At 48.0% G+C, this 63781-nt stretch overlaps 4 protein-coding genes; 3 read left to right on the top strand and 1 right to left on the bottom strand.

The window, feature by feature from the left end:
* Window positions 1-4139: 4139 nt before the first annotated feature.
* GSTUM_00010804001 (uncharacterized protein) lies at window positions 4140-7198 on the bottom strand. XM_002841524.2 has 2 exons: window positions 6433-7198; window positions 4140-6216 (listed from the first exon to the last, which is right to left on the bottom strand). Exons 1-2 carry the CDS (start codon window positions 6487-6489, stop codon window positions 5482-5484), a joined length of 792 nt encoding a protein of 263 aa, XP_002841570.1. The 5' UTR covers window positions 6490-7198; the 3' UTR covers window positions 4140-5481.
* A 5194-nt stretch (window positions 7199-12392) lies between these two features.
* GSTUM_00010802001 (uncharacterized protein) lies at window positions 12393-13816 on the top strand. XM_052355831.1 has 1 exon: window positions 12393-13816. The coding sequence occupies exon 1, from the start codon at window positions 12607-12609 to the stop codon at window positions 12868-12870; it is 264 nt and encodes an 87-aa protein (XP_052211796.1). The 5' UTR covers window positions 12393-12606; the 3' UTR covers window positions 12871-13816.
* A 1387-nt stretch (window positions 13817-15203) lies between these two features.
* On the top strand, window positions 15204-16957 carry GSTUM_00010801001 (uncharacterized protein). XM_002841522.2 has 4 exons: window positions 15204-15453; window positions 15525-15639; window positions 15694-15759; window positions 15831-16957. The coding sequence occupies exons 1-4, from the start codon at window positions 15419-15421 to the stop codon at window positions 16089-16091; spliced, it is 477 nt and encodes a 158-aa protein (XP_002841568.1). The 5' UTR covers window positions 15204-15418; the 3' UTR covers window positions 16092-16957.
* Window positions 16958-21673: 4716 nt separating this feature from the next.
* GSTUM_00010800001 (uncharacterized protein) lies at window positions 21674-26787 on the top strand (the record flags this gene model as incomplete). Its single annotated transcript, XM_002841521.1, has 17 exons — window positions 21674-21897; window positions 22080-22150; window positions 22223-22251; window positions 22370-22454; window positions 22549-22684; window positions 22747-23239; window positions 23293-23353; window positions 23407-23618; window positions 23675-23885; window positions 23939-24058; window positions 24114-24427; window positions 24476-24924; window positions 24978-25146; window positions 25205-25297; window positions 25343-25607; window positions 25648-25777; window positions 26367-26787. The coding sequence occupies 17 exons, from the start codon at window positions 21674-21676 to the stop codon at window positions 26785-26787; spliced, it is 3483 nt and encodes a 1160-aa protein (XP_002841567.1).
* Between the last annotated feature and the right edge of the window lie 36994 nt (window positions 26788-63781).

Genomic DNA, 63781 nt, shown 5'->3' with positions numbered 1-63781 from the left:
GCACCGAGCGGCGGTTGCACTGCCGTGCCACTGCCTGCGAGTAGACAATAGACAGGAAGCCGTAGATATTTTTACCGAAAGGGGCTCGTATGCGACCGTGATGAGTGCTCAAAGTGCTAGTATCGTGAGATAACCAACCCAACGAAACGAGACGCAAACAAGTTATCCGCCACGCAATACCTAACAGACCTCAACACCAAAGACCCCAGGAACTACTGAGCGAACTCAGATATCTCCCCCAGAATCCAAGGCATCAAGGCCCATCATGATGGCGAAAGAAATGCTCCGGGCGAAGCGACGGCAAGGACAAGGAAAAGTACTTAGAACAAAGCGTGAAGAACCTATCCTCCTCGGCCGCATCGGCCTTCTTATATAGTGTTCTTCCCACCCGTAGTCATGTGACCCAAAGTGGTCACATGTGCGAACCCAAATCATAACAAACTAGTCATGTGACCAAGATGGTCACATGCTCAAAACCCATGACCTCATATCGAGGTCATGTGCAAAAACTCATAAACCAATCATAACACAATAAACAAATCATATGACTCTCCTGAGTCATATGCGTGAAACCCATGACCTCATAACAAGGTCATGTGCGAAACATAAATCATATATACAAGGTATACCTGCAAGGTACACTTGCAAGGCATACCCGTCAGGCGTACGTCCCATGACTCATATTTGAGCCATGTGCGAAAGCATCACAAATCCCACACATAACAAATCATAAACTCGAATGAGTCATATGTGTGAAACAATAACATACCTGTGACTCATAACTATGTGTCATGTGAAAACCTTTTTCTCGCCAAGCCACATTCCTGATACAGTAAGGAGAAGACTTGAAAAAAAGCATCTTAGAAAGTGGATAGTACAAGAGAGCATTCATTTGGATGTGGATCTAGCTTAGGAGAGATTGGAATGGGCATTAGCTCATAGGCATTGAAGGCAAAGGAGATGTGGAGAAGAAAGGCAATGTGGGGGGATGAGGTAGCTGTGGAAAGGGGAGAAGGAAAGAGGAGAAAATGAGTTTTCAGATACTTATATAAGAAATAGAATAAGGATTGTATTGAACCTAAGGCTAGGAGAGGGGAGAGAGGGATTAGCCAGATGATGACTGATTGTTTTTATAGTTAAACTCATGGTCTTTTTTTACCTGTTTTTCCTGATTCTTCTTCTGCTAGGGGTGGAGTTACTAGGAAGTCAATTATTGATGTTTATGATCATTATGACTTTCTAGGAATATGGAAGAATATCAGAGAAAAGGCTGAAGAAGAAGAGATATTTTTTATCATTGACAATTCTAAGACTCACTTGCCTTTTAGGAGATGGCTCAGAGGGCAGGGAATTACACTAATGGAAATTCCTGCCTATTTACCAGATCTCAATCCAATTGAAAATATTTAGTCTCTGGTGAAAGGTAAGCTTCAGAAGCACCACCCTGAGCTATATCTTATGAAGTGTGATGTCAATGTGGTCAAGAAGGCAATAGTAGAGGCCATCACTCATTGTTGGGAACTTCTTGACCCAAAGGTTTTTGATACTTTAGCTGGATCAATGGTGGATAGAATAGAGGCAATTATTAAGGCTGATGGATGGTATACCAAATATTAATTTCTACTATATATTTACATCTTTTAATTTTTTTTTTGGTTTTCATGATAGTGGATTGGTGGGTGAGTGTGGTTGTCATCACCAAAGATTTCCCTCTGTTGAATTGCGGTTAATTTTGTCCATGCACAATACAAAAGTACTTGTATCATGGACTAAGACAATAAGTGCTGTTGCAAAGATTGTACGCAGTAATATCTTATGATGAAAAGATTTTTTCCAAAAATATAACTAACCGGTACTGTACGAGTACTAGTACTACCGCGCTTAGAAAGAGCTTGACGCACATTCTCTTCCCTTCCATATAAGAGTGCTGTATCGGTATCGTAGAAATATGCGCCGGTTGGAATGGGATGGTAGGGGTGATTGAAAGTGAAAGTTGCGACATTATCCACCCCACCAACACACCCACACAAACTCGACTCGACTCAACTTAGACTACCGGTTGTTGTATGATATGATACTTGTAGAGGAAGGATCCTCGCCCATCCCGTCACGAACTACTCGTACTGTACCGTACACTTGAACAAGGAAAAAAAGACCAATGCCCAAAAACTACCGAGCCGGAAGGGCAAAATGAATGAATGAATGAATGAATAAATAGATGGAAAAAAAAAAAAACTTGGGGAAACACAAAACACGGGCGAAAAGCAAAAAGCACAAGCAAAAAAAAGCACAAGCGCAAGCACAAGCAACAAAAACGGTGGAAAAGGACTTATATATATCTGACATGTAAGTGAGATCGCCCCCTCCCTCCCTCCCCCTCGCTAGGAAGACCAACCTTGGAGGAGAAAAGAAAAGCGAAACAAGTTGGGGGATGTGGTAGGGATGGAGTGGGGAGAATGGAGGGAAACGTGAAAATCTTTTTTTTTTCTCTTCTCTCTCTTGACGAAGAAATTGTGGTGGTGGGGATTTACGATCGAGTGAACGGGCTTTTTTTTTCTTTTTTTTTTAGCTATGATATATTATTTACTTTTTGGGGGGTCAGCGAGCGGGAAGGGGGGTAATCCATGCCAAGCTTGTTGTTACTCCACTTCTAGCAAATGTGAGAAGAGAAAAAAGACGGGAGAAGGATGGAAGGAAAAGGATTTATTATTAGTCCCTTCTTTTCGTTTGTTCATCGAGGTATGATGGAAAGATAGAGAGGCTTGCGAATTGGACCTCGAGCAGCACTCAGACCGCCCGCCGAAAAGGACGAGAACGTGAGCCAAATATCACACTTGATACTTTTCGCACCAAACAGATGGAAATCCTTCGACTTCCTCTAGATCGAAAACCGCAAGTCCCCTTTTGTACCACCCAGAGCAAAAAGCGGAAGCCATCCAAAATGCCCCCCCACTTCATTCCTAACCTTACCGGTACTCGAGTAGAATACCTACCGTTACCGTAGCATACCGATATGATACAAGTATTGTACCCCCCCTCCTTCCCCGTGACCCTCACAACCGAAAAGGGTCAAAACCCTTCTATGATACAAAAAAAAAAAAAAAAAAAAAAAAAACTCAGGAACCCTGAACCCCCCCCCCTTCCTACCTGTACGAGTACGCACCAATAACTCGGTGCCGCCGCCATAAACAAAACAAAAAAATCCTTCACAGAAAAAAAATCCAACCACCCACCCCACCACCCCACTTCCAATTCAATCCAATCCAGATAAATTAGATAGATGAAGTGAAATGAAATAAAATACCGCAATCCCTACAACCCAAATAAACAAAGCCCCAACCTGTCAAATTCGAACTTGATGACTGAACTGCGCAAACGCCCGACCAGTCAGGAATGAGGTACGCGCATAACGCACACGCAATAATAAGTGGGCGGGCGAACCAAAGGGGGCGGCGGTTCTTGAGGAGGGAGAGAGAGAGAAGGGAAGAGGGTGAGAGAAGTGGGAGATGGAGAATTCGACCCGTCTCGAGCTGCGCAAGAGGGGGAGAGAGATAGAGAGGGTGTGGTTGCACAGTCATCCCCCCCTCTCCCTCTCTCTCTCCATTCCTTCTTACCCACCGCGCGAGTACTCGAGTACGGTGGTCCACAGTTTATCTATCATAACAGGGGGGCAAGGGTGAAATTGATCCTCTTCTTGAAAAAAACAAAAACAGAAACAAAAACAAACAAAATACAGGAATTGTATCACATCACCTTTTCACCCCCTAACCACGGCGGTCTGAACGAGACGAGACTAGACGAGGATTACTTGCAAGAACGTGCGCCTATCTATCGAGCTGTCATATTACGAAATCCAGCATAAGGGTGGGTGGTGGTGGTGGCTGGATTCACGGATGACGTTTTGTACTCGAGTAGGCGGAGTGCGTGAGCTATCGCGCTGCATAGTACTCGAGTATAGCTAGGGGGCTGGCTGTGAGGCTGAAGGATTAACCCCACTGGCTATCGTCCCCCGGGGCTGGCCAGTCTACTCGTAGTGAATGGGTGGGGAGCAGCGGGGTAATTCACCACCACTTTCTCCCGGGTCTCAATCTCATGCTATCATCTATCATCATAACTGTGCTGCGCATTCAGTGACAAGGTTGAAAAAGGCATAAAATAATCTTCACATTAACGATTAAACTGGGCTGCAGAACATTACATACCTACGGTACATACAATAAAACAGAGGAGTAGAATACATCTTGGAGATACTAATACTGACCAAAGAAATGAATCAAGCAGAGAGAGAAATCATTTCCACAGAAAAATAGAAAGTGGGGAAAGAGGGGTGAGGGGCTGAGGGGTGAGTTCTTTTTTGGACAAAAACAGACGCGTGGCATGAACAAATTTGCGTAGATAGATACTGTAGACAAAAAGACAAAGGAAATATAGGAAATATTATAGGAAATAATAATAAAAATATTACATTAGACTTTGGGACACAAGGAAATCGTTCCTACTCTTTCTCTCCCCCTCTCCCTCGTCTCGCCTCGACGACGATGACGATAATAGTAATAGCAGGGCTAGCCAGCCAGCCTGTGACAGTGATTTTGTTTTGCCATGTTGCAAATTCGTGTTCGTTTCCTACCACTGCACCTCCTTCCTTCCATCCTGCTCCCGCATCGCTGTAACAGTGTATCTGTATTGCATCGTGCAATTCCGAGTGTTTCCTACCACTGCATCCCCCATCCATCCATTCATTCCTTTCATATATCCCGCCCTCCCCGCCGAACCAACCAATCAAAGGCCAGCTAAAAGAAATAAAAAAGAAAAAGAAAAAAAGGGTATCTCAGAAATAACAAAATTCAAAACAATTCCACCCAAACCTGTAATTTTTTTTCCCAATCCATTCCCATATGCATGCTAGAGATTTTTTTTCAAGTGAACCCCAATATGCAGATGAATCCGAAGAAAGAAAAAAAATAAAAGATCCCAAAATGAAATAAAAATGATAAAACAAGAAACTTTTTCCCTAAATACTGTTGAAGAAAGAACCCGAAAACCCAGAACCCGACAGAATCGAGAAAAACAAAAACCCTGTACAACATGAATGGATCCGTGGAACAAGATATGAGAAACTAAAAGTACAGACCAATTGCTTTTGAAGGGAAAAATAAAAGATGCCATGCCCCTACCTAAACCGAAGGAGAATGAACAAGATTAAACCGATAACAAAAAAAAAAAAAAAAAAAACAGGGTATACAAAGACAAAAGGTAGAAGGGCAAAAAATTAATAAAAAATGAGTAGAGTAAAAGCGACAAGAATAATAGGGGGTATATCAAAAGGGAGATGGAAAAACGCCGAAATCTAAAAGGAATTCAAAGCCGCCCCGCCAAAACAAAAAACTTTTTGCGTTCCATTGTGGTCGTCCCCAACGAGAGAATAATCGAGAGAACGCCCGCCGAAACCCTTCTTCGGATTGGTTCGTACTGTCGTCCGTCCTAAGCATCTGGACGACGGAGGATATCCTCGCAGTTGACCTCAAAACGTTGGCACCACATGACCATACCCCGCATCAATCTCTCGGTGCGCTCCCACTCCTTGACGCCATTAAACATGGCATCGACAAACTCGGCTCCGGACTTCTTGCCCATCTGAACCGTCTTGCCTTCCTCTGGACGTGGCGAGGCGACTCCACGAGCCCCCCTCCACATGTACTCCTCACAAGCCTTGAGGAGATCCTTTAACTTAGACCAAAGCCTCTCGCCGCTCTCCATGAAATCATCCAAAATCTCGCGGTTCTCCTTCGCCTTAATCTGATGATAGAACTCTCTCGATCTCTTCAACTTGGAGCTCAACTCAATCAACAACCCCCAAAGTCCACCTGCAGTCTTGGTAGCATCGTGAGACCTTCCATGGTGGTATTTAGTCCAGTTGAAGATCCATTCGCCCAAAGAGCTGGCATCAAAGACGGACCCTAAAAGTATAACGGGCCTCTCATTGGGGTCCCAGTTTTTCAGGGAGTAGTCGGCCGGGATCCCGAGAGAGGCTGCCTTTCTACGAATCTCATCGGCATCGATGGCGGCAGGGTCAGTGTTTGACCTCGAGGGCATGGAAGGCTTGGTAGAGCGGGGAGAAGGCTCAGACCAAGTGGCCTCACGTCTGTGAGAGTGAACTCGTGACCTAGTTCGTTCACGAGGTGGGGGGGATTGAGGGCCAGGGGTAGGAGCAGGGAACTGTTCATGGTGAGAGTATGCATTAGTACCGGAATAAGTATTGTGATCATTCTTATATGAACGACTAGAATGACGGCTAGCTTCACGACGGGAGGTATTCCTATATCGACGAGACTCTTTACGGGGTGTGGAATCCTGAGAGCAGGAATGAGGATGAGGAGAAGGGTAATAGGAACGATAATAATGGGAGTAATGAAGAAATTCGGGGCGACTTACGTATTCGGGCTGCTGTTGCGTGAAGCCGCCTGGTACGTAAGAGTAGAGGTTGGGCATGTTGTGATGAGCGTGAGATGAGGGGGGAGGGGTGTGCACAGGGGTGTGCATGTACGGGGCGCCTCTGTATTGCACACCCGGACGGGGGGAAGCAGTGTTATACTGTTCATGAGAAAACTCAGCGTGCTCATGGCCAGATCGCCTGGAAGATGATGGCCGCTTGGCACTGCCATACTCGGAGGGACCCATGTATTCGGGATGCTGGGAACTCCTGCGTCTGCTCGAACCAGGGGTTCGTGGTGAGGCGGCCGGTGTCGGGATAGATGCACCAAAACCCTCTCGGTAGAAATTTGATCCCGAATGCATACCAGGTGGAGGGCTACTGTAACCGTATCCTGGCGGGTAGAATGGACTTGCGAAGGATGATTGCTCGAATTGTTGCATGCTGCTGTTCTCGTATCAACTTGTACAGTTGTTGTTCTTTTCTCGGTATATAACGTGGGATAAGCGATGGTAGAGGCGTCTTGAATGTTTCTTCAGGACGCTTTAGTCAGAGGGGGTAGGTGTTTGGATCTTTTCCCGTATCTCTAACATGTAAGTAAAGCAAGTAGTAGCAGCGATGGCTGGGAGGATATCAATTGTTTATAAGGAGGTTGAGGACTAAGCGATCCAACTTGGAAGCGAGGTCTCTCGGTTACGTGGATGTAGCGTGCAAAATGTCGCGAATAGCGAGCCTTGGGAATGCACGATGATGGAAGTTGTGAGTAACGGACTCGATGGGGGAGAAAGAGAGAAAAGAAGAAAGCGCGGGACTTCGGGGGGGTCGGTGGGTAATTATAAAGTAAAACTGCAGGCCGTCATCTCCAGGGAAAGAGGGTGTGATTGGGGGTCACGAAGAATTTGAAATCAGGTCAAGCCAATCACTCATTATTTCCTCCTCAAGAGAACAGGGAAGAGGAAGACCAGGGCCAGGACGCTCGAGTCTCACTGCCGCACACACACCAGAGAGGAGCAGCGACTCATACTCGAGTAGCAGGAAAAGCAAATCCCAGCACCCCCCGAGGGGCAAAATTTGCACAGACGCATACCCACTCACACGCCTTCCCACACAACCATGCCCATCACTGAGCGAGCACAGTGGACTCTTGCCCCCTTTCACACCTCCCCTGCAAGAGTACCATCCTAACTTACAATATCTCCTTGCCAGAGTAGGTGTGACTATGTACGAGTACTCGAGTACAAGTACTCAAGGGCCCACACACCGGTGGTGTGTGGGTGTATGAGGAATTTGGTCCCTGTATTGGTGTGTTGCTTTACGCTTTGATTCCGAATGTGCAATCTTCCTGCCAAAACAAGTCGGCGGAACGCTATGGATAAGGCAAGGAGCAAGGGAACACTCTCCCCCTCTCTACCCCTTCCTCATGTCCCTCGCTGTTTTCAATCCACCAGTGCCGGCCCAGGCACGGCGGAACGGTAGGTGATCTAGCATAGCTAAGGTACCCGTCCGGTAACATTACGGTACCGTATTCCATTGCGTCTGTCTGGTGCACAAAAAAAGAGGGGAGCGACGTCTCCTGCCCTGCTGCTCCTCTCTCCTTCATGCTCCCACCAAATGATACTTCAGCACTCGAATAACTCACATACCTAAAAATGGGCATATGCTACGCCCACCCGCAACTGACCAATACTCGAGTACACTTACTCGGTTTACAGCCGGGCAGCCTCCCTCGCCCACCACCTCACTGCCATACTTGCACAGTAAGAGACGAATAAAAATATCATCACAGTTCACGCTATGATTAGAAACCGCAATTTACCACGAGCAAAACTATCCGAGTGCTGTTTGTCAGCTCATCTTCACCTTCCTCCGCCCTTCCCTTCCCCAGCGGAGATTTTACGGCTTCGTTCATCCTATCGTATGGTTATTCCTTCGAATGGTGACAGCGTATCATACCATACCTATCCCACCCTAACCTACCAGGAAGGCCACATTGCATTTTTCAGCGGAAAGCTACTTTCCAGCTCTCGCCCCTTCCAGTTCCTACCGGTAAATTCTCTTTCTTTCATTCGCTGGCTCTCACACACTTTTTTTTCCTCCCCCTTTATTCCTCTCCGCCCGCCCCCCCCCCCGCTCCCTCTACACCCACACCCGCCGTTGCGATGCGCTTGGTGGACAGCTTTCTCAGCTGGATAGCCGCCCCTCCTGATTCTGATCTCGTTGACGCTCCGCTTGACTACACTATACCAGTAGCAGCCTTTCATGCCGATAACCGGCCCTCGCAAAAGGGAATAGACGGGATACGATAACCAATTCCCACGAGTACAATAATTCGTTCATCGAACCCAACTCAATTCAGCACTGCGGTCGTCGAGTGACCTTACTTACGGCACTCCACACGCAAACTCTCAAAACCCACTGGTTGGGATATTGTAAAATGAACTAATTTTAAATAGGTGCAAAATTTTGTCGCCAAGGATGACCCTCCAACCAACTCCCTTTTCTAGCGCGTTTCTCAAGGTTTCCCCTTCCTGTTCAAAGTGGGCATGGTCCAGTAACACAGCTCCCGCCATGCTTTGGGCGCAAAAAGAAGGGATCGGTAACCGTTGGGGAACCTCCGTGCGCTTATCACACTAGAGAGAGGAAAAAAGGGAAAAAAACCACTTCCCACTTGCTCGCCGCTCGCCCCTTTTCCAAACAGCCGGGTCCGGAAATGAATTCTCGGAGAAGAAAAGAAAAAAACAACCCGCTGAGACCTCATAAACGAGACCTTCCTTACAAGTGCCCACCTCCTCTTTCGTCATGCTGACTCCCAATGCTTTCTCTTCCCAACAATACTCGTACCGTTTCTTAAACTCCCACTTGTAACCTCACCAGAGTTACCGCACCCCATCCATTGCCTATTTGGCCCATCAGCAATCTGGAAAAAGGGAATTTTAACCCTTGTGAGCCGCACAAATTGCAAGCCCTGTTTGATATGTTTATATTTTCTTCTTCATCACACTCTCACAAAGTTTCCGAATCACACAAATCACCCACATATGCCTCCATCGAAGCGAAAAAAAGTCCGTGTGTACGCCAGGATGGAAGGAAGGAAAGGATGATACTGGTACGAATGGAAGGGGGTGGTGGTGTCCGAGTGACTGCTAAAAGACCACGGTGAAAATTTTTCCACTTTGTGTCCCACTTGAGTCATTTACTCATTTATTTCTATTTCGCTTTCTCTTGATTTTTTTTTCCCCTCCCATCTTCGAACTGAGTTCCATCGGGAGGTGTTGGGTGGATCGTGTAACCTATTATTACCCTTGTGTGAGACTGGGAAGAAAAAAGTCCTCTCTGCTTTGATCGCTTTGTGTAATTCATGGATACCGGCGTATTTTAGGATCGTATCAAAATGTCACAAAAAAAAGTTCAAGCATAATCTCTGTGGGCGTCTTTTATAATACTCGTATGAGAAATTTGAAATGCGCAACGACGTACTCCAATGATAACAATCAAAAAAAAAAAAAAAACCTTTTCATCACCATGACGACGAAAAAGTCTGCCTATACATCCATCTGTGGAAGGGGTGGTGATAATCGTCGGTAACGATAGCGGTAGTCTAGCTAGCTCACACAATTCAATTCATTGCCGCGGTTCCTTATCCAAAATCAGGACAACTCAGAAAGTTAGGCTAATCGTACTGTACTTGCTCGAGATACTTACGGTACGTATTTACTCGCACCATGGTCAACCAAGCTGTACGAGTACGGGGTCCATTTATTTATCGGTTGTATGGGAGATATTGGGCCATTTGTGCATGCAACCCATAGCTTCCGGATTCTGCCTACTTGAGTACATACGGGAAATCCACCTACCTGGGCTGATTGGTGCGCAAATTGTTTGGTACAGTACAACACCACCGAAAAGGCCCGCTGAGGTACTTTGTAACCGTGGATCGTACCGGTATTTCCATTCTGTCGGTTGGATGCTTCTGACAAAGGTATTATTATTTTCACTCGCGCTCTGCTAGTACTAGTACAGTACCGTCTCCTCCTCCACCTCTCTCCGACATCTGAGCCAGCTTAACCCACAATACTGTTGAACTGATTCCCTTCCATTCCACCCTTCTTTTCCTCCACTGACCGACCGACCGGACAGGTCACCATGTTACAGCCTCAAACAGCTAAACCCAAACCCTCACTCACCCAGAACCCTAACTTATTCCCTATTCCAGAGCACTGCAACCGAGTGCTGAGGACTTCCTTGCATTCCTCTAGAGGCACCTCTGAGCGCTCGAGTTCGATGCATACTTGCCTTTGCATAATTACCTTGCAGGTGGAACAGCGTATCAAAGTTTCCTCCTGCCATCCTCGATGGTATCCGTGCGCGCCCGTAGGTCAATGGGTACAGTATGGGACTGTTGCATCATGGGTGTATCTGTAGAGTAGACAGGTTAACCCACCTCCTGCTCTTGAGCGCTCGATATAAAGTACCGACCGGTACAAGGAATGCATTGGTACTGCAGGCAGGGAGGTATGTAGGTCACAATCAATTGGCCTGAGGAGAGATAAAGGGGGGGGGTGTTGCTGCACCTTCAAGAATTACATGTGCGACAGACAGAGAAAGTGGAGGTCTTTTTCCCTCTTTCTTCTCCCACCCTCACGTTTTTGCCATTTCACGGGCAACGAGACTGAGTATCATCCGGTAACTCGTACTTTGCTGAAAAAAAGAGATCGACATGTTTGCCTGTTCGTCCTTTGTTACGGCAATAAGGTGAGAAGGCATCTATCCATTCATTCTGACCCCCGCGACACTGATACGAGCACCCTGCACACTAGGGCATTTGCTGGCTGGCTTGCTTACATTTACGCTGGTTTGTTCGTGTCCTTTCCTTCCTCTCGTTCGTGTTTTTCCCATCCCATCCATCTATCTCTAAAATATTTGCCCTCCCCCCGCAAAAGGTCCAGTTCTTTTCACTGTGGTATGATACTGTATAAAAATTTTTTCCTTCCCTTACAAAAATTTTCAGGTGAAGAAAGGGCAGAGATATCTTATCGGAGGCTGTGGGTTAGCTGATACGTATACATCATAGTGCATAATTTTTGTGCGTTGTTCTGTGGGTACACCTTTTGGATATGATGCACAACTGTTGTACCCACCAGTAATGAGGGTTTTTCTCAAAAAAATGAAAAATCCGGTACCAGGGCACACTGCTTTCACAGGGAGCGTAGCTTATTCAATTCTGTGGAGTGTGGGGGAGAGGGGTCCTGTCCCGCCCTGCAACTCTATTGGCTCGCGTGAGGAGTGGCGCCGTAGGTTTGAACTCTGACGTGGTTGATCCGCACGAATATCTTGGGTTGTCATTTTTTTCATTTTCATTTTCCTTTCTTTTTATTTTATTCGCTTTGCCTTCTTCAATTCCTGTTTTTTTTTTTTTTTTTGGTCCTATCAATTGAGTGGATCTCATGTAGGGAAACGCGATGATGGAGGCTTTTGCGATGGTGAGGCTTTTGCGATGAAGGAGGGGGGGGGCTTGTGGATCCTATGAAAGCCGATGTTTATTGTGACAGGCGAACAACATTTGGATGATTTGGATGAGGGGCGCGGAAGGCATATCGTAAATCATCACATCTTCTGGAAAATTTCGTGAATCGAGTGATGGAAGAGGAGGTTGGATTTACCTTTCTCCCCTCCTCCCTCTTTTTTTTTTTTTTTTTTTCAGCCTTCTTTTTCTTGACCCCGCTCTCAAACCGTTGCACTGTGCTTGGGTGGTTGGTGATTCCACGTGATTTCAAAAGCTTATCCTCTGTGGAGGCGGGATTGTGGCTTGAGTCACCTCAGTTAGTTACCCGGACAACATTACAACAACTGGATAAGGAAAAGCGCCATCCCTTGATTCCCCCCAGCCGCCTACCTCCCGAAACCCCAACCATCCCTTCCTTTCTTCTCTTTCCGCCTTTACCCTGCTTCCTCCATTGCCTTCAACACCATCCCGCGAAACTTGTATTTTTTTTTTTTCATCTCCATCCATACATTACTGACGAGTATAGTTGCTTGCTTGCTTGCACACCCTACGTACATCAACAAACGAGGCTGTGTTATATAGCGTGAGTCACAGCAAGGCGACACGCGTTTGGGTCTTTTCCACCGCCTTTCTCTTTGTCCTCTTGTCCACCCGGTCTCAAGTCTGCCCATTGATGTGCCTCCGGTGGCCTTCCGCCGTATTCCAACGCGGGTTCGGTGCCATTGGGTTCGTCCCCCTCCGCCCGTGTATTTCGGACGGCGAGATTGGGTTGCGGTGGCAAACACTTACGTATCTACTACGGGGAAGGAGGATGGGTTGTTCCGAGAGGCTATTTTGCACTATACGGACAGCTCTCCATTCCGTTTCGGCTGCTCCGTTCGATTTCCTGGATTCGGCTCCGTGGTCTCCGCCGTGGTGCCTTTTGCCCCCCCCCTAATCATATAAGACCGTGCGCGAGTCTAATACGTTCGGTTTCGTTTAAAGTTACAACACGGGGAGCTAGTTTTCTCGCTCGCCCATCTCGTTGACTCATTCACAGGCGTCTTTTTTTTTTTTGTTTGGCGGTTGGTCCACCTTCTTCCATCTCTTTAACCGACATTCGGGAAGTTTATTTCATGTGATGTGTTTGAACTTTTCCCCTCGTCTTCGTTATTGGGGAGCACAACACGGACCCATGGATGGATGCCAGATTGGATAGATGAGCGGGCGATGGAGTATATTTTCGGATGGACTCAGCCTCACCTGGAATTTATTTACAGTTACGACTCATCAGGTACGCCATGCCAGCACTTTTATCCGTTGGGATTTCATCGTCGGGATGTCGACTTTACGGCTTCCTGCAGGATGGTTGGAGGACAGAGATGTTTTCTTTCGGAGCTATTTCCAAAGGTTGTCCTGGCTCCCTGAGTCATTGATCTGCTGATAGGGCGCTCAAAGGCTCTTGATACAATTTAGTGGAAGCAGGAAAGGGCCTTTTGTGGGTCATGACCTGTGACCGCGATACACACTTTACTCTCACCCCCCCTTCTTTCTTTCTTTCTCTCCTTCTCAGGAGCACCCCGATGACGTCGAGTTTGGGGGGAAAATGCCAACTTCTAGAATTCAGAAGACCCCTGATTTAGGCTGTATCCCGGAGGACAGCCCTATTTCGTGGGAGGACCCTTTTGTTTCTTTGCATCTGTATCCGCTTTTTTCGATCAGATCGGCCTTTTTCTATCAATCACAACCTCACCGAAAACGCTTTTATAAATAATTGCCCTGCCGCATGTAACATTTCCTCCCTCCTGGGGTGGTGGGTTGGGCTTAAGGACATCTTTGCTATCTTTGGCGCCCGTGCTCCTCCGCCCCTTTCCATTTCGCCTTGAGGGAAAAATGTTTGGACGGTCAAACTTTCTGTTTTTTTTCTTTTTCTTGTTTATATTGAAAACATTTATAGTTATCGGGCGCCTATTACTGTACCATAGTCAACTTGTGTAACCATGTAAGTCGGTCGGGATAATACTGCATGACGGTTTTTCATGAGTCAGGGGAATGAACACAGGTGCCGGTAGTGTATCAAGGGAGAGCCTTTACAGGTGCTCGCGGAACGCTGGGATGGATCATGGATCATGCAAATAGACAGGAGAAATCTCCACCGCGCGATGTGATAAAACAGCGAACATCCCAGCCAGCCCCGATACCGGTAAGCAAATCAGGGATTCGAAACGTGTGCATAAGGCCCGCCCGTTCATACATACGTACCGGCGGCCCTTGTACATAACCGAGAAATGGTGGGAAGTCACGAGCAGAGAGGAGGGGGGGTATTCGCACTCTTCTTACCCATACTACACCTCTGCTGAGTGTGCGGTATTGCATGATGTATGGTGTATGAAGGAATCATTAGGAATCACTCGAAATTGAAGTTGTTTCCCGCGTCAGGACTTTTTTTTTTTCTTCTCTCGTAAACAGGAGGAGCAATATTAAAGCCGATATCATCGCCCCACCAGCCAGCGCGGCATCCAAAAGTGCTAGTATGTGCGGCACCACTCTGTGCGTGAGAAGAAGCACGCGTACGAACAAAAGGATCAGGGACAATAAACACTAACGCACACACTCCCAAACACACAAACCCGCTCTCTTCGCTGCACACTACTGACTCCACCACTTTCACACATAATAGCGGAGGAGGAGGAAGAGGACACGCTTCACATCATACTTCGATTCGCTTTCATTCAGCCTTGTATGTATGATATGCACTTAACATTTCTCCTCCTTCCCCTTGGGCTAACTCGAAAGAAAGTAAAAAGTAAAAAAGTACCATACAGTAGGTCTTCCCCCCCCCCCCACCCCAGGGCCTAAGGTTCACACAACATCAAATGAAAGGGCTAAGTTAAGTGGGCGAGGGAGGGGAAAAGAAGGTTATCCACCGTGTATCGTTAATGCCTTGCTCATGGTGCGATGCTTGCTTATCATACTTGCTTGCTTGCGCGTGCGTCCAAGGCTGGGGTCACGAAAAGGAAATTAAATTAATATTTGGTTTCGATGATTTGACGCCTAGTGAGGCGAGTGATTATTTGTGAGGTCTGGTTTTTCAATCTAAGCCTTGCGTGCTGGGCTATGGGGGGGAATTTTTTTTTGAGGGGGGGAATCACGTGGGTGGGGTGGGAATCTGTGGTTTCTTTTCTTTTCTTTCTTTTTTTTTTTAGGATAGTTACCCTGCTTTTTGGCTCTCGGTCTTTATTATCAATGGCGTGGGAATGAGCCCTTGCGACGTGCGGGTCTGGGGTAATAAGGCTGCTTCACTTGCTTGCTGTGAATGTTTTGTATCATATCAAGGTTTTATTTATTTACCTTGCTGTGCCTTATCATATATCATATCATATCATATCCCCCCGACCGACCGACTGACCGACCGACCGACCAAACTACCGGTTCCATTACTGTGACCCCTCCAGAGCTTATCACATCCAGCCCGGCTTTCGGCCATCGCAAGGGAAACTGAAGACATGTTTGCGTTGGAAATGACAGCGGACCTAACCGGGTATGATATACATCCCCACCACCCCACCCACTTATCATCATGCCGCGAACTAACCGGCCGGTGAAAACCAGGGTAACGAACCTCCGCCCGGTGGACACCCCGGAAAGTCCATACTACTACTCCTTCCGCGTGCAATGTACGTCTTGTCGCGAAGTGCACGACAAGTGGGTTGATTTTGACCGCTTCGTATTCCTCCCCTCCCCCTTAGCTAGCTAGCTAGCTAGCTAACTAACGGCATAGACGACAAGAGACCTCTCCAAAAGCCGCGGCGAAGCTAATTTTGTTTATAAATGCCGGAATTGCACTGTTTATCCCCCCCCCCTTTCCTTCCTTCTTTCCTTCCTTCCTCTCCCTCGCGTGCTAATGTTTAATTTTAGCGCGAATCGAGTGCCACAATCAAGACCGCGCCGAAAGCGTACGTGGCCGCTTCCCCGCCGACGAAGCAGGTCATTGTCGAGTTTGAGTGTCGGGGGTGCGAACTTACGGAGTTTAGGGTTTCGGCCGAGTGGGTTGCCGACGGGGTTAGCGGGATTGTGTTTGAGGGGGTGGATCTGGCCGAGGATTGGTATGATTATGATGAGAAGGCGGGCGAGGAGGTTTCGGTTAAGGAGGTTGGGTGGGTTATTCGGAGGGCTTAGTGAGGGTTTTATATTCTGTGGAATGTGTTTTTCGTTTTTGGTGGTGGCGGGTTGGAGGTCACGGGGGTTTAGGTTTGAGATTGTGTCATCTGGTGTCACTCGTGGTTTACGGGCTTTGGGGAGGGGACGGCTGAAGGAGTGGTTCAGCCTGGTGGAAAGGCACATTTATTAGAGAGGTATCTGCGGACTTTACTGTGGGGAAACACTGTTACGTCCCCAAGGTGTAAAGACACCTTGTGCAGGCTACGCAAGATATGCACCGCAGCGCGTGTTAGTAACACCGCCTGACCCTAACCTGATCACTCGGATTGAAGCACGCTTTGCGTTCCATCCGCCTCCAAACTCAAACCCACTAGCAGAGCATTGACCTCACTCCCTACAATGCGCTCTCTAGACCATGCATCACCAACCACACACCAATCCGATCCCAGACCAGACCAGACCAGACCCAGAGACTCGTGCCTTGTCCTCAAGTCTCGTAATATCAGCCCAATCGCCCGGAAAGTTGGAAACCAATTGTCCATTAACACCGTAGAGGCTCCAACGACAGACCACCTCATCACGGATACTTAAGTCGATGGTCCAGGAAATGTTCTTTTTCCTCTTCCCAGGGGCGGCAGCGGGGAGTGGAGTAGAAAGAAACAAGAAGAGGTAGAGTTCGGATTTGCATATAGCTGCACAATTCCGTCCCGGGTCGCGAGCCTACTGTGGGTTGGTGGAGATTTCTGTTGCTTTCGCCTGGCTAATGGAAGGGTCAAGCTATCCGTGGGAATATTTGCGCGTGCTGGTCAAGTGCTCCCGGGCGGCAAGTGTAAAGGGGAAAACAGACATGGTAGAGAAAGGGGAGAGGGAAGGAAGGAAAGAAAGCAATCAATTGTCGTCAGGTCGTATTCTCAAAAGTGTTTCGCGGTCGTGCCTGCTTTCGTCTTCGATGTCTCCCCGTCTTCTCTCGCCGGGCGGCACCATCACTGACTACGAGGAAGGAAGGAAGGAGGGAAAGGAGGGGGAGAAGGGGCTGCTTATCATACATCTCCAGGACAGTCGTCTCCACAAATACTTTGCGGAACTGTCACCTCTACTGATCCTGTGAAAACCGACAAAGACCGGCTGAGCCTAGGGCACGAGTGAGAGCATTGCGCAGAAGGATATAGCCATATTTCCGTCCCATAGCAGCAGCCTAAATTGCCCACCGTGCAAAGCGAATAAGAGCAAAAGTAGATTATCGCAGGCAGTGAGCATGCCATGGCCCAAAGGTCGGATGTGTGTTGCTGGGGCGAGCTTTCCAACTTTGTATACCCACGCCTATTCGATAGGATCTACCAAAAGATTGTGAGGAAGGGTGGCTTCTTGTATGTTTGGAATCGTGCCGTCCGATGTTGGTTGTGGGATGTTTGGTGGATATGTGAACTTCATCTCTGCAAGATCGTCATCCGAGACGCTGGATTGGAATTGTGTTCTTGGCGTCATGGCCAAAGTGTCGCTTTTCTGGCTCTACTCTCTCGTTTCTTCTTCTTTTGTGCTGTGGTGGATGCTGTGCTGTGCTCGAGGTTTGGATTTTCAACCTTTTCTGTTCGGGCCATGTGTTAGCCATCTACACCTTATATTTTGCGCGGGGCGGTCATTTCTTTCTTTCTTTCTTTCTTTCTTTCTTTCTTTCTTTCTTTCTTTCTTTCTTTCCTTTTTTTCCCGTCTTCAGCTGTGGTTTTCGGTTCCTAACTTTGGATGCTAGCACAAAATTTAGTAGTCCCGTATGACAGCGGGCGAGAGGTACTTGTACCGGAGAATAAGGGGTCGGGGGTTTGTATGAGGGCTCGGATACCAATGGATTTTTTGGCATACAAGTACTGTACTGTACAGTACAGTACATTTTGCCACCCCCTAGCATCGACTACTGCTTGCGCGCTACAGCTGGCAGTCTTCACTGAGCCTGCGACAAAACTGGGGGCGATGAGCAGGGATCAGTTGCGAGTAGTGTTGTGATACCGGTGATTTTTTGTTACCCTACTTTGATATTTCCCTCTTTGCTGACCGGATACCCCTCCCTGTTCCTCACGCCCAGTTTCCTTGTGGGCATTGTCAGGGGTGTGAATGGACTCGCCATGGGGAATGTGGACAGTGTGATTGTTTACTCATCATGGATATTCTGTGCTTAAAAGGGCTGTAGGATTCGTCGTGGAAAATGAGGGGAAGAGAGGAGAACCTTGGAGACTGAGAGCGAGAGCGAACGTTGGACGTTGGTTTTTCTGCTGTCAACATCATTGGTTCTTTTTCATCTGGGCTTCCACTCTCTTTGCAGATGGGCCGGGAATCCTAACAAGCACTCTCTCGTCGGGGCCACATTGCTGTCGGCTGTTGAGGATCTTTGCGGTAAGACATCAAATGTGCCAGCGGAAACACGAAGAAAAACCCCTGTGCCAAGATCCCGCTAAAGAAGGCCAGATCCGGAGAGGATCGAACAGACGGTGAAGACTGTACTACTCGTACTATACTCGTAGTACTCGTACTATACTCGTAGTACTCGGGTGCGAGTAGGCCAGTCTCGGCTCATTCCTGGACGTCTGTCACCGAACAGGCAAGTTGGGTTGGTGGGAATTGCGTTATAATAGGCAGGAAGTTCTCGTACAGTGCTCAAGTACTAGTACCCGGAGGTAGGGAGAGGGGCGTAAGGTAGGATGTAAAGTTACTCTAGTACAGTACTAGTCCGGTACTCAAGTACCGTATTGTGTATAGGTATAGACCTTTTGGTACAAGATGTGCACCCCCCTTCGAGTTCTCGGGTGTCGATACTTGTCCCAGGCCAGAGGCCCCCGGTGATAGGGATTGTCGAAATATGTTGTAAAAAAATCTGCGCGTATCTGAGCGCCGATACCAAGTATCCACTTCTGGCCTGGGACGGGTGCCGTTCAGTACTTCCTTGTACAGGCACGGGAGGCGACGAAGATGTATCATACCTAAACTCTATTGCGGGTTGGGGGTTGCGTGGGTGCAGGGGATAGATATGAGTACCGGTGATAGGTTAAGGTTGGGTTCTGTAAGTTTGTCTTTTCAGGTGTGTTCCTGTGTCCTACGGTAGCTTTTGAGGGTATTATATGATTGACAAGTATGATGCTGCTTGTAATATGTACACTATCGTAGGAGTTGAAGGACGTACCCCCTCTCTCCCTCCTCTTGATCCCTCTCAAGGCCAAGTTATCTATCTACTATGGCCGGAGACCATAAAAGGCTATCTAGGCTGATACACAAGCCACCGAGAATGAGAATGCGAGCCCAACGGTTGTTATTTTTACCGAGAGTACGAGTACAATAGGAGAGGCTCGACAGTCGCACAATACTCTGATCCCAGTCTTCCTTCCCGTTTAGAGGGGGGCCGGGCATCGTCCAATTGTCTTGCCTTGCCACCATGTTCCGTTCAAAAGTACTGGTAGGAGCGTCTCTGGATATTTTTACTCTTTTCCTGTGCCACGGTGGCCCCGGCTGCTGCAGGACGAGGAGTTGCCCCCCCGAGGCTTCAATGGTTCATTCACGTCGGGAGCGCGGAACGGTAATTTCCGGAAAATAGTAATCCCGGTCATCGGTTTTGGCGGTTGTCGTACCGGTACATAATATTTTCTTCTCGTGGCGGGTTTGAGCTGGCGAATCTTTGCGATATGGTGAGTTGGATTTCTCACACATTTGGTGCGGTTTGATGGGGTAGAAAGTTGTGAAGGGTTCATGTAATTTGTTCTCCTTGCGGTCAACAGGCTTAGCTGCACAATAGGAACGGTTGTTCATTGGAGATGCCGGCGGACGAGCCCACTGTAGTATGGTATCCGGGTGCGGTACTGTACTGTACTGCACAGCACACTACAGCGCCAAAGCTGGCTGATAATTGACCGTCGGAGGAGTTTACTTAGAGCCAGCTTTATCGACTCTACCGTATTTGAGTGCCACCCGTGCTGTAGTACTCGTACTGTTGTAGTACTGTACTGTGCTGCGCTCCGCTCTCTTGCGCGCGCACTGGCATTTGCGCGAACGGATATCCTCAGCTTTGCACTGCGGGTAGTGCCGGTGTGGGCGTCCAGGATGCTAGGCGGAACAAGCTGCGGGTAACTCAAAGTGAATTTTTTTCTTCCTTCTGCCGCTCTGATTGGAGGGCCTGATATCCCGAATGGGGGATGGTATGGCTGGGTGACAGGTCGTGTCTTGATTTTAACTTGAGCTTTTTCCCCTACTGTACTAGTACAAAGGGCAGAACACGCGACGCCGATCGCTCTAGGGCATCGCTGAATCTTATTTCGTCCTCATCCGCCGTTTCTTGGAGTCCTTTTTCCTGGATTGCTCCCCCGTATGGGAAATCAGAATTACTGTACGTACGAGTACAAGTACAGTACTCCTCTCATACCCATTATTTCCTGCTTATTGTTGTTGTGATTGCAAATTTTTTTATTTTCGTTGCCCGCAGCTTCCTGTCACGAGCGAGGTGGGTTCGCGTGTGCCTGCATTGTCGCGCGAATTGGCCACAATGGTTTGTGATGGCCTTCTCGCGTTGTACAATACCGGCCCTTGCATATACTGTACTGTACTGTACTGTACATGCTGTGCTACTTGTATGTTGTTGCTGGTTGTCCATAAGGCTCATTTCGCACGTGTGCTTCCCTTATCAGGACCTGGCACAGTGCCGGCGCGTCCAGCGTCCACCAACAACCATTCAGCCTACCCAATGCTCTCTCTCTGCTGGGAAAAACTGGGGAAACTCTGGAGTGAAACTCTCTTCGGCAAAATAGTCTACTGGACCCACTCGAATACCGTGGCTCGCGGGTTGGGAAGGGTATGAGCTCTTGTAAAGTTACTACTTGTAGGAAGTTGGCCACCAGCCGATGAATAGGTGTTTCATCTCGTCCGTCACGAGGTTTGGCTTGACTCTCGGGAGCCGATTAGGCGTTGGACGTGCGGAATTTAGCTATAGCAAGGGCAAAAGTCGATTTCTGCGCTGGGGCCATTTCGCTTCTGATGTGTTTCCAAGTCCCAATTGAGGTTGGCCAATGTCGCACACGTTCCCGGGCTGCCAACATATCAAAGGCTTTCAGCTGATATGGGCATTGACTGGATATTCCCGCTTTGGAGGTAGCGATGGACCGCACCATCTGGTCTGGCTCTAGCCTTTTCCTCTCCCTTTGTTATCACCAGAGTGTTTCTCTCCTCTGGCTGTGGCGTTTTCGGGTTACCAAAGTATCACTATTTGGGAAAGCAGCGCCAAAACGGGAGTGCCCAAGGTGAAGCCCTGCGGATTGCCACTCAATGCGAGCTCCATGAGAGAATTGGCTGGGGAGAAGGAAACAGAATAAATAAAATCCCATTAATATATAACCTAAAGCCAAAGGCCGGACTTGGAAGCTCTTTCATGCGTTGATCCTTCCTTCTCACCCGTGCTTGCAGTCTTCAATTCCAAAGATCAATAGCTTTCCACGCCTTGATTCAAACTGCATATTCAGGGACCCGAAGCTTGCCGTGGCATATTCCCCTCCCATTCTTTGTTCCTCATACATCCAGCAACGGGTATCAACATAGGGAAATTGGGAGAGAGAGAGGAAGGCCGGGACGAGATGAAAACGATGTTGGGGTCCCAGCGGACCAGAAGAAGCGACTGGCCGCTGCTCCTTGTCCTTTTCATGTTTGTGTCTCTTTGCGTTGGCGCTCCGACAGACAGTATCCGCGATGCAGATCAGGCACAATCCGGCTATCTGGATAATCATAACATGGATCCAGCAATTGTGCAGGGTGCGACATTTGGTAAGGTTTTCCTCCTTCCGGGAAACAGTTCCCCTAGGTGTACGGGAAATTTGAATGCTTTTTCGGGAATTATTTTCTGACATGTTTGAACGTACTAGGTCAACTTTGGCGTGTCAAGATGGGAGGGGAGGTAGGAGGGTTAAATGAGCAGTATGCCAGTGCCTGATCAACAAACTTTCAATTTGTTTGGGCTAAATTAACATTAGACGTTTCAAAAAGGTTCTATGCAAAACCCCTGGTTTATACTCCTAAAGCGGCGGGCAGTAAGCAGGTCCTTTTTGTTGCTTCAGGTAATTATGCGATCCGGCGGGAGAGAAAGGAGATCCGATAAACAGACTGGCAGTTGCTAACTAATTTCTTAGAAACGAATTGGGTTTATGCTATGGACGCTGTATGATCGCCCCTAGGAACTTGTTTTGGCAAAGTTCACAGTGAAGAGATGATTTTTCACATATCGCGTGGAGCAAATCTTGGGTCTAAAGAATCCTGTTAACTAACACGTGATACAGGTCACCGGGGTGACCCTGAGATCAAAGCAGGTCGCAACCCCATTCCTGGTCTCGGACATTGGATGCAACGATATTAGCGGCTTTAGTAAGCTCCCAAGAATCCGTTCCGGCCCTTTCTTTGGGTTTCCACGGGTACCTGTAGATGATTGAGGTGTTATTGTGTGCTAACGATGGTTTAGTCGGTATTACTGGGACTCCGGCCATTGATCCTGCAACTGACACTGTTTACTTCTACGCAAAGTCGTATCCTGGAGCCGAGAGGGGGGTGTATAATGGCACATATTGGATCCATGCGTTGGATATTAATAATTTGAAGTGAGTGATCTCTTGTGTTTCTGTCTTTGGACGGGCCGGTTAACCGTGGGTCTCGTTTACAGTGACCGACCGGGATTCCCGAAGAAGATTGACGGATCGGTTGCCGACAATGACCCAACTCGCTACTTCCATGGGGGGACTCACCTTCAGCGGACGTCGTTGAGTATAATTAATAGCATAGTGTACGCTGGGTTCGGCGGACATTGTGACAAATACAACTTTACCGGATGGGTTGTGGGAGTGGATAAGACTACGGCAGAAGTAAAGGCGACTTTTGCTACGGAATATGGAGCATTCGCGCCCCAGCAAGATGGGACATTTGAGGGAGGTGGAGGTGGAGCTGGTATCTGGATGAGCGGAATGTCTATTTCTTCGGACTCGTCTAATCGTCTGTTCTACGTGACTGGGAATGGGGAAGGACATCAAAATAAGGAAATCCCTGCCTCTGGGAGAACCCCTCTGGATACATTGGATGAAGCGATTGTAAATATGAGGATCGATCCGGCGACGGGGAAACTTTCGTTACAGGATTATTTCGAGCCGTATGAATACATTGTGAGTACACCTGTGGCACAGAGTGATGGGTTGAGAATACTGACGACGGCTAGTCAATGGATGCTGGGGATCGTGATTTGGGGAGTGGGGGCATAGCATTGCTAGATCCAAATAGTGAGCGTTTGGTTCGACTAACTCTTGTAGAAATATTCACTGACTGCGTATAGCCTTCTCCGGAACAAACGCTGCTCGGTTGGGTGTCACCGTGGGTAAAAATGGTAAAGCATATATCGTCAATCTGGATAATCTCGGAGGATTTAAAATGGGCCCCGCAGGCTCAGACGCAGTGGTCCAGACTTTACAGATGCCTGGAGGAGGATCTGTATTTGGAGGGGCTGGTTCTTATCCTCTTGAGGGTGGATACATTTATATGACACCCGTTAGAACTTCCTTATCTGATGGGGGTAATTTTGAGTGCTGGCTGATGGAAAACAGGTTGGATATCCAACGCTCGTTTATAAATTTGGGAAAGATGCCAACGGGAGGGCTGCATTTACCCAAGTGGCTCAGACTGATGAGAGCAGTGCCGGGCGGGTTGGTGTTGGTGTCCCTACCATCACCACCTTCAAGGGACAGGCAGGAACGGCCATCTTGTGGATTGCCGATGTTGATGGTGGATTGAGAGCCTATAGAGCGGTCCCGGAGAGTATGCTTCTCGATGTGTGGTTTGTATAACTTGGAGGTTAACTTCGCTTTAAGATGGCAAGATGATCCGGATTCAGCTTCCTCCTACACCATCGGTTTCGAAATTTCAGAGGCCCTCGTTTGGTGATGGGAGGTTGTACCTTTCTACCTCTAATGGCTACATTCAGTGTCTTGGTGCCAATACACATGGATCAAGGCGGGATTCTCTTTTGCTAATAATTGGTCCAAGGGTCTCCGGTCGCACTGCCATTGAATAGTACGGGTCCGATATCGTTTGGGGATTTGACTATCGGGAGCAAGAGAGTATTGCAAGTTAATTGCACTGCACTCATCGCGATTACAAAAATTGACGGGGTAACCTTGAGTAATCCGTTGTTCACGGCCTCAAACTCGTCGCTACCAACAGGGGCACTCGTAAAAGGGCAGTCGTTTAGTTTTCCCGTTACTTTTGATCTCACCAATGCCACTATCAAAGACATACCTGGGACTTCCGTCCCTAGTGTGAAGCCTGGCATTACTTCGGGCGCTTTGAATATCATGACGGTATGTGTGGCGGCGTTCCTTATACGCCGTTGCTAATACAAATGATAGACTAATGGAGTCGACAAATTTGCAAATCTCCAACCTATTGTGGTATCAGGAAACCTCGCTTCAGCGCTTCCTTTCTTGGCAATAAGCCCGGTGGAGGCAGACTTTGGCGGAATAGTCATTGGCTCAGCCGCGGCGGAGGCCGGCGTTCCGGGCAGTATGGTGGTACAGAATGTTGGGTCGACGGATATGCATATTACAGGATATGGTTGGACTATTGAGAGCTTGGAGGGTGGGAATCCGAATTGGGTCAATGTCACGGAAAACGGTTCAGCGAACCATACTGTTGGGCCGGGTTTTTACGCTGTGGATTTGCCCGCGGTCGGCAGTACAGTCGGTCCAGGGCAATCAATTACTGTTAATTTGAACTTTAAGCCATATGCGGTTGGAAATTATCACTCGGTGTTCCAGATTTGGAGTGATGGCGGTGCTCAATACATTTTACTCACTGGGTAAGGTGATCCTTTTTTTTGGGGGGGGAGGGATATTTGCTAATCGATAATAGTGTCGCAACCTTTGAACCTAAAGCCGTTCTCGAGGTCTCAACTGCGGAGGGTGGATGGAGTACTGGAGATTTGATTGACTTTGGCCCTCAATTGGCAGGTGTTTCGTTGATTCGGCAGATCCGCCTTAGGAATACTGGTGGTAGCGCTCTGACGATTACCAAGAGTAAGGTATGTTTGCCCTTGTCTGGGTAACCTCTGCACTGCCACTGCTGACGTCAGTGTTTAGCCTCCAGAGGGCGCGGAATTGACAGCGACAAATCCTACGGGCGAGTTATCCGAAGGACTTAAAATTCCGCCCGAGGGCTCTGCCGTTGGGAATGTACTTTTCCAATAAGCCGTTCGTCCTGTAAACCTGGGGCCCAAGTCGATCAATGGGAGCTGGACACTAAACACCGATGACCTGACATTTGGAGTTCACAATGTGTTGGTACAAGGGGTTATTCTATCACGCCAATTAGGCCCATTGCTCCTAGATGGTACGAGCAGGTACAAATATCTTGGGTGCTACAAAGACGCTGTTGCAGGGCGTTTGCTGGATAAGAACAACAACTTGAAGCTGAACAACGAAAACGGTATTTGTCAGCAGACATGCTTAGGGCAAGGGTATATCTTTGCCGGAACAGATGAGTGTGGTTATTCCCGTGGCACTGCAATGAAACTGACAATGAGTACAGTATCACCAGGAATGCTGGTGTGGAAATAGAGTACCGAACAAGATATATTTGTACGAGGAGAGCGCTAACAAGTGCACTTGGACTTGTACTGCGGATAAAAGCCAGGCGTGTGGAGGTGATGGGGCGTTCATAAATAGTAGGCTAACTTGTTTGGGCCTGATTGGTGCGGGGAGGGTGGCTGATATGGTGATCTTTTAGTCTATTATGATAGTCTTCGGTTCAACGGGGTTGCTACTACTTTAACCACGACGACGGCGAAGTCGACCACCACTACTAACAGCACGTCGACAAGTACTTCAGGTGTTACTACGACTACATCTTTGTCGTCCTCTAATATCACTTCGTCGACCTTGTCGTCGTCTGGTACTACGGCATCGTCTACTACCACTACCACTACCACCAATTCCAACTCGACATCAACCACAGTCACCGACAGCATTACCACGGACCCCACGGGATCCACATCTTCGAGTTCTACCATTACCACCAACTCCAACTCGACATCAACGACAGCTGCTGACAACACTACCACATCTTCGAGTTCTTCCACCATTATCACCAACTCCAACTCGACATCAACGACAGCTACTGACAACACTACCACATCTTCAACTTCTTCCACCATTACCACTAACTCCAACTCGACGTCAACCACGGTCACTGACAACACTACTACTGACTCCACGGACGTCACAACCACCTCATCGGTAACAGCGCCGACACCACCACTTCCTCCACATCCACCTCCACACAAGCGGCATTCACCGGCCCGCCCCGCTACATAACCCAATACAACAACTACACACTCCAGGGCTGCTGGACTGAAGCCACTAAGGGCCACGCGCTCAAGTCCAAATCCCTCTCGATAGCGAATATGACAGTGGACATGTGCTGGGGCATGTGCAACCAGTACCAATTTTTCGGCCTGGAGTACTCGAAGGAGTGCTGCTGCGGGGATGCGCTCCAGCCCGGATCGGAGAATAGCACTTCTGGCGCCCTGTGCAATTTGAAGTGCGGCGGGAATTCCACCATCTATTGCGGTGGTAGGTCCAGGTTGAATTTGTACCAGTTCAATGCTACTTTGCAGAATTCTTCGAGGGTGCTTGTGGGGTTTGAGTTGCCGCTTGCGCCTTAGGTCGGATTGTTTATTTTATTTCGTCTGTTGGTTTATATATTTACTTAATTTGTCATATCTCGGATATGTACCAGCGGGGGGGAAGAGTAGATTTGGTCTCTGTTTTGGTCATTGATGGTGTAATAGCGTTTATGAACGGGATATAAAATGATAATGTTTTATTATTCATTCCTACTCCGCACGGTTTTACGTGGATTGACGAGTGAGGATATGAGTACTTTCCATTAAAGTATAGAGTAGCGGCCGTGACACGGGCTCGAGTTGATTCACATTCTAAGAATCAACCTTCGTAAAACACTTCAATCCCCACCTCGAAAGATAAAACCTGTGACGTCGTTCAGCGCGCTTGTTCCCAAACAAGCAAATGGTTGGATGGAACCGCCTTGGAGCTGTGAGTGATATTGCATGATTCATCTTCGACCCCTCGGTTGCTTCCGTTTGCACATCTTCCCACTCATCAAGCCATTCCCGCTGCGTCGCCACCCACCCAGACAAGTAGTTTTAATTGATCGATTGAATATATGTTGAGGGGTCGGTCGGGTCCCCCCCATCTAATCCGTGCAGACTCGCAGATAGGTTATCGATGGGGACCCGGTACGGTAACTACTCCTCTACACAGCTGGAAATAGTCCCGCGCTGTGCCGGGGCCACTTCCCCCATCCGGAGCAGTATCATATAAATCGCTGACACGCGGGAGGGGCCGTGGTGGAAAGTCTCTTCTTTACTTTTTCATTTTCATTTACTTTTTTTTTTTTTTCCACCCTGGAAGAAAGAACAGGGATTAGTCCTCAACTCTCACGATTTCGAGTGTATGTGTTTGGGGTACGGCGGTCTGGGGGATTACTCCAACGCCCATGCAAACTGCAAGATCCCCCTTTCCCGGAGGGGGGAGATTATACGCCGACATGAGTATTGGATGGAATGGATGCCTTACGGGGGGGGGGGGGGTGGAATATCCATCCCAGCTTTATATTTATATTGTACAGCGCGCTTGGGTCGTTCAATGGGTTTTTGAAAGTTGGAGGGTGGGATGCTGGATAAAAACTCGGAAAGCTCACTACGGGTCTGTGGGCGCGGGGAAGGGTGTCGGGCATTGAGGCATGCACGGGCGGTCGAAAGGGACGGGGAAAGGATAACATAGTTGTCGGAGCGTAGTTTGGTGAAGCGACCCAAGGAGACAGAACTGGGCGTGGGTCGCAGAGAATGCGTCGTCGTGGGCTGGGTACAGTACTGCCGTCTGAAGCCGTACGCTACGTGGGTGATCTGGATCTGCGACTATGATCGAGGGGTTTGGCTGCACGGCGGGGTTTTCGAGTTTGTGATTAACGGTATCGCGCTCGTGTAATGGGAGTTTGTTGGGCTGTTGGATGGCTTCCTACTGGGTTGATTTTCCTTGGTGAGCAGGGCTAAAACTATGGACAACCTCCCGGCCACCTTCGAGCGCGCACGTGGAGGGAAGTGACATGTGGGAATGAATGACTTTCATTGAACCGATTCGAAACTAATTGCTACTATACCCTAGAGACTTAGTGAATAACTTTTATATCGCGGTTTACTGGTGTCGGGAATGATTGAAATTTATATTTTCTTGCCTATACTTGTATCTAAATAGCCCTCACGTTGGCGCTTGAGGGGAGAGGGGGAAATAAAAGGAATTGTAGAAAAAATAAAAGAAGGAAGAAATGCGTAAGGAGGATATACGACAAGAAAACAGCGGAAAAAAGTAAATGATAATAATATTATGATGGAAATTGCAAGACACCCGCTCATCTCAATATAAGGAAGATTACCCCCCCATCGACGCCAAACTCTAGATTATAAACAAAAACAGGAAAATCCCGACCTAACTACATAGGAGTTCAGTGAGAGGTTTGGAGGGTGGGTGGTAGATATGTCTGAGAAAATACTTGAGCTGAGTTACTGTGACAGAACTGCTACACCAGGAAAGGAAAGACGGCAATTAGAACAATGGGGAACTTGAAAAAGCCGAAGAGACTGGGCGGGGGTGAGGATGTTGGGGGTCGCTAGATACTGCCCGGTATTCTCTACTCATAGTCTCATTGTTATTTAGCAAATGTTTCAGCAATTCTTGGTTGATGGATTCGTGGGGCACAATGCTCCATCGTGTTGGGTGTGGGAGGGTCAAATAGGACTGCATGGAGGCTATGAAGAATATGGCAGAGCATGCTCGGGCATTAGGATACTAGAAATTGAAAAGTTCTGGAGAGTGGAACCCTTTCTCCTAGAGATGTTTTACCCCCCTCTGCTATTAGGGGAGTATGATACACGAGGGAATTGGAAAATGTACGGAGAGCGGAGATCCATAGAAGAAATTGGATGATTTCACTATTTTTTATATAATCCACTAGATTTACCATTAGTCTAGATAGACAAGACGTTAGCGAACAGCTCCCAACTCGCCCAAATCTGTGCTTTCAGAACCGTGTTTGGTTGCATTTTGTGTAAAAGAGAGAAGGAAGGCAGGCGGTGGTGGGGGCAAAGATTTCTGTAAGGATGTTGGGGTCCTTGCGGAGATGGCACAAAAGTGATTCGTATCCAAAGACGGTAGGGGGGGTGATGCCTCCTCAGCCTTAGGCCATGCTGAGGGCGGCAGATGCTGGGGGCTGTAGTAGAGCTATCACTCCCGCAAGACCACGCTCAGCGGCCCACCAGAGCGGTGTTCGGCTTAATTTGTCCGCGGAGTCAGGGCTGATGTCGTCCCGTCCGAGGAGTATTTTAACTACTTCCTCGTGCCCACTCCAAGCAGCACGATGAAGTGGTGTTTCGCCGTTGTGATCTGGTTTGTCGGGGCTGACGTCGTTTCGTCCGAGCAGTACTTTCACTAGCCCTATGTGTCCATTCACAACAGCACAACTGATTGGTGTTTGCCCGTGCTTATTGGGTTTGTCAGGGTGAAAATCATCTCATCCGAGCAGTGTTTTCACCACACCTTCGTGCCCGTTCTGGGTGGCACAATAGAGTGGTGTTTCACCGCCCGCATCGGGGTTGTTGGGATTGACGTCGTCGTGCTGAAGTAGGATTTTCACCATGCCTTCATTGCCGTTCCGAGCAGCACAATAGAGTGGCGTCTGTCAGTACTCATCTTGTTTGCCGGGGCTGACATTGTCGCACCCGAGAAGTGCTTTCACCAGCCCTGCGTACCCGTCTTGGGCGGCCCACAAGAATGGCGTTCGGCCGCCGCTGCCCGGCTGGTCGGGGTTAACCTCGCCCCGCGCGAGGAGTGATTTCACCACCCCTTGGTGTCCATTGTAAGCAGCGCCGCTGAGTGGTGTTTGGCCGTTGTTGTCAGGCTGGTCGGGGTTGATGTCCCGTCCGAGAAGCATTTTCACCACGCCTTCGTGCCCATTCTGAGCAGCCCACCAAAATGGCGTTCGGCCGTCGCTATCTGGCTGGTCGGGGTTGGCATCGACCAGTGCGAGTAGCATTTTCACTACTCCCTCGTGCCCGTTATAAGCGGTAGCATGGAGTGGCGTTCGGCCGTCTTAATCCGGTTGGTTAGAGTTGACGCCGTGTCTCTCGAGCAGTATTTTCACTACTCCCTCGCGTCCACTGTAAGCAGCGCCGCTGAGTGGTGTTTGGCCGTTGTTGTCAGGCTGGTCGGGGTTGATGTCCCGTCCGAGAAGCATTTTCACCACGCCTTCGTGCCCATTCTGAGCAGCCCACCAAAATGGCGTTCGGCCGTCGCTATCTGGCTGGTTGGGGTTGACATCGTCTCGTCCGAGCAGTGTTTTGACCAGTCCCTCATGCCCGTTCCGAGTAGCCTACATAAGAGGTGTATTGCCCGTGCAGTCTTGTTGGTCGATCTTGCAGCCTTCCACCTCTACCAAACTAGCTACAATCTCAGCAATCCCGAAGACGGATGCACAGTGTAGGCCACTGAACAGGGAGGGTTTATCGAAACCAACAGTGCATAAATGCGGCTTCCATGTTCTCAAGAGGATTTTAGTGGATAGGTGGTTATCATAGTCGCTAAATAGCTTTAATGCGAGCATTTTCGCGCGATCTGAAAGGTCCTTTTTTGCGTGTACCCACCAATATAGAGAAGAATACCCAAGAAAGGGTGTGTCTTGGAAGTCGGGAGAGGGACTTGTCGAAAGGACCTTGACCTGCTGCGAATTTAGATAACTTAAGCAAGTTTCTGCCATTGTCGAGTGAGGTGTGCCAAAAAACTCCGGATGATCCCGGAGGTGCTCATGAAGGGTAATATGGATTAAGCGAACCGTGGAAGACTCCTTGTCTACCACAACAAGTCCTTGACAACAGGCTAGTAATGTCCCTATTGAAGGAACATTATCGGTATTCAGATTCGGTGACCCTATTTCAACAGCTAGGGCATGACATAGTTCATCGGCCTTCAAGGGCCGCCCCGAGTGAGGAATCCACATCACCGCAGCCATGCCGAGCTTCCCTTTCTCCCCACCCTGTCCCCTTATCCGATCCAGCGTTGCGGCATAAGCATCCCCCAATCCTAACCCATCGGCCATTGCACCGAGCTTTTCCCGCCTACGGTGGATGGTGGTTTCTTGTAGGACCGCATCGATACCCAGCGAGACTAATAGGAATCTACATAATAATATTATATAGCTATTAGCTGATAACACAAGGCGGCTTTACTAGTGTCATTCCTTCTACTCACGTTTCAGAGATATCTTTGGGAATTTTCTTCAGGATTTCGGCCTCCAGGCTACTGTTCATTGCATCTGGGGTTGTGTCCTCCTCTAGCCTGGTATGAAGATATCTGATAATGACATCTCTCCTGGGAGTGATGGATATACTCGCTACTCTTCCAGAAAGACGTTTCCCAATTTCAGCCCTAATGTGTTGTCTTCCCGTCATGAATATTCGGGTGCCCGGAGAATTTTGCAGAATTTTATTTAGCGAATCAAGAAGCTTGATCCGATATTCGGCTGCACATTCGTCGAGAGCGTCGATGCATATGAATGTACGCTTTTCGGAAGAGGTGGTCTGTAGCATTTTCACAATTTCGGAAAGCTGCGGCCCCCGCCCACCAATGACATTTTTCTGGTCTTCATATGCCTGCACTATTTCTCCCGGCACCTCTTCCATCCCTCCCACGACCTGTTTGAGCAGGGCACCCATCATGCTCGTGGGGGACTGGTCCTTTTGGATGGCAAAGTTAAAGCAAAAGCAAGCAACCGCGACACCTTGTCCTTTGGCCTGATCGCACAACTTGTCTATCACTAGTGAGCTAACGTCGCAGCTTGTCAGCGCTTGTCCTTTTTCCTCCCATTCCTCAAGGATCACCCTTGCTACCTGATAAAAGTCTTGCCGACACCCGGGTTTCCATAGCAAAACAAGATGGCATCGTTGGATTCGTCTTGCCCACTACCAGCGCACCAGCTTCTAAATTCCTCGGTTTGTAGGAGCCATTCCCCTACATTTTCGACTCGGCGTTCTTTGATGTCCTGATGCCGTAGCCTCGGATCTAGTGGCGATAGCCAGGTCAAGATTTGAGATAGGTCGTCGGCAATGGTACAGTTGTTCCACACTTTATTATAGCAGCTGGTATTATTAAAGCAGTTGGTATTATTGGAGAAGCCGCTGCCGTCAGACGAGCAATATCGAGACATCTTCGCTCTGTGGAAACTGGTTCAGGGCGGGTTGTCGAGTTGGTTGGTTAATGTGATTGTTGGGAGATGAGGAAAAGGGGAAGTCGAGAAAGTTATTTGGCAGCCTAGCCGATACCTAAGGACCGTCCAATCAACCCACCAGGATTAGTGCAACATATGCAAGTACTGTACCATCGTTGTGGCAACCTCACTGAAGGTTGGCGGGAAGCGACGGCCCATATTTCTCGGCGTGAACCTACAAGTAATTTAACGGAGAAATACCAGCACTACTTGCGAGTACTCGTACTAGTACTGTACAATGCGTCTTAAAACTTGTATACAGCTGCTGTAATGCTTCCCGCTGGGTTCGGCCGGCAAATGATAGGATTAACCGTCATGCAGGGGGGGCGGGGGCGGCCCGGGCGGGTACAGCAGGATAATCTGCAGATCACTAGGAGCCACCGTGCAAAGCTAATTGCGCATTCGAACAACTATCAGGACTCAGGAGAGATCCACCACCAATCCACTGCGCAGTTCGCACTCTAGACCCCTTTTACTCTTTGTCTATAATATGTTCAGAATACCGAGCCCTTTGGGCTCCTTTACTCAGGTATTAGCTTCGATATATAATTATGATACCAAAACTGAAGACTCTATAATTGATCATTTCCTCTCACCTTGAAGCCATGGAGCGATCATTGGGCCACAGCTGCTCTGTTTTAACGAGGTGAATGGGTAGAGGGGCGAAAAGCCGTACTTACCAAAGGGTTTATGGTAGCAGCCCGTTAAAAAGCATAGGATCTCACAAATCTTAGTTGCTGTGATATCATAATAATAATATTTTACAGTAATGTTAATATAATCATTACAAGTACCAGTACTATTATATTATAGCCCTTTTCGGATTAATAGGGAATTCACTCTCTGTTCCGTTGGTATTGGTTCGCTGGGTTGCATTCTGACCACATGTTTAGCGCGGACTACTGTACGAGATGTCATTCTGAACCTGGAATCGAGCCAAATGCAAAAAATATGGTTAAACACATTTGGTGATACTGCACGAGTACAGTGCCGTACGTTCATAGGGGATTCAGAGCTACAATTCCCAGCCTCGCTCTCCCCCCACCTTGTCCCTATATCCGGCCTAGAGCTGCGCCATGAGAACCCCCCATCGTCATTGCGCTGAGCTTTTATCACCTGGGATGGCTAACGGTCTCTTGCATGATCTCAAAGATATTTTATGAGACGAGCAGGGATCTAGATATTTATCGGTTGGCTTGTTTCTATCATACAGTACATACATTTCCGGGATATTATCCGGGGCTGTCTTCAGGATGTCTGCTCCCAGACTACTGTCCACCGCATCTAAGGTTGTGTCCCCGTCTAGCCTGGGACGAGGGCACCCGATGATATCACTTCCTCTGGGAGTGGAGGACACACCTGCTAAGTTACCCTTCCAGCCACGATTTCAGCACAAATGTGCGATTTTCCAGCCACGAATATTCGAGTGCCCAGAGACTTTTGGAGAATTCAATTCAGCAAGCTGGGGAGCTTTATCCGATATCATGCCGCACCACCCGTCCATATGAAAGTATGGTACTCTTTTCGGAAGAGGTGGCTTTGCAAAATCTTTGCAATATTGGCAAGCTCTTCCCATAACCTCGTACTAGGTCTGTGACTGCTTTTCTTGATATCCATCGGTGACCCAGGTTGCTACATTTACTGCCCGTATACTTTACCACACCTTACTAATGATCAAGGAGTAAGTTCGCCAAAACCAAATATCGCTCGGCTACCACTGACCTAAGTGGTAAGTTCGGGGGTTGTTGAATATGCTGATGGATAGTCTATCAGAGCTTAGGATAACTCTGGATCCAAGATTTACCGCTAGAAATTGCGCTATGGATTACCGCGCACCAAAACGTAAGCAAGACTTGTTGGACGGAAGTGTTTCTTGGCTGCTCACCGCACATTTCCCCTATGGCAACGACTTCACAACCCTAACCCTCTTGGCATATCAACTACTCCGACGCCTCTATGTTTGACTACTGGTTAGCCCTACACATCAAACACCGTATGCGACAACACCTGCGACGATACCCGCGACGACTCCATGATAGGGCGTTACCCCTATCATATGGAAATACCGAATGTCCTCGGCCAGAGCATACCCTCGGTCGAATTTACTTGTCCTCGGCCGAAGCGGTACAATGGGCAATAGTGAAACTGAATGTGATGGAGAACACGGCATACGCTGGAAGTATGTGGAAGCAGATCAGCATGATCTAGGGAAGGATAAAAGGCAGCTTGTTTTCCCTTTGTTAGTTGTTTTCGTTCATTATCAAATCTGTCTCTCTTTCCTCCGTTACCTGTATTTGGGTCATATCAGTCTTTCCCGTTTTTTATTCCCTATCGTTTTCTTTGTGAGAAATTTTCTCCGGTTAGGATATTGAAATTGATCTTTACATCTTTGCCCTGCCATTCAAGTTAAGTCAACATTGTCCAAATCGCTGCCGTAAACCTTGTTGTTGAAAAAGACTATGATTAACGCGGTACGTGCCAAGGAGAAAGCTCAACTCTTCCTCAGCCCGCTCGGAAGCGCTGTACCGTACTACGCTAGCTCACTATTATCCCTAAGCAGGTAACTTTGTTATCACCTTTCCCCTCTTATTTTACAGAGTCGTCACAACCCGTCACTCGTCGATGGTTTGAGTCAAAATGTTGAGAAGTGGTTCTTTAGATTAAGGAACGGTGAGTAGTGGGCTTCCTACTCACTATTGCGAATGTGGGGGTGGATGTGGAGGTTGACATTCCGCGTCATGACTTGCATCACCGATGGAGCATATATATACACCATTCGTGTCGCTCTTAGCTAGGTGGAGAACTTGATCAACAATTTTCCGCTGCGAGAATAACCTTCAATTCCGAACACAAAACGGCAAGCTTACATAGCGTATGGTATGCTATAATACGACACACCACTGTGACTTGCTTTAAACTTGCTAAACACCTTGAGTCGTGCTAGTTTGAAAAAATACGATTGGATCTTAATAAAGTTGTAAGAGCGGAGGGAGATCTACTCATGGCGTTGAGGGCAAGAAAGGAGCCCCAGTTCAGGTTTTTGGGTACACAATTAAGCTCCGCCATTGCGGATGGAGATATCGTGGGTAATAAGTTACAGTACAGCTTGCCTCCTCTGTAGTGGCGCTCTCCGGTATAGAATCCTCCTCGGATGCTACGAAACCCTCATCTGTGCCCTCGAAACTCTCCCGGACGGCTATCTTAATATAAGAAAAAGCCGATCCTTCAACACTTTCTGCAGCATGAACCTCTATGGGAAAATACAACACTATCCGGCATCAAATTTTATAGCGTGAGATACTGTTTTCCTGTAATGTACCTTACAGCTGTATTTACGCTATAGCGTCAATTTTCCACATTACGTAACTGGCGGGATCACCTACTCGAGCATTCATGTCCTAGGGCATGGCGAGGTCCGTTCTGCATAAACTCGGGGGGCTCGCTATGCACCTAGGGATATAGGCAGGGATAGAGTAGAGTACTTGAACTACGAACTAATGGCCGTACCCGCTATAACTGTTCGATATGGAAGCACGGCGGGAGTTGTAAGACTCCGAAACAGTATAATATTTTGAGGAATATAGGTAAACTATGAGAGATCTGTCGTGATAGGGCAAGGCTTGTTCTCTATTCTCTCCTTCACTATGGGCGATATCCCGGTGCCTAAATACACAGAAGATGACAGACTGTCATGCACAAAAGAAGTGAAAAACATGAATACAACTACGACACGTATTACCGACTAATCACTATCATCTACGTCAGTGTGATAGACGAGACACATAAATAACAAGTGTACTTCGGGAGTGAGTGACAAGAGAAACTAAAGTGATGCAATCCTGTCAACAAGAGGTGAGATTGTAATAACCACTAGCGAACCCTATACGGAAAGGTACCACGTCACTCTCAATTTCCAACAATAACAACGGTTGTTGGGGCCCCGTTTATGGTACCCGCAGAATGAGAGTTGACTGCAAAGTAAAAGACTCCCAGCGGAATTAATTTTCTTTGATGAGCAATGACAAAAGGAGGGACGGCCTCCCAACCACCCACAGGCTCAAACGTGGAGCAAGGTGGTGTAAAGACACGGCCTGCTTTGAACCAATTTTATGGTGGAAACCAATAATAACCATACCTTAGTTAGCGGTTAGGCTGTGTGTAGCTTTTCACGAACTTCGGTAGTGCTTGCATATAAATCGTTTTATCTCTATTTCTGGGCAGCCATTGGGGTCTATACTCTGGAGGGGAGAAGGGGAGAAAGGGAACTGCAGAAATAAATAAATAAAGAGGTAGTGTACGAAGAGTATTTCCAAGCAGAAAACATCAAAGAAAGTGAATAAGATGATGGAAACTCCAAGCAACACAAGGTTATCCCAAGACAAGAAAAATAGCCCCGCACCAACTCCAAACTCTAGAGTATAAGTAGAAACTGACGAAGCCTGACTACATAAGGAATTCCGTTGGACAATTCGAGGGTATGTGGTTGGTATGTGCATCCCCATCGCATAAGATTTCATTAGACCAAAAGAAATGTGGCAGGGTTACTCCGGAAGGAGAGGAAAGATTGCAATTGCAACAAGGCGGTGGTTTAAGCCGCGGGAGGAGGCTGGATGGGAAGGAGAGTAGAGAGGCAATTGCGGCAATAAACGCCCTGATGGAGCTGTTGCGGTCCCTGCAGAAGTGATATGATACACTAGTTATCCGTATCCGAAGGCGGTAAGGAGGGTGATGTCTCCTCGGGCTGGAGTGTTGGGGATGGAAGATGGGATGATAGGGGCTGTAGAAACGCTATCGCTCCGACAAGGCCACGCCTAGCAGCCCACATGAGAGGTGTCATGCCGTGGATATCTGGCCGGTCGGGGTTGATGTTGTTCCGTCTGAGCAGTATTTTTGCCACTCCATCGTGCCCATTATAAAAAGCAGCATAGAGCGGCGTCCGGCCATTGTTATCTGGCTGGTCGGGGTTGGCGTCGTCCGGTGCGAGGAGCATTTACACTACTCTTTCATGCCCACTATAAGCAGCCAGCCTATGTGATGTTTGGCCGTCGTTATCTGGCTGGTTTGGGTTGACGTCATTCCGCGCGAGTAGTGTTTTCACTACGCCCTCATGTCCGTTGTAAGAAGCGCCACTCAGTGGTGTTCGACCGTCGTTGTCTGATTTTCCGGGGTTGACGTCGTTCCGCCCGAGCAGTAACTTCACCACTCCTTCGTGGCCATTATAAGCAGCACCGCTGAGTGGTGTTTGGCCGTTATTATTCGGCTTGTCAGGGTTGATGTCCTGTGCGAGCAGTATTTCTACTACTCCCTCGTGCCCATTATAGGCAGCCCACCTGAGTGGTGTTCGGCCATCGTTATCTGGTTTGTCGGGATTGGCGTCGTCCCGTGCGAGGAGTATTTTCACCACACCTTCGTGTCCATTGTAAGCAGCGCAGGTGAGTGGCCTTTTCCCGCCTTATCTGCTCTGTTGGGGTCGACTTTAGTCCGTCCGAGTAGTGTTTTCACTATTCCATCATACCCATTATAAGAAGCAGCATAGAGTGGCGTTCGGCCGTTGTTATCTTGCAGGTCGGGGTTGACGTCGTGACGTGCGAGGAGCATTTTCACTACTCCTTCGTGTCCATTGAAAGCAGCACAAATAAGTGGTGTTTGACCGTACTCATCCGGTTTGTCGGGGTTGACATCGTCGCTTCTAAGTAACACTTTCACCAGTCCCTCGTGCCCACTCGGAGCAGCCCACATGAGAGGTGTATTGCCTGTGCAGTCTTGTTGGTCGATCTCGCAACCTTCCGTCCCCACCAGGCCAGCTGCAATCTCTACAATACCGAAGGCAGATGCACAGTGTAGACCGCTGAATAGGGGGGGTTTATCGAAACCAACAGTGCACGAATGCGGTTTCCGTGCCTTCAAGAGTATTTTGCTGGATATGTGGTCCTTGTAGTCGTCAAACAGCTTCCGTGCAAGCGATTTGGCATAATTTGAAAGGTCTCTTTTTGCGTGAACTCCCCAATATTGTGAGGAATATTCGAGAAATGGTGTGCTTTGGATATCGGGAGAGGGACTTGCTGAGAGAGCCTTGACCTGCTGCGAATTTAGATAACTTAAGCAGGTTTCCGCCATTTTCGAGTGAGCTGCGCTAAAAAGCCCGGTATGAACCCGGAGGTACTCATGGAGGGTAAAGTGGATTAACCGAACCGTGGAAGACTCCTTGTCCACCACAACAAGACCTTGACAACAGGATAGGAGTGTCCCTATTGAAGGAACGTTGTCGGTATTCAGATTCGGAGACCCTATTTCAACAGCTAGGGCATGACATAGTTCATCAACCTTCAAGGGCCTCTCCGAGTGAGAGATCCACATCACAGTAGCCACGCCCAGCTTTGTGTTCTCACCGCCCTGTCTCTTTATTCGATCCATCGTTGCACCATAAGCCTCCCCCAACCCCAATCCATCGGTCATTGCGTTCAGCTTTTGTCGCCTACCGTGGATTGTGTTTTCTTGTAGGATCGCATCGATATTCAGCGAGACTAGCAGGAATCTATATAGATATTAGTCAGTGGATAACTTGAGATAACTTCACTAGTGTCAATTCTTCTACCCACATTTCTGAAATGTCTTCAGGAATTCTCTTCAAGATATCTGCCTCCAGACTGCTGTCCATCGCATCTGGGGTTGTGTCCTCGTCTAGCCTGGTACGAAGATATCCGATGATATCACCTCTTCTAGGGGTGACGGATATATTCCCTACTTTTCTACCAAGGCGCCTCCCAACCTCTTGCCGGATGTGCGACCTTCCAGTCACGAATATTCGAGTTTCTGGAGAATTTTGGAGAATTAGATTTAGCGAATCAAGAAGCTTGCCCCGATATCCTGCCGCACATTCGTCCAAAGCGTCGATGCATACGAACATACGCTTCTTCGAAGAGGTGATCTGTAGCATTTTTACAATATCTGCAAGCTGCGGTCCCCGTCCACCAATCACTTTTCTCTGGTCTTCATAGACTTCCACTATCTCCTCCGGCACCTCCTCTAGGCCGCTCATGACCTGCTTGAGCAGGGCGCCCAGCACACTCGTGGAGGACTGCTCCTTTTGGACTGTGAAGTCAAAGTAAAAACACGCAATAGCGAAATTTTCTCGTTTTGCCCGATCGCACAATCTGTCTATCACTAATGAACTAATATAATAGCTCGTCAGCACTTGCCCTTCTTCCTCTTCCCCCGGGGTTTGTCCTTGTTACCTGATGTAAGTTTTGCCAACGCCCGGATCTCCATAGCAAAACAAAACTGCATTGTTGTATTCGTCTCCCTCATTGCCGGCGTGCCAGCCCCTGAATTCCTCGGTTTGAAAGATCCATTCCCCCACATCTTTGACTCGGCGCTCTCGAATGTCCTTATGCCGTAACCTCGGCTCTAGTGGGGATAACCAGGTCAAGATTTGAGATCGGTCATCGGCAATGGTATAGCTGTTCCACACTCTATTGAAGTAGTTGGTATTATTAAACGAGTTGGTATTCTCACTAAAGCGATATTGAGCCATCTTCGCTGCTCGTGAACTGGAAGAGGATTGGTAGAGAGAAGCGGGGTCAGGAGGTCAGTTGCTTGGCAGCCCAATCAATCCACAGATCGTGGTGGAACGTCAATCATCCGTGTGGCTACCGCACAGGAATTGCCGCCCATAAACGCCACATACATCTCAGCCTGAAACTCCCAGCAACTAAACGTACTAGTACTACAGTACGAGTAACGGGCGGCGCCCAGGCTAGTTTGAATGGAGTTTAGGTTTCAGTACCGGTACCTTTGCTGTGCCACATCCACAGGCTCGTATGATATGAGCACTACCCGGTAGCTCCGACTGGCCACTGATGGAACTGACGCACTCCATCGTTGAAGAGGCAACCCAGCAACGCAGCGACAGGACTAAGATCACCCTGAACAACATACGCTAAAATATATGGGAATAAGGATGGAAGAAGGATGCGCTACCGGTCATGCTAGCTTAGAGAATGTAGGGGGTATCATATGTATCTCCCGGGCGCCGAGGCTCATCCTGATACCGTATGATATCTCATGATCCTCCCCGAACCCTGGAGCCTATGCCCTAGGCCAGCTACCATATGCCGAATGGCATATGGTGTGAATGAAACATCATAAAACCAAATGCCAGATACATGATGCGCAATAGCAACAAACATCAAGCAAAAGCGTATCGGTCATGCTCCTTCACCTATCCCCTTGCCTCTCATCTCTTTTGTTTCATCCCATCTCATCTTACTTATTTCTTCTCTTATCGCTATTCATCTCGTATCTTCTCCTCTCAGCTCTTCTCCTCACTACTACCCACTTCCCAACTCCTGACCACCCCTTGAGCTTATAGTACTATACATCTAATGGCGAGTAGACCTTGATGCTCTTTCCCGCTAACAAAAGGAATGACAGCTAGCATCCAGAGATAGATTCGTCGCTCATGATATACCGAGGTAATGTGATCGCATTCGTCAACTAAATGCCGGTGATTTACAATATGGGGGTTTTTAGGACGCTTACTCCAAGACCACTGTCTACCGCATCTGGGGTTGTGTCCTCGTTCCAGCCTGGGATGAGGGTATCCGGTTATAGCGCCTCTCCTTGGAGTGATGTAGACACCCGCTACTCTTCCAGAAGTAGCTTCATGATATTAGCTTGAATGTGCAATCTTCCTACCGCGAATATTTGAGTGCCTGAAGGCTTTTTTGGAATCTGGCAGGGAGCTTGAACTGATAACCTACCGCATATTCGTCTAGAGAATCGATCTATACAAATGCACGCTTTTCGGAAGAGGTGTTGTGTAGCATCATTGCAATATCGGCAAGCTCTTACCGCAACCTTGTACCAGGTTCTGTGAATATGGGGGTTGTTCGTACAGCGCAGTGCGGTACCACGCCAGGTTGCTTCATTTACTGCTCGTATAATCCGCTGCATCTTACTAACGATTGAAGAGTAAGTCTGTCAAACTGAATACCGTTCGACTGCTGACCCAATTGGTAATTCGAGGAGTCGTTGAATATGCTGATGAATAGTCTTTTATCAGAACTTAGAATAACTTAGGATCCAAGATTTACCGCCAGACTAACTAACCAAGACAGAAAAGTAGGTCTCTGGTGCACGGCTTTAAAAAAGAAATAAGTTAGACAATATTCTTTGTAAACAACACCCGAAAACGTAAACAAAGCTATGCTTTAATACAGTACGTATCCATATAACGCCCTTAAGTCTATTTTAGTCCGCCCTCAAACCCTTCTACACTTGAACTCTGTTACCCCCAAGCCGGTAACATAGCTATCACAACTCTTTCCTCAGTTGTTTTCCGAGGCCGTCACAGATCATCACTCGTCAAAGTTAAGTGCTTACATGAAAAATCCACATAGTATGATACACGATGAGATGCCATACGACATAGTACGACAGCTTGCTATAAGCTTACCAAACGCCATTATCCGGATTGCCATAAAAAAACACTTTAGATCTTAAGGGAATTGTAACAGGAGGGCGGGGAGCAAGGAGGTACACATGGGGTGATACGAAGGGAAAGGGAACCCGAACATAGGTTTTTAAATACACAATTAAACCCGCAATCGCGGATAAGAATATGGTGGATCCAACTTAGCTCCTACTCGGTGGCGTCCTCCTACACCTCCCCCCCTCACAAGCTACTGTACTAAAGCCTCACATTTATGTCTTTTCGTTTAACCATCTAATCTCTGCAGGCCAGACAGCCATCAAAAAAAACAAAAAAACACTTGTTATAGGGAAACCCAATACACGAACACTTTCTGCAACATGGCTCCTATGGCAAAAGACTCCATTTCTCGGCATCAAATTCTATAGTGCGAAATACCATTTTACGGTATCCCACATTATAGGTGCATTTGTGGTACCGTATCAGTTGTTTATAACACAGTGACCTAAGGGATTATTCGAACACTCATGTCACAGGAAATGGAAAGGTCCTCCCTGCCCGGCGAGGGGGATTACTGTGTATAGCTTGGCGACTCCAGACGTGGGCATGGGATAGTTGCCCCGAGAGGAAAGAAAATTGTGGGCAAAAAAAAAAATTATCCATCCCAACCCCCCTCTCAATTCGATATTATACAGCGCTGAGTCGTTCGATAACTCTTGGCGGGTTTAGGTAGGATACTGAATGAACCCGGAAGGCCAACTGGATACCCATGGATGCGGGTAAGGGTGTTGAGAATTTGTGCCGTACCCAAAATAGACAGAAAGAGCATTTGTCGGGCCTGGTTTAGGGAAGAAACCGCACACCCGGGAGGCCGGGTTGAGTGAGGGCGGATTGGAGAGGATATATTGCTATACACTGGGTACTGTACTAAAAAACCGTATGCGACGCCGGTGATCTGGATCAGCAACCAGGAGCGAAGGGTTTAGCCGCGCAGCGAGTTTTTCGAGGTCATAATTAACGGTATCATACCCTCAGAATGGGAATTTAATGACTTCCTGCTGGATAAATTTCTCTAGTGAGTGGGACCAAAAATATGGACAGCCTCCCACCACTTTCAAGCTCACGTGGAGGGAAGTGACATGTGGGCATGGCCTCCGTCAAACAAATTTTATACTGGAAACCAATTGCCGCCATATCTTGGTGAACAGCTAACTTAGCTTTTACGTCGCGGTTTACGGGTGTAGGAAGTGATTGAACTTCATGTTTTCTTGTCTATACTTGCATGTAAACAACACTCACGTCGGCACTCTTGTGACGGAGGAGTATAACAGTCAATGACTAACTTGCGCAGCGGTGGGAAAAAGCACTAAAGGACTATGTGGGAGCTGTGGTAGGACGTGCACAAAAGCGTATGGTAAGGTAGAAACAGCTTCGCTCTCTTTTCCAAACTAACGGTAGAGACAGGTGTATAAGTAAAACATAAACAACGTATCTCCATCATTCCATGAATCACCACACCTATCCGTATCTCTCCAATCGTGCTACCCTTTCCTCCTTACACTCCCGTGATAACAAAGGAAGGACATGTCCGGAGAATCTCCTATCAATCTCTCAACCTCCACAATAATCTATCGCACATCGGAACTCTTCGCCAGACTCCCGAAACTTCCACAATCTATCTCGGTCAACCAACGTCGATCTAGAAGCTTCAACAGGCACTTGAGAGGAGCGGGAAGGGAGAGGATTTGCAGGAGAAGCAAAGGAAAAAAAAAAATGTGAAAAGAGGATTTAAGACAAGAAAATAGTGAAAAAAGTAAGTAATAATAATATTATTACGATGGAAATTCCAAGACACGCCGGATTATCTCAATACGGGGGGATAGCACCCCACCAACGCCAAACTCGAGATTACGAGCAGAAACCGACAAATCCTGGCTCGGCTGGATAGGGAATTCTAGGGGCGCTGAGGGTAAGTGACAGTGTCTGTCTATTATTATCACACATGGCTTTCTTTGACCAAAAAAATACTTGAGCTTGGTTTTTCTGACATGGTAAATCCGGAAGGAAAGAGAAGCGGCAGCTACGGGAAGGCAGGGGTTGGGGATGAGAGAAGGGAGGCAATGGTGGCGGCAGACATGTCTATAGGGTTATTGCGGTCCTTGCGAAAATGGCGCGAGAGTGATCAGAATTTGAAGGCGGTGAGGAGGGTAATGCCTGCTCGACTTTAGGCAGTTCTGAGAGTGGAGGATGCTAGGGGCTGCAGTAGCGCTATCACTCCCATGAGACCGCGCTTAGTGGCCCACCAGAGAGGCGTTTGGCCTAATTTGTCCGGACGGTTGGGGTCGACATCCCTCTGTGCGAGTAGCATTTTCACCACTCCCTCGTGCCCATTCCAAGCAGCACGATAAAGTGGTGTTTCGCCGTTGTTATCTGGTAGGTTGGGGTTGACGTCGTCCCGTGCGAGGAGCATTTTCACTACTCCTTCGTGCCCATTGTAAGTAGCGCCGCTGAGTGGTGTTTGGCCATTGTTATCTGGCAGGTCGGGGTTGACGTCGTCCCTTGCGAGGAGCATTTTCACTACTCCTTCGTGCCCATTGTAAGCAGCGGCAAAGAGTGGTGTTCGGCCATTGTTATCTGGCAGGTCGGGGTTGACGTCGTCCCGTGCGAGGAGCATTTTCACTACTCCTTCATGCCCATTGTAAGCAGCGCCGTGGAGTGGTGTTCGGCCATTGTTATCTGGCAGGTCGGGGTTGACGTCGTCCCGTGCGAGGAGTATTTTCACTACTCCTTCGTGCCCATTGTAAGCAGCAGCAAAGAGTGGTGTTTCGCCATTGTTATCTGGCAGGTCGGGGTTGACGTCGTCCCTTGCGAGGAGCATTTTCACTACTCCTTCGTGCCCATTGTAAGCAGCAGCAAAGAGTGGTGTTTCGCCATTGTTATCTGGCAGGTCAGGGTTGACCTCGTCCCGTGCGAGGAGCATTTTCACTACTCCTTCGTGCCCATTGTAAGAAGCGCCGCTGAGTGGTGTTCGGCCATTGTTATCTGGCAGGTCAGGGTTGACCTCGTCCCGTGCGAGGAGCATTTTCACTACTCCTTCGTGCCCATTGTAAGTAGCGCCGCGGAGTGGTGTTTGGCCATTGTTATCTGGCAGGTCGGGGTTGACGTCGTCCCGTGCGAGGAGCATTTTCACTACTCCTTCGTGTCCATTGTAAGAAGCGTCGCTGAGTGGTGTTTGGCCATTGTTATCTGGCAGGTCGGGGTTGACGTCGTCCCTTGCGAGGAGTATTTTCACTACTCCTTCGTGCCCATTGTAAGTAGCGCCGCGGAGTGGTGTTCGGCCATTGTTATCTGGCAGGTCGGGTTTGACGTCGTCCCGTGCGAGGAGCATTTTCACTACTCCTTCGTGCCCATTGTAAGCAGCAGCAAAGAGTGGTGTTTGGCCGTTGTTACTTGGCCGGTCGGGGTTGACCTCGTCCCGTGCGAGGAGCATTTTCACTACTCCTTCGTGTCCATTGTAAGAAGCGCCGCTGAGTGGTGTTTCGCCATTGTTATCTGGCAGGTCGGGGTTGACGTCGCCCCGTGCGAGGAGCATTTTCACTACTCCTTCGTGTCCATTGTAAGAAGCGCCGCGGAGTGGTGTTCCGCCATTGTTATCTGGCAGGTCGGGGTTGACGTCGTCCCGTGCGAGGAGCATTTTCACTACTCCTTCGTGTCCATTGTAAGCAGCGCCGCGGAGTGGTGTTCGGCCATTGTTATTTGGCAGGCCGGGGTTGACGTCGTCCCGTGCGAGGAGCATTTTCACTACTCCTTCGTGTCCATTATAAGCAGCAACAAAGAGTGGTGTTCCGCCATCATTATCAGGCAGGTCGGGGTTGACGTCGTCCCGTGCGAGGAGCATTTTCACTACTTGTTCATGCCCATTGGTGGCAGCACCGATGAGCGGTGTTTCGCCGTTCTCATCGGGTTTGTCGATGACAACGTCATCCCTTTTAAGTAATATTTTCACCAGTTCCGCGTGTCCACTCCGAGCAGCCCACAGCAGAGGTGTACTGCCCGTGCAGTCTTGTTGGTAGATCTCACAATCTTCCACCTCTACCAAACTAGCTACAATCTCAACGATCCCGAATACGGATGCACAGTGTAGACTGCTGAAAAGAGTGGGTTTATCATGGCTGACATTTCGTGAATGCTGTTTTCGCGCCTTTAAGAGGATGTTAGCCGATATATGGTCATTGTAGTCGTCAAATAGCTTCAACGCAAGCAATTTCGCGCAATTTGAAAGGTTCCTGTTCGCGTGAAGTCCCCAATATTGCGAAGAATATTCGAGAAATGGTGTGCTTTGAATATCGGGAAAGGGATTTGTCGAAAGGGCCTTGACCTGCTGCGAATTCAGATAACTTAAGCAAGTTTCTGCCATTGTCGAGTGAGCTGCACTGAAAAGCTCCGTATGATCACGGAGATACTCATGAAGGGTAAAGTGGATTAACCGAACCGTGGAAGCCTCCTTGTCCACCACAACCAGTCCTTGACAACAGGCTAGCACTGTCCCTATTGAAGGAATATTGTCGGTATTCAGATTCGGTGACCCTATTTCAACTGCGAGGGCATGACACAGTTCATCAACCTTCAAGGGCCGTTCCGAGTGAGAGATCCACATCGCAGCAGCCATTCCAAGCTTCGCGTTCTCCCCACCCTGTTTATTTATTCGATCCAGTGTTGCACCATAAACATCCCCCAACCCCAATCCATTGGTCATTGCGCCGAGCTTCTGTCGCCTTCGATGGATTGTGTTTTCTTGTAGGATTGCATCAATATTCATCGAGACTAGTAAGAATCTATATACGTATCTGTCAGTTGATACCTTGAGATTGTTTCACCAGTACCATTTCTCCTACCCACATTTCGGAAATATCTTCTGGAATTCTCTTCAAGATATCTGCCTCTAGGCTACTGTCCATCGCATCCGGCGTTGTGTCCTCGTCTAGCCTGGTGCGAAGATATATGATGATATCACCTCTTCTAGGAGTAACCGATACACTCCTTACTTTTCCAGTAAGACGCCTTCCGATCTCTTGTCGAATGTGTGACCTTCCCGTCACGAATATTCGCGTGCCCGGAGAGTTTTGGAGAATTTTGTTGAGGGAATCAAGAAGCTTGATCCGATATCCTGCCGCACATTCGTCGAGTGCATCGATGCATATGAACGTACGCCTCTTGGAAGAGGTGGTCTGTAGCATATTTACAATATCGCCAAGCTGTGGTCCCCGTCCACCAATCACTTTTCTCTGGTCTTCATAGGCTTTCGCTATCTCCTCCGGTACTTCTTCCAATCCGCTCACGACCTGTTTGAGCAGGGCGCCTAACATACTCGTGGAGGGCTGCTCCCTTTGGACCGTAAAGTCAAAGTAAAAACACGCAACGGCGACATTTTGTCCTCTGGCCTGATCGCACAATCTATCTATCACCAACGAGCTAATATCATAGCTCGTCAGCACTTGCCCTTCTTCCCCCTCCATCCCTCCATGTTTGTCCTTGTTACCTAATATAGGTTTTGCCAACGCCCGGATCTCCGTAGCAAAACAAAACTGCATTTTTGAATTCGTCTCCACCACCACCGGCATACCAGTCTCTGAATTCCTCGGTTTGAAAGACCCATTCCCCCACATCTTCAACTCGGCGGTCTCGAATGTCCTGGTGCTGTAACCTCGGGTCTAGTGGGGATAACCAGGTCAAGATTTGAGATCGGTCATCGACTGTGGTATAGTTGTTCGACACTTTACTGAAGTAGTTTGTATTATTGAAGGAGTTGGTATTGTCAGTGAAATGATATTGAGCCATCCTCGCTGCTCGGAAACTGGTGTTATATTATCCTAACGATACCTAACCGGCGTCCGTGGTAATTGGTAGAGTATCTTAGGTGAAGAAAAGCGGGGTCAAAAGATCAGCCAGTTTTGGCAGCCTTCCCAGCAGACTACCCGAAGACAGTCCCATCAATCCACCGAGTTTGGTGGAACATCTTTCATCTTTGTGGCTACCATACAGGTTTTGCCGCCCGCCGACGCCACACACCTACTCTCAGCGCAAACCTCCAACTGACTAAGCTTGCGGCTCTTGTACTATTTCAAGGTTCGTATGATACTAGTACCATTCCCGTACTTGGTACAGTACTCCTCGCGTGTACATAGCACGATACTTGTACCATATCATACCTAGTGGCTTCGACGGGCAACTACTAGGATTAGCTTATTCCACCGTCACACTAGCAGTACTTGTAGGAGATCCGGAGCCACAGCGCAAAGCCAACTGCCCTTACGAGCAACTAAGCCGCTGGATTAACCGCTAATCCACTGCACAATTCGCACATTCGACCTTTCAGAACCTTAGACCTTTGGGGCTCATTTACTCCGTATTAGCTATGATATTATTATGCCGAACCGGGAATTTCCATAACTGATTATTTCCTCCCACCCCGAAGCCCCACAGAGCAAAAATTGGACCACAGTAGCATTGTTTTAACGAGGTGGATGGGTAGAGGGGTAGGTGGTACTTTGTGTTTGTCGAATGATCACCCTTTTAAAATCTATAGAATCTTACAGAATCTTGATCGGTATGATATGTCGTAGTTCTTTTTCAGACCAATGGGGCACTATCCCGCTGGAATCCGTTCGCTGGACTGTGCCGAGCGTTGCGGGTAAGTCTGTAGAAATTCTCTGGTCGGATATGGGGTCCACCAGACCGATCAATGAGCAGCATTTGCTCCAGCCACTGCGCCACGAGTTCTATTTTACAGATTTATTTTCCTTCACTAAAATTTAGGGTAATTGGGCTACTATATCCACCTGCATAATTCGCGTTACACACAACTAACCATACGGTACTGTACCTGACTCCCATAGACTTATGCGCACGCCCTAAGTACTTGGTATTTACGCTACCCTGACCGCCTCTTTAGCTCCGACTGCGGGATACTGAATCGGACGGCGAACCAAATGAATAGGTAAGATTAAACACGTCAACTGATACCATACGAATACATTCCTAGGGACTAACTTAGCTGGTAATTGGTTCAGATCTATCCAGATTTGAGCTCCTGCCCTAGGGGTCCGGGCTGGGTGCAGTTGGGGTCCTTGGATAAGCCCAATCGTAGCACTCGCTGACCACCTTCTTTAGGTTTAACGTGGATGGAATTGAGGGTGAGAGAATGGAAGAACGGAAATAACTTTAGGCGAGCACATTCCTCCCCGTCTTCTCCATAGCGTATCCGTTACTCCTCACCAGCGGGATCCACCATTTTTCCTCCTTGGGCGAGGATCGGAAAATCAAGCCCTACGGGACCAGATACTACTAACCCATAGCATAGACCCTGGGCTCCACAAACATAAACTACCTATCTCTTAGGTACCATACTCTATTAGCAATTCTCTGAGTCCGACCCTTTAGCTTCCACATGGGGGGGTCCGACAGACCGAAGTGTGATTCATTTCTTGCCAAGTCCCAGGGCGACAATTTATAGAATGGGCACGGCAATTATTCAAGGCTTCGAACAAAATAATATTATCTCAATTACATTATTTTGTACGTCGCCCAATCCCGACCCCTCCATCTTATTATTCCTGTCTACAATGGATTATTAAACTTAACTCCTCTTAGTGTGGGTAACAGGGGAACACCAATCGCGCAGCGGTAGATAGAAGACCGAGTGAATATGTAGGGAAATGTAACAGTATGCGGACAAGGGTAGGAGGTAAGGTAAAACAACTTCATTCATCTCTTCTTTAAACTAACGGTAAAGACAGCTGCTTTTAAGTAAAGCATAAGCAATGCACCCTGATTCTTCCATCGATCACCACACCTATCTCTATCCCTACACCCATGCTGCCTTTTCCTCCATACACGCCCGTGATAACAAAGAAAATAAATCTATAGAGAATCTACTGTCGATCTCTGAGCCTCCTCATTGACCTATTGAACTTCGGAACTCTAACCCGATAAATCAACATCTATTATAGAACCTTCAACTCCAGCCTTACAGTTCGTGCCTTGGACCTTACGCCTCCTGGCTAGGGAAAATCGTTCACAGGTCCCACTTCTGACCATCTAGGATATAGTTGGTGCTCGTATGCAAATACTGGTATGTTGTTTTACCCCAGGGTCTCGCGGAACGTGCCCACCAGACATCCCGAAAGCACGCTGAGCAATGCCGGACAAGTTGGACATTTCCCGTAACGGAGGCAATACTAGTCGATTATTTTTAAACGCCGATACGAAGGGGTACCTAGAATTACGATATTGGAGTTCGTAGAGGAAGCGAATTGCGGTTGACCCCGGAAGTTACAAGAATGTTGTAGGTTTCTTTCATTCCAAGGCTATGATGATGTGTGGAGGTTTTATAGACATGCCTTTCTTTTGCTATCATGGGAATAAACAAACACGGGGGAATGGGGACATACACGGAGGAAAGCGAACGTCTGGGGCGATCCATGGAAACCTCATTATCTTTTATGTATACTCCTATTATTGCTATTAGTTTAGTCGAGGCTGTCAAAGATGGAATAGAGTCCACGACCGTACCTTCCCCACAGCTACTCCATAACTGCCAAGTCCTATCATATCCCGCCGACTCTATTATTGCCCCATTTATTACTTATCCCGGAATATACAGCACCAAAAAGGGGAGTCCTGCACCGCAATTTGATTCCTGGAAATAGTGTATTCTACCATAGGAGATAATGTTGCGGAAAGCGCTGACGGGTCGGGCTCCACAATAATAGGCGGATATCAGATGGCCGCCTATGGAGGTCGGGTGGGGGTTGGGCAGGGGGCTTAAAGATGAGGATTGCGTGCGGGGGGGCGCATCTGTCCTCCTGTACCTCGGGTGTAACCCCCTCCCCCTCTTACACCTCCATTAAGATCTACAAATATAAGTGTTGTCCGGAAATAGCCCGATTAACGACGCCTAGTGAATTTACGGCAAGTTATCATACCTTACCGCGTCATATTGTATCGTGTGATATTGTCCGCGGTATAAACTAACCGTTCGGGATGTTGGAGTGTCCCTCCATATCTGGTCTCGTTAACCTCCCGTGTCAGCACCTACATCAGCTCTTGCGTCAATTCATAAGGTAGCCGGCCCTTCTTTGTATGAACAGTAACGCTCCCCCCAGAGTTTCCTTCTCCTAAGTCCCTCGTTGCGACGTGAACCCTAGGGGTGATGTGCGTGATATCGTGTGGTTCCAGAATATGTGGAATATTGTTTCCCGGGTGATACCGCCCCATCTCTCCTACTGTCCGCACCAAAATACCGAACCTGACATAGTAATAATTATGTACTAGTACAGATTGGCGGGCCGGTCCGTGTAACCTTCCTTGCATCACAAGTTAGCCCCCGCACCTAGAACCACCATATTACCTGGAAGGTGTGCGAGACCTCAAATGCCCTATCACGAGAAAGGAATGCCACATATAGCGTTAGTATAGTATACGTAGCCGTTCTCGCCCGGGATTGGCTTGCCGGGTGGCCCTTTCCCCTCGGGGGATCAAAATACCCTGCGCCTTTTCTACGGTATCATAGTACTCGAGTAGGTTTGCCGGAAACAATGTGATAAACCGGGACCTGCGTAAAGTTCTCACACCCGTCCCTTTGCCCCGAGAGCAGCCACGGTTACAGGCCAGAGGTAGCGGAATAGCGAGAGATTTTCAGATATAGTAACTGTTTTCCGGATATGCCTCTGGGGATATTGTAAACTCCCCAGCGGTATCACAATTTGTTTTATAAAAAACCCCTGGAAATGCTTCGCTAGCCCTCTCTTTAGTTTTACTCTTAATACTTGAGGGGCTTGATGGTCTATTTAGGCTTGTTCTCTGGTAGAAACTACATTTGCTTTGTCTACAACATAGCGTCATAGTTCATCACTCATATACTTCCCAAAAAACTGACAACTCCCGAAACTCGAGGAAACTCAATGAACACTAAAGAAATGCACCAACCTGACAAATCGGGATCCTCTGCACTCTCGGGCAATCTAGAACCATCCTGATGTCTCATGACGCTCCATGCCCCCTAAAGCCTATGCCATATGCCACCTACCATATGAAGAAGGATATATGATATCATATCAAGTAGTGTGTGGTGGAGACATGGCCAAAGAAAAGACCCGATACCCTACGTCAATTGCTGGATGAAGTAAATGAAATCAAAGGTAGAGTACAGGAGCGGGAGGGAATATGAAGGAAGAGAAATTTCGGTGCTAGTGCATTGAGCTGACGTGAACTGCGCTAGTGTGATACTGCTAGGGGGGATTATGGACGTGGGGGATACGGTTACGTGTTTTCCCATAACTTATGGTGTAAGGAAGTTCGTCATCACCATGTTGGAGACTATGGGTAAGGCGAATCCCCGTTTTTTTGTAGTTATTTCAGTGGCATCGTGAGAGAGAGGGACACGAAGCGGAGAACACTTCCAGGCATCAGAGTAGAAGGGTCTCGGAGTGGTGAGAGAATTGCGGTCTTGTGCGAGAGATCTCCGGCTTTCAAAGTTCCATCTCTATCATCATCGTGAACCTTTCTCTTCTTCAGTCAATGACTCTTCCTATTCAGAAATCCTCCTTGAGCCTTTTCCCTCGTGATAAGCAAAACACAGAATTGGTGAGAACTACACGTCCAAATAGATTCTAACACAACCATCTCAAGCCCACGGGAGTATCGTGCCTGGTTACCTCTAGGATTACAGATCCCGGTCACTGCCAATACCCACAAAAGAACGCCTCGGTAAACATTAGACCTCACAATACGTACCTACTTGTGTGGATATCTCCAAAGCTGTAGGGTAGGTTTGTATAATATGGTGTCGTAACGTACAGGATTGTTTGAACATTCTTGTCCTAGGGCATGGCAAGGTTCCCCATAACTGGGGTGGTGAGAGTAGATTATACGGCTTGGGGGCGCCAGATTTGTTCACCGGATATAATACCCCGTGAAGAAAAGAATTGTGGGCAAGGAAGACTTTGGGGGGATGGGATATCCATCCCAACTCCCTCGTAAGTCAACATTGCGCAGCAAGACACTAAATAAACTCGAAAAGCTCACTATCTACCCATGGATGCGGGTAAAGATATCGAGAATTTGAGCCAAGCACTGGTTGTTGCGCCCGGTTTAGAGAAGCAATCATCGCAGCGCACCCCGGGTCTAAGCTGAGCGTGGGCGAGTTGGAGAGAATGTATCAGAATACACTAGGTACTGCTCCCAAAAGCCATATACACGATCAGGGTGTTCAGGATCTGCGACCATGTGCTATGGCATCAAGAGTTCGGATGCGTAGCGAGCTTTCCGAGCTAATATGGTCCTCGCAGAATAGGAGTTGATTGCAGAGCTGAAATTTAAAAGGCTCCCCACAGTACTGGATCAATCCACCCTCATGAGCAAGATCGAAACTGTGAACAGCACCCCAACCTCACATTCAAGCTCGCAGATGGAGGGAAGTGGCGTGTAAGCATAACCTTCATCAAGCAAATTTCATACTGGAAGCCAATCACTACCATAACTTATCGGAAAGCTAGCTTTTACGTCACAGGTTACGGGTGTGGGAGCTGATTGAACCTCATATTATTCTGTCTGTAATCTACTTGTATTTAAACAACCCTCGTGTCGACACTCAAAAGCAAAGGAACTGGAGAAAATAAAGGAAGAGTGTACAAGTGGAAATTCAGTGACACACCGGTTCATCTCAATTTGCGGGTGACAGCCCTTCACCAACGCCAAACTTAGAATTATAATCAGAAACTGACAAATCCTGATGCGACCGCGAAAGTAATTTCATGAGAGGCTTGGAGGGTAGGTGTTAGATATGTCCATTGCCGTAAGATAATTTCCTTTGACGAAAAGAAAATACCGAAGCTGAGTTTCTGTGATACGGGACTGATTGAAAGGAAAGGCGGTGTGATAGCTAGGACAAGGTGGGGTTTAAGCTGCGGGGAGACTGGGCGGGGGCAAGAGAAGGGAGTTAATGGCGGCCGCAAACTTATCTGGGGAGCTGCTGCGGTTCTTGCGAAAACGGCAAGAAAGTTATCCTTGTTGGAAGAGGCTAAGGAGGGCAATGCCTCACTGGCCCTAGGCCATACCGGGGGTCAGAGATGGTAGGGGCTGGAGTAGCGCTACCACTCCAGAAAGGCCACGCTTGGCTGCCCACCAGAGTGGTGTTCGGCCTGATTTGTCAGGGCGGCTGGGGTTGACATCATCTCGTCCGAGTAGTATTTTAACTACTCCCTCGTGCCCATTCCAAGCAGCGCGATGAAGTGGTGTTTCGCCGTTGTTATCCGGCTTGTCGGGGTTGATGTCGTCCCGTCCGAGTAGCACTTTTACCAGTCACAAGTGTCCATTCACAGCAGCAGCATGGAGTGGTATTTGGCCATTTTTATCTGGCTGATCGGGGTTAGCGTCGTCCCGCTCGAGGAGTATTTTCACTACTGCCTCGCGTCCATGGTGAGCAGCCCACCAGAATGGTGTTTTGCCCTCTTTGTCGGCTTTTTGGGGGCTAACATTGTCCCGGTCTAGGAGTCTTTTCACCACCCCTTCATGCCCATTGCAAGCAGCGCCACAGAGTGGTGTTTGGCCCTGGTTGTCTCGCTGGTCGGGGTTGACGTCGTCCCGTTCGAGGAGTAAACCCACTACTCCCACGCGTCCATGTTGAGCAGCGCTCCGGAGTGGAGTTAAGCCGTAGTTCGGTCGGGGTTGACGTTGTCCCGTTCAAGCAACATTTTCACCACTCCCTCGTGCCCATTCCGGGCAGCCCAGTATATTAGTGTTTTTCCCGCTTTATCCACTTTGTCGGGATTAACGTTGTCCCGTTCGAGGAGTATTCTCACCACCCCTTCATGCCCATTGCAAGCAGCACCACTGAGTGGTGTTTGGCCATTGTTATCTGGCTGGTCGGGGTTGACGTCGTCCCGTTCGAGGAGAATTTTCACTACTCCATTCTGGGCAGCCCAGTATATTGGTGTTTTGCCATCTTCATCTACTTTGTTGGGATTCACGTCGCCCCGTCGGAGTAGTATTTTCATCACTTGCTCGTGCCCATTCAAAGCGGCCCACATGAGAGGTGTACAGTACTCCCCGTGCAGTCCTGTTGGTCTATCTCGCAACCTTCCACCTCTACCAAACTGTCTATAATCTCCACAATCCCGAAGACTGATGCACAGTGTAGACCGTTGAACAGGGAGGTTTTATCGTGGCTGACACCACTTGAATATGGCCTCCGTGATTTCAAAAGGATTTTAGCCGACATGTGATTACTGTAGTTGTCAAAGAGAATCAGAGCCAGAGATTTCACGCTATCTGTAAGGTCCCTTTTCGCGTGCATTCCCCAATATTGTGAAGAGTATTCGAGAAATGGTGTACTTTGGATATCGGGAGAGGGACTTGTCGAAAGAGCCTTGATCTGCTTCGAATTCAGGTAACTTAACCAAGTTTCTGCTATTATCGAGTGAGGTGTATGAAAGAGCTCGGGTTGAGCTCGTAGGTATTCCTGGAGGGTAAAGTGGATTAACCGAACCGTGGAAGCCTCCTTGTCCATGACAACAAGTCCCTGGCAGCAGGTTAGCACTGTGCCTATTGAAGGAACATTGTCGGTATTCAGATTCGGTGACCCTATTTCAACTGCGAGGGCATGACACAGTTCATCAACCTTCAAGGGCCGTTCCGAGTGAGAGATCCACATGGCAGCAGCCATTCCAAGCTTCGCGTTTTCCCCACCCTGTCTCTCTATTCGATCCAGTGTTGCGCCATAAGCATCCCCCAATCCCAACCCATTGGTCATTGAATCGAGCTTCTGCCGCCTTCGGTGGATTGTGTTTTCTTGCAGGATCGTATCAACATTCATCGAAGCTAGCAAGAATCTATACATGTATCTGTCAGTTGATACCTTGAGATAGTTTCACCAGTACCATTTCTCCACCCACATTTCGGAAATATCTTCGAGAATTCGCTTCAGGATACCTGCCTCTAGACTACTGTCCATCGCATCCGGGGTTGTGTTCTCGTCTAGCCTGGTACGAAGATACATGATGATATCACCTCTTCTAGGAGTGACCGATACACTCCCTACCTTTCCAGCTAGGCGTCTTCCGATATCTTGTCGAATATGCGACCTTCCAGTCACGAATATTCGTGTGCCTGGAGAATTTTGGAGAATTTTGTTGAGGGAATCAAGAAGCTTGATCCGGTATCCCGCCGCACATTCGTCGAGGGCGTCGATGCATATGAACGTTCGCTTTTCGGAAGAGGTGGTCTGTAGCATATTTACGATATCGGCAAGTTGCGGTCCCCGTCCACAATCACTTTTCTCTGGTCTTCATAGGCTTCCGCTATTTCCTCTGGCACCTCTTGCATCCCGCTCACCACCTGTTTGAGCAGGGCGCCCAGCATACCCGTGGAGGACTGCTCCTTTTGGACCGTGAAGTCAAAGTAAAAACAGGCAACAGCAACATTTTGTCCTTTGGCCTGATCGCACAATCTATCTATCACCAATGAGCTAACATCACAACTCATCAGCATTTTCTCTTCTTCCTCTTCTATTCCTCAAGGTCCGTCCTTGTTACCTAATATAGGTTTTGCCAACTCCCGGATCTCCGTAGCAAAACAAAACTGCATTGTTGTATTCGTCTCCCTCACTGCCGGCATACCAGCTCCTGAATTCCTCGGTTTGAAAGATCCATTCCCCCACATCTTTGACTCGGCGCTCTCGAATTTCCTTATGCCGTAACCTCGGCTCTAGTGGGGATAACCAGGTCAAGATTTGAGATCGGTCATCGGCAATGGTACAGTTGTTCCACACTCTATTGAAGTAGTTGGTATTATTAAAGGGTTGGTATTGTCGCTAGAGCGATATTGAGCCATCCTTGCTCCTCGGAAACTGCTATTAATCGAAATATATTATCCTAATGATACCGAACCGGCGTCCGTGGTAACTGGTAGAGTAGGTGAAGAAAAGCGGGGTCAGGAGATCAATTGGTTTTGGCAGCCTTCCTATACCCGAAGACTGTCCGATCAATGCACCGAGTTTGGTGGAACATCTATCATCCTTGTGGCTACCGCACGGGGATTATCGCCAAGCGACGATACATACTCTTACCCCCTAAGTTAGCATGAACCTCCAACTACTCGTAAACTCATGGTACAGTACAAGTACCTTGTTGTGCCGTATCTTTAGGTTTGTATGTTACAGGTATGATACCGGGGGCCTCTACGAGTAACTGTCAGAATTAAGCTATTCCATTGTTACACTATAATAGTAGCTGCGGGTAAGGTCACAGGTCACCAGGCGCGACAGTTCTAATCCAACCGCCCATACGGACCGCTAAGCTAGGAGATCTACCGCCGGTCCGCTGCTCGGTCGACACCCAGGACCCCTTTCACTATCTATCTCGCTTCAGAATCTTAGACCCTTGCGGCTCATTTGCTCCAAGTGTTGGCCGACAAGACAGGAATCCCCATGGCCAGCGCTCCCAGTCGGACGGCGTTAGCCCGGGATTTTCTTATTTTCTTTTTATTTATTTTTCATTTAACTTCTTGTGGCACTAGTCTGGGTGTACTGGCCATCATAGTCGACTGCTGTCGTCTGGGAACGTTGCCCATGGCCCATCATTTCCTCTCACTTTGAGGCCCTGTAGTGTACCGCTTAGTCTGAAAGAGGTATAAGATCATAGATAAAGTAGAAAAATGCCATGCCCTGTTTGCCAAAAGTTTATAACAATCCTACGGTGTTAGAGCCATTGGATCTCACGGCATTCTTTCTCTATTCCGGGGTTATCGGTTCGCTGAACTACATTCTGACCGATCCTTAGGCTGGACCATGGGTCGGGCTGGCCAATTAAGGTCTTATCCATTCATTTATTTATTTTTAGATGTAGAGGGCGCCCGCTCAGTACCGTGTGGTATAGTACCAATATTCGGTAATCGAGAATATACGCCATCGGATGTAAGAACTCGCCTGGATTTGCCCACCTTAGAGGCTCATCATGCCCAACCGCTTCTTCACATTCCCATCAGGGCTGATCAAACGCCAGTGGGTTATCTACCTCACCCACAAATGCTCCCTATTGAAAACCGAATTTTCAATGAACTCGGTGACCCCCAAAGAAACCACTCGGCGCTGCAGCGGCGGGACCATGATCACCATGAATGAAGCACTCCAAATGGAAGAAGGAAGGTAGAATATAGGCGAGCTATCCATCATTCTAGCTAAGGACGCACAAGGAGATGTATATCTCCCAAAAGACTGACAACTTCCGAAACTCAAGGAAACTCAATGAACTCTAAATAAATGCACCGACCCGACAAACCGTGACCCCCTACGCCCCCAAACAACCCAGAACAGTTATGATATCTCATGATCTTCCGTGATCCCTAAAGCCTGTGCCCTATGCCAACCACCATATGGAGAATGACATGGTGTGGGGGAAACATCGCCAAAACAAATGCCCGATGCCTTATGCATGATGGTATCGTAACGGGTATAAATGAGCCACACACCATACAACCGCTGAACTGAACCTCCTATAGGTGGCCCAACATCCGATAGGTGGCTGGTGGGCTTGCAGGATAGTGCATCTCCTCTGGCTACCGAGCTCTCCTCGGAGAGGGTTGATTTGCTGAATGCTCAGTTCGAGTTGATTAATGTAGCCGCTCTTGCTCCATTCCAGCTTCTAGCCATTGAATTTTGTTAACTCTCGGGTATGCAGCGTGAAGGTGTGCCAGATACGGGTGTTTGAAATCGTGAAAAATGCCCTGATTATTGTCGCCAATGGGGAGCGGCAGTGGTCGAACCAATCTTTACGATGTAATGGGACCATGTTAGCAGAGAGGAGACCTGGAAAGCACAGGATTGCCGGAACAAACCGGCTACAGCATCTGCCATAATTTATACGGTTTGTGGTGATATAGAAATGAGGAGTGGTTGGAAAAAAGGATGATTATTTTCACCAGCCACTGTTTGGCCCCCTCTATTACTTAATGAACTATTTCCACTCAATGAACCCAAGCATCATGTCTGCCCGCCTTCTAGCCCGGACGTGACTGGCGGCGGTGCTTGAAAAGACTCCCGAGGCGGACGGCCATATTGTCTAGACGATTGCCCGCGGCGGACATGCGGGACCGTGAGGTGTCTCAAATAGCGCAATCTACTGTGCGCCTGAGTGCGCCTGAAGATGAGCTACAGGGTGCGTGGATGGTAATTTCCAGATGTACTGCGGGGTAGACAGATGCGTGGAGCGGGCTGACCTCTGGATTTAATGCCGTCAAGTTGTATGCGTGGTCGATGATGCACTATAGTTAAATTTAGCTACGAATACCTGCACATTACTGTGAACCCCACGACGGTGACTTCAGGGCCATACAGGTGACAGGCGACGATTGAAGAGCGCAACTGAAAGGGAGTGTGAGTAACTCTAGGCTAAAAGCTTTGGGAATATTTTAGTTATTTTAGCGATCGGAAGTCCTGGTTAGAACTGAGGGGAGGGTGATAGAAAGAGGCAGTATTGCGAATCACTGGCGCTCACTCATCTCATACAGCGGCATATCCTAGAAACTTGGAGAACCAGCGAGCGGCACATGACCGGAAATTCGTTATCACTCCCATGATGGGTATGGGTGATTCGTCTGTCAATCAGAGAGGATAGTATTACTATGGGGAAGAGAAAATATGGAGAAATAGAAAGTGGAGGTGTTGGAAAATTGTCCCTGAGTTTCGCTTTCATACTTTCTATTGGTTTCCTATAAGATCTTCACGAACTTTCCTTTATACCTTACTTGATGTCTGACACTGTTATCACCCTGTTGTCTCCGTACTGTTTCCTCTCTATCTCCTTGCGGTGAAAAATTCTCTCTTGTTTCTTTCTTGTTTCTTTCTTGTTTCAGTGGGACAAGACTTTTGTCCCCCTTACCGGAGATGAAAATTTCCATCCACACAGGCACCGAATCGGATGTGGATCATCTTGTGTTAAAAGGGCCTTATTATCTACTTAGAAATGATATGTGAATTCTGACCTTTCAATCGTGCGCCCAAAGAAAACTCTTGCTGGATTTTATCTATCATTCTTGCCTATACTTCTCTCTCTTCACATTACCGAACGCTTTATATTGGCTTCCAGCGCAGGGGTGGGGTAAGGCTTCTTCCATTGGAGTAGAGGTAATAGGTAATGGCAGAAGTTTTCATCTTGATCTCTTGATCCTATCTGTGTATAGGCGAATAGGCAAGCCAAGCAGTAAGAATTTGAAGATCGGTCAATACATCCGCAGGTATTCAGTACCAATAGAGGCAGATATTTCGAGAACTAAATCCCTTATGGAAATATATGATATTTATAAACAAATTATGAATACCATTAACCAGTATTCGCAGGATCCTCGCAGTAGAGTCGTTTATTCCCGGTGTAAAGCGCCTAAAGGCGGGTCCCCCGGTAGAATTGCAATCCCGCTGTAGCCGATCCGTGTTGACCCAATAGTTGCCAAGACCGCATAAGCAAAGTGAAATAACGCATCTCCAAGCAATAAGCAGGATACCAGTAGTGGATAGAGGGCTATGGTTTAGAGGTGGCATATCGACGGTGGTTCTGAGTTGTATCTCAAGCGGTTGGTGGGGGTCCTTGCACGTCGGCCTGATGGTTTCTCTCCTGTCCGTGATCACCATGCCTTTGCACGCAACAGCGGAGTTTTGTCCTTTTCCCTAATTACGTGCCTGTACATTGCCAGCGCTAGTAAGGGAAATATATAGTAAAGAGCTCCTATGTTCCAGCGCTTCCCAGAGTTAAAATCCCAATTCCAAGCGCTTTCCATAGCTGCAGGAGGCATTGCCGAAAACTCCAGACTTTACTTTCAATGAAACTATAACTAGAGCATGCCATGAAGCATCTTGTGATTTCCAACCTTCCAGAGGTATGATACCACTAATCTTGCTTGACGATGAACGAAACACGCTTGAGTTCCTGAGGTGGAATCGGCTAGCTTGGTATATACAAGCACATCACGCTTTATAAGTGCCATTTCAAAAACTTACTTTCCACCAACATTGGAGAATCGCGGAATAGTTTTTTTGCGATGTCGAAGCAAGGAAGTTCTTCCCGCAATATCGTATCAGGTTCTGTGAAGATAGGGACTATGCTTCCCTGATATTCACCGGGATCGCTAGGTTTCGTGCTCATATAGTTTGGTGCGGTGTCATGGTAGGTCGCGATATTCACTACAACCTACCCCGCCTTTCTAACAGCTGAGGGGTGGGTTCGTCAAAACCAGACGCCCATCGGGAATTGAATCGGTAATTCAAGGAGCCGATAAATATGTTGACTAATGGTCTTCTATCAGGGCCTAGGATAGTATAGGATCAAAATTTACCACTAACTTAAACTAGCGCAACAAATTACGACGGCAGAGTAAAACTCCTGGCGCGGCTCCGAAAGAATTCACAATATAAACTACACTCTTAGCGAAGAGCGCCGGAAAACATAAACAAGGCTGTAATTAGTACAGTAAGTACAACCACCCCCCCACCCAAGTCTGCTTCAGTCTGTCCGCACACCCTGCCAGACTCGAGCTCTGTTATGTCCGTGCAGGCAACGTAGCTTTCACACTCTTTCCTTGGCTGTTTTATATTCACAGACAATCACTCACTCATCTAAATTTAGGCTTCGTATGGTAAGTTTCAATAACACTGTAACGTACGGCATTGTTCAAACATTCATGTGCCAGGGCATGACAAGGCCCCCTATAACTAGGGTGGTGGGAGGAGATTATATGGCCTGGTGATGCCAGACCTGAGCGCCAGATATAAAATACCCCGGGAAGAAAAAGAATTGTGGGTAGAGAAGACAATGGGACGATGGGATATCCATCCCAGCTCCCACGTAAGTCCCTATTGTACAAAGCTGAGCCGTTCGATGACTCTTGGCAGGCTAGGGGAAGCTACTGGATAAACTCAAATGACTCAATATGTACTGTACAGTACCCTGACAAAGTTCATCGTCACTTGCCCTTTTTACACCAAAAATGACGATTTTCGCCACCATGCGACAACCCCATTATCTACTCAATTGACAATCCACCACATCAGGCAATCAGATACAGATCTTGACATAAACATATCATACTCAAAAATCAATTGAATCAAATGTGTGTTGCGTCGTTGGCGAGCGCGGGAAATTGGAAATTTACCATACAAATTACAAGGCTTGGCATGATCAATTCCACAACTCGCTCTTCGCTTGCGTGCACAACACCCAATTCAACATTAATTGCTCTTCAAGTGCCATAGGTGCAATCGCCATGTTCTCAGTTTTATGTAAGTCAAAATTGGGTAAATTTGGACGTGGTTGTGTTGTTCGGCTGCGGATTTGATGAAGGTTGAATTTTGCCTATTTTGGTATGTTTTGGGTGGTACTTAACAAAAGTGACAATGACTTATGGCCAAGAACTATACCTATGCATGCATGCAGGTGAGGGTGCCGAGCATTTGTGCCAAGCACTAGTGGACAAGAGGGACCGAGAAACAACAGGTGTTGTGCCCAGTTTAGAGAAGCAGCAATGGGCCCCTTGCAGCGCACCCTAGAGACCAGTTTAAACTCGGGCGGGTTGGAGAAAATATATAGCATACGCTGAGTGCTGCTCTCTAGAGTGATACATCGCGTGGGTAATTAGGATCTGTGACAATGTACAGCACTATGGGGAGGGTGGAGATTTATGGCGGGTTTTTCGAGGTAATATTGGTACCGGCAGAATGGGAGTTGGTTGCACAGTTAATGTTAAAAGTCTCCCTTACTGGATTAATTCACCTTATCAAGACCAAACTGTTGACAGCCTCCCAACCACCTTCAAGCCAATTCAATACTGGGAGCCAATCGCCACCATATCATGGCGAACAGCTAGCTATTGTGTCGCGATTTACGGGTGTAGCAAGTAATTAAATTTCTTATTTCTCTGTCTGTACTTGCACCTAAACAACTCTAACGTCAACAATTAGGAGGAACTAGGAAAATGAAAGGAAGTGTAGCAAAAATAGGGGAACGAAAAAATGTTCAAGGAGAAAACAACTGAAAAAGGAAATGTTGAGAGTAGGTGATTGATATGTCCATTGCCATCATATAGGGTTTCCTTCGGCCAAAGAAAATACATAAGTTTCTATAGTATGTCTATGACACGGCTATTCTAGGAAATCAAAGACGGCAGATACGACAAAGCCGGGTTTCAAATTTCTGGGGGAGGCATGGCGGGAGGCTAGGCGCGGGTAAGGGAAGGGAGGGAAGGACGGCGGCAAAAATGCCTAGGGAGCTGCTGCAGCCTTTGCAGAAACAGCTCAAAAAAATGATCAGCATTCAAAGGCGGTAAAGGGGGTGGTGCTTCCTCGGCCTTAGGCCGTGTCGGGGGCGGCAGATGCGGAAGGCTGTAATTGCGCTATCACTCCCGCAAGACCGCGCGTGCGCGCCCACCAGAGCGGTGCTCGGCCTAATTTGTCCGGGTGATCAGGGTTGACATCGTCCCGGTCGAGTAGTATTTTCACCACTCCCTCGTGCCCATTCCAAGCAGCACGATGAAGTGGTGTTTCGCCGTTGTTATCTGGTTTATCGGGGTTGATGTCGCCCCGTCCGAGTAGTAGTTTCACAAGCCCCGCATGCCCGCGCGCGGCAGCACAACTGAATGGTGTTTGGCCGTACTTATTTGGTTTTTCGGGGTTAACATCGCTGCGTCCGAGCAGTATTTTTACCACCCCCTCGTGCCCATTCTCGGCAGCACAACAGAGTGGTGTTTGACCGTACTCATCTAGGTTGTTGGGGTTGAGGTCGTCCCGTTGGAGCAGTATTTCCACTATCCCCTCGTGTCCATTCTGAGCAGCACAACAGAGTGTCGTTAG

This window comes from Tuber melanosporum (assembly GCF_000151645.1).
Source record: "Tuber melanosporum whole genome shotgun sequence assembly, scaffold_75, strain Mel28".
Taxonomy (NCBI): domain Eukaryota; kingdom Fungi; phylum Ascomycota; class Pezizomycetes; order Pezizales; family Tuberaceae; genus Tuber; species Tuber melanosporum.
Note: the sequence above shows the minus strand (reverse complement) of the source record. Positions and strands in the feature narration are given on the sequence as shown.

Coding starts and splice junctions, on each gene's coding strand:
- GSTUM_00010804001 (XM_002841524.2), bottom strand. CDS start 6,489: ATGCCCAACCTCTACTCTTACGTACCAGGCGGCTTCACGCAACAGCAG. Junction 6,217..6,432: donor CGCAACAGCAGCCCGAATAC/GTAAGTCGCCCC, acceptor CACCATGAACAG/TTCCCTGCTCCTACCCCTGG.
- GSTUM_00010802001 (XM_052355831.1), top strand. CDS start 12,607: ATGTGCCTCCGGTGGCCTTCCGCCGTATTCCAACGCGGGTTCGGTGCC.
- GSTUM_00010801001 (XM_002841522.2), top strand. CDS start 15,419: ATGTTTGCGTTGGAAATGACAGCGGACCTAACCGG. Junction 15,640..15,693: donor GGGTTGATTTTGACCGCTTC/GTATTCCTCCCC, acceptor CTAACGGCATAG/ACGACAAGAGACCTCTCCAA. Junction 15,760..15,830: donor ATAAATGCCGGAATTGCACT/GTTTATCCCCCC, acceptor GTTTAATTTTAG/CGCGAATCGAGTGCCACAAT.